The sequence below is a fragment of the Megalobrama amblycephala genome, linkage group LG22 (genome assembly GCF_018812025.1).
Source record: "Megalobrama amblycephala isolate DHTTF-2021 linkage group LG22, ASM1881202v1, whole genome shotgun sequence".
NCBI lineage: Eukaryota > Metazoa > Chordata > Actinopteri > Cypriniformes > Xenocyprididae > Megalobrama > Megalobrama amblycephala.
The window spans coordinates 21,416,438-21,488,526 of record NC_063065.1 but is presented as its reverse complement, the minus strand read 5'-3'; the positions used below and the strand labels follow the sequence as shown (position 1 = coordinate 21,488,526).

Below are 72,089 nucleotides of genomic sequence, written 5' to 3'. Positions count from 1 at the left end.
GTTGTCAGATTTCAATGGTGATTTCGAATATGAAACTTAATCGAAAGCTTGGCAAACAGCTTTGAAGAATTTGATGTTTCCCCATTCAAAGAGATAGGAGCTGCACTTGCATGCCTGAGAGGCATTTCAAAGATGGCCGCCGAGTGAAATGACTTGTCTTAAAGGGACTTTGGTACATTGGGCCCTATTTTTACTGACTTTTAAAAACCAGAGAGGTACTATAAAAAAAAAATTCACTCAAAGAAATTAAAATCAACCAAACATTCATCCACCTGGAATAGTCTGACTGAAAAAATAAGATGCATTTTGTACAAATAAAAAAAAAAAAAAATAGTTATACGAGCTACATATTTCTGCTTTGAAACCCTCCAGAATGCCTTGCCCCATAGTATTTAACTGTAAATTCACTGTAACTGTAAATGATTTTTGTTTTATTTTACATACAATCATGTCAATTCAGACCATTTCTTTAACCCTATAATCATTTCTAGGGTTTTCCATAATCCAAAATGCTGATGTTTAAAAACAGCAGAACGTTACCATGTTTACCATGCCACAAACACCTGAGTGGCTTGTTTTAACACCTGCCTGTGTTTGAGCTTGGCTGTCAGAATGCAAACACTACAGAGTCTGCTTGAATTGTACCTAGCACAGCAGCTCAACTCTTTGAGTCCCATGTGAAATGCATGTTTTCAATGCTTTGATTTACTGTGTTGTGATAGCAATGTATGCTGCCCCATCTTTTGAGGCTGGACACAAGACTATATGTTTATCTGTATATGACAATGGGGAATGTGAGAACACTACTCTGCTTTCATATTGAAAACAACCCTTGACCACCAGACATATGTACCAGGGTATATCGTATTGCTATATTATCTCATATGCAGTTCATTTGGCACATTGAGCTTTGCATAAAAAGTCGATCCTTGTGAGAAGAATGGCAAATGTATGGTTTAACGCAACTCACTGCTGTATTGCTGTAAACTGTGTGTCCGCTGGATTACCTTCACATTCAGAACCATTACATTTATGCCTGTGATGAAGAGCTTTATTAAAAAGGAATAATATTACACTCACAGACAGTATTAGCAGGTTTTCTCAGCCAGTAGGTTTCACAGTTCATAGGCTTTACCTCAAATATTTTTCCCTTTATGGATGACTTGGGTAAGAAAAAGAAAAAAATCAACACGGCTCAGGCATGAGTTAAGCTGTGTCCCAGTTCAGAGGCTGCATCCTTTGAAGGATCCAGACTTCAAAAGCCACGAAGGTCGAACCGAGCGTTGTTAAATGGGACGGTCTATACATACAGATGATTGCTCTTGTCGCCTAGCAGCGGTTGACAATTTTACTGGACTTTTTTGAAAATTATATTCAACTTTTACATTTGTATCATTAGATCTTTGAGACAGTTGAAACCCAATACTTACATTTAAAAGTGTATTAAACCGGCATTTTCTCTTAAAAAAAAAAAAAATCTGTCATCACTGGCACGCAATACATTTTTGGATAGGCTAGCCTGCAAAGGATTCACTCATTCTATAATAAATAAATAAAACATAAATATTAGATGAAAAACATAAACTTAAAAAACTTAAAAGAAATGTTGCAGTGGCAACTAACTGAAAATTCAATCCCAGAGATATGGAGATCTTAATGCAGATCCATGAGTAAATTGGTAAATTGTACACATTTTCAGTGGTCAAAAACCAAATGTGGTTTACTTTGTTTTTTCTTTTAAAGAGGTATATCTAAAGAAGAAATAATGTTGAAACTAGAAATGTATCTCATTTTTTCTATCATGAGAACATACCTGTCTAAGTGCCATAAATAATCTTTTTCTAATGTTGTCATGCCTGTAACTTTAAAAGGATTCAAGATATCTTAACATCCTTCTAGATTCTCATTCTTAATAAACTTTTCTATTGGAATCTTCATTTTTAAGGCCCCATATAGTTCAGTCCCATAGATGTGGGGATCTCAAAACAGTTCCATGTTCAAATAGTTGAATTTTACCCATTTTCAATGATCGAAAACCAACCTTTGCACACAGCTGATACTTATTGCATTTAAAGAGGAATGTCTGAAGAATAAATAATGTTTAAACTAGAAATGTATATTGTTTCCCTCTATCAGAAGAATTGCATAAAACATAACTCTCTGAGTACCAAAACTTAAATAAATATCATGTAATAAAGTTAATGATCATGTAACCTGGTGGACCTAATAATCAAACGTCCTGTCCCAAATGGTGCACATTATGTGAACTCTCTGTCTTCCAGAGTTCTGATGGCCCTTGTTTACACAAGTCCATGAGGGTCTCCCATTTGTCATTTTATGATTCTGAAAGGTGTTCATGAGCGCCCCCTTTGCACATCTGCAGTTTTACCAAGATTGCACTTAGAGATACAGAATTTTACATTACCAAAGTGTGGACTCGAAGGACAACTACAAGGGCCTAGGGTGCATTTGGGATAGGTTCAAAGGGTCATTCTGTAAGGTCGTGGCCCAGGATGTAACAGAAAATAAAGCATTTTTTATTTACAAGAACTGAGTTGGACATTATAATGCAATACTTCTCCTATCTAATATGACTGTAACTTTAAAGTCTTGTTCCCAAAAAAAAAAAAAAAAAAAAAAAAAACTGTTCCTTTAGCCTTTGCATTCATTTAGATGTTGAATTCACATTAGCATGTTTAAGTATCTACTCAGGGCCCGAGATGGCCTGAGCCGCTATAGATCAAAGCTGTTGGACACTGATGGTCTTGGCATATTTGTGCAGCAAACACATGAGTATTCACAGGCTGGTGAGAGGAGACACAGAGACCCAGCCGGAGCATGAGACCAGAAGCACTGGCTTGACTCAAATCAGCCTCACAATACAGAGATTTGAGAGCATTTGAGAAAAGAATGTCCATCATATCAGTCACATACTGGAGTCTCTCAAATAAGACAATAAATTGCAGTCAAATCCTCTAATCCAGTGGTTCTCAAACTTTTTTTTTTTATCATCAGAACCATCAGATTTTTTTTTTTTTTTTTTTTTTTTAAAGGTTATAGGACTATGATTTTATAGGACTATGCATGTTTACATGTATTAATGTTGTATTATTTTTTTTCTTATTGTAATTGAAAAAACTATACATTTTAATATATATATATTTAAAATAATTATCATTATATTATAATACAATATTATAGTATTACCTTTATACTTATTTTTACACATAATAATACAGTATTACATCATTATTTTTACACATTATTTAAAAAAAACCCAATAATACAGTATACAATAAAATAATATAAACTTCACAGATTCCTAGGGGTTATTTTCCTGCCGCTTTATGTGTTTAGTCACATGGCATTTATTGAATGAAAGAAAAAAGATTTCAACTAGGCCTATATGTGGTTATACACTCTTGTTTAAATGGGAAAAGATGTTTTATATGGTAATGGTTTCATTTTTAAAATTTCTAGACATTTAAAATATGTAGTATTTCATTGCTTGTGACAGTTTGGACCAAAGCTATCCAATTCCCAGCTCTAGTTATGTTAAGAATTTTTGCTCATGTCAACAAAAAAGGACAAAAGCCTGAATATCTACCAACAATAATGTGTGGTCCCAAATATTGGCTTTATATAACATGTAATTTCACAGTAAAAAAGAGCTAGTATTTTAAAACAATGAGGATCATACAATCCAAAATTGAAGCAGTGCCTTTTGCATTGGAGGCAACAAGTTCATTTCTGCACATTCAGAAAATTAATTAAGGTGTAAAATGAGCTGGTATGCTTAGCTTGGCTGAGATGATCTCAGTAAGTAGGCTTTTACAGTGCACAGACCCAGCAGCGATGACTTGGCTCTCCGGTGTGCTTGCATTTATGCTGTGCTTGTTTAAACATTTGAGGAGCACATGTATCCTACAGATGGATGACTGCAGCAGGTTTCATCATGAAGTTACGATGTTCAAACTTGCAGGGGGGCCATTTTAACACTCGTGTCAACAGTCCAGGAACAAAGCGGCCCAATCAGTAAATACCATAAATCAGACACTGAAAGACATTTCGGGAAGATGGGCTGTTTTCTGAGAATTGTCTTTCTTCTTGAGCCTCAGGAGAATGTGTAATGACACCAAATGTGGAATGTGGAAGATAAAAAAAAAAATCTATTTGATTATCAAAAATAATCAATTAATAAAAAATAGCAAATTTAAAATATAATGCAGTTTTTTATTATTATATGAGCAATATCACACTCAGCCGGCTGTATATCAGCACGGCTGTGATTCAGCTATAGGTAATGACAGCGTGCTGATATACAGTCATATCACATGGCTTCGAGTGTGATATTGCATTTATACAACAGTTCGACGGCACAAGTGTGTAAATAAATAAGAACAACAATGGAATGTCTTCCAAAAATCTCTTTTGTGAGGAACTACTTCCTTCCGCCACGGATTCAAATCTCAAATTCACAGTTTAACAGTTGAGCCAATCCTTTTTTGGGCAACAGCCACTAGGTGGCGCTCGGGTAGCGCGGCCATCATTATGGGGTGAAAATGCCAACTGGACCATAGAATCCTTCACATCTTACGCACCCAAAATCGGCGAATTTCACAACCAAATTAGAAGCACAATAGAACAGTTTTCAAATCAAGTCATCAGTAAATTTTATGGCACCTACAGTAAATGTTGTATTGTCTTATATATGTTTTATTTTTCCAGTTGTGGAATCCAACCATTCATCCATCAGAGGTAACGTTAGCCTACTTTATTGAGTATTTCCATTTTATGCAACTTTACACATTTATTAATAGAAAATTAATAATTAATACATTTAAGATCATCATGTTTGCAGCAAACAATATAGATCAGACCTAATGGAATAATAATAGTATTACTATCTGAATTTAAATATAGCCTATATATTGTACGTTTTAATGGATCACACTATAAACATAATGATCTTATCATACATGATGCATTGCTGTGTCCGTTATCTCAGTTTAACTGCATTAATTAAGATTAATAAATGCTGTAGAAGTATTGTTTATTGTTTATTAATAGTTCATATTAACTAAAGTAGTTAACTAACGTTACCTAATGAAATCTATTGTTGCGTTACCAAATATTTATATACAGTGGCAAGAAAAAGTATGTAAACCACTTGCAGAATCTGTGAAAATGTGAATAATTTTAATAAAATAAGAGAGATCATACAAAATGCATGTTATTTTTTATTTAGTACTGTCCTGAGTAAGATATTTTGCATAAAAGATGTTTACATTTAGTTCACAAGGCCAAAGAAATAGCTGAATTTATTAAAATAACCCCATTCAAAAGTATGTGAACCATTGATTCTTAATACTGTGTGTGATGATCTACGACAGTTTGTTTTGTGATGGTTGTTCATGAGTCTCTTGTTTGTCCTGAGCAGTTAAACTGAGCTCTGTTCTTCAGAAAAATCCTCCAGGTCTTGCAGAAATTTCAATTTTCAAGCATCTTTTGCAAATTTGAACCCTTTACAGCAGTGACTGTGTGATTTTGAGATCCGTCTTTTCGCATGGAAGACAACTGAGGGACTCAAACACAACTATTAAAAAAGGTTCAAACATTCACTGATGCTCCAGAAAAAACATGATGCATTAAGAGTTGGGGGGTGAAAACTTTTGAATTCAAATATCAAGGTAAATTGTACTTAATTTTTTTTTTTCCGGGAAACATGCAAGTATCTTCTGTTGCTTCCAAAGGGCAGTACTAAATGAAAAACAATGATACTTAAACAAAATAAGAAAAATTGTGACATCTTCATCCTGTTCAAAAGTTTTCACCCCCCAACTCTTAATGCATCATGTTTCCTTCTGGAGCATCAGTGAATGTTTGAACCTTTTTTAATAGTTGTGTTTGAGTCCCTCAGTTGTCCTCAGTATGAAAAGACGGATCTCAAAATCATTCAGTCACTGCTGGAAAGGGTTCAAATATGCAAAAGATGGTGGAAAACTGAAGAATCTGCAGGACCTGGAGATTTTTCTGAAGAACAGAGTTCAGTTTAACTGCTCAGAATAAACAAGAGACTCATGAACAACCATCACAAAACAAAAAAACAGTCGTGGATCATCAGGTAACCACACACAGTGTTAAGAATCAATGGTTCACAAACTTATGAATGGGGTTATTTTAATAAATTCAGCTATTGTTTTGTCTTGTGAACTAAATGTAAACATCTTTTATGTAAAATATCTTACTCAGGACAGTACTAAATAAAAAATAACATGCATTTTGTATGATCCCTCTTATTTTATTAAAATTATTCACATTTTCACAGATTCTGCAAGTGGTTCACATACTTTTTCTTGCCACTGTAATCATGTAACACATGTATTAAAAAAAAACTAAAAAAACAATGTAATTAAGAATATAATTAAATAATCTCACATTAAAAATGTAAAAATAATAATATAATTATTATTATTAAAATAATAATATAATTTACAATTATAAAATAATAGTTTACAATTTAAAATAATAATTTAATTGCATATGAAAAATTCTACATTTTTAATTGCTAAATTTAATATTGCATTTTTATATCCGTTTTTATTGGTTTATCATTTGCTTTTTTGATTAATTATTTTTCTCTACTTATTCACATTTATATTTGATCTCTCAAATTTATTAACTGATTTCTCAGCCGATTTACTGATTTATCAAATGATTATTGTGTGGCTCTCATGGGCCCCAACAACCCACTGCAGTATCAGAGGGGTTTACATCCCCCCCAACCCAAAACCAGTTCCTCATAAACTCCACCCTGCAGCCAATTCTAACGATTTCATTGGTCAAGTCAACCACAGTGCGGAACACCTACACAATGCTACAACAAATACTAAACCCTAACCCTATACCCCACCCTAACCTTACCCAATGGAATTGGCTGCAGGGCGGGATTTGTGCTGATTTCAGGAAAAAAAATCATGTGGTTTACTTTAATGTTTAGTGCACATTAATGACGCTGCACCCATGTCGCTGGCAGCCAAAATTATGAAAAAGGGATGTCTGTATGCAAGCCAAGTGGTGGCAAGGTCAATCAAATGACCTCAGTGTGATACTAATCACCCTTTGGTTTCGGTACATTTGCAAAACCGCTTGGGCAGAGAGTCAGTGCAGTGGTTTGGCCAAAAGACAAATTTCACAGTTTAGGTATGAAAGCTGTAACTTAAACAGCTGACATCACATTCTGAGAATAGCAGTGGAGAAGGCCGTTGAACGGTGAGTCTATGGTAAGAACATCAGGCATATATTCATTTGCCAATGACAGACAACAGACAGAGCCACATGAAGCAATATTTCTAGGGATCTTGCGAAGCATTCAGGAGTGTATATCACGCGTGTCCATGGAAACTGGATTCTCTGCCCACTCCTAGCGTCTGTCTTTCTCCTGCACGACACTCAGGCCGCAAAGATGGACTGGCGAGAAAAAGCACCTTGGAAGTTTCCATCCACCCCACCCGTTAGGAGACCGGGATCTCTGCCACTCCACATTGAGCTGTGTGGGATGATATTTACCTTATACCCAAGGCCAAAATCCTCCCTTTCTCCTCCTCTGTTCGCTTTCATTTTATTACAGTCTGTCTGATCTGAGTTTTTCTCTCTTCAAGGGCAGGGCAAGCCTTGGCTCCTCCTTAAAGATAAGCAGGATTGATGTTTCAGACATTCCCTGCCAAATTTAAGATGCTTTAATTGGTCATTGGCCATCTAAGGAAATGAGGTGGCCAAATATTAACCATATTCAGGTTTATTTATGAAGCCATTAGGCCCTTGATTACAAGTTTATCAGTCTGAAGTGAATATAAATCGCAGACATGGTCAGTTCCACGAAAGTGATCTTTGCCATTTTCAAGGGATTTAAATATAACCTGGTTTACCCCTATAAATTCAATAGTTCTTCAACATTATGGTTACTTAAAAGCAACTGTTGTGTGAGCAACACAATAGATCATACAAATTATGGACAAACAAGTCAAGTGTGTTGTGACACTAAAGAAGTGGTGTTGGATTTCAATGTTTTCTTTTTGTTGAGATGAAACTAGTCTTAGAATATACACTAAAAATGGGAAATGGTTCAAACAAGCACACAACGTCAGCAAACGGGCAAGCACAAAGCCTGGAGCTTATAAAATACTGGCTAAGACACTTTGTGTATCATAGAAGAGACTCTGCTTTTCCATATTCATTTGTTTTATGGCAGCCTAATGGGCCATATTGTAAATGTGAACTCTGTGTGAATCATCCAAATATATCTTACATTTGGCCAGAACACATTGATATGATGACATTTGCAATATTTCTAAGATGGAACCACACCCGACACCGAGCGATTTGGATACATGAAGAAACACAATGGGAAATAACGTCTTACATTTTGGAAGATGGTAAGAACTTCAACCAATTACTGAAACACAGCAACTGGCATATAAAGGGCAATATGTCAAGTCAAATCACATGAGAAATAGGAATGGGTGAGCTGCCTGATCAGTTGCTGAATGCAATATTTCTTTATCTCTCAGTCCAATCAGTGGTCGCTATAACTTCCTCTTTACATAGTCTTAATACTAAAATGGCAATACTGCCACCTCATGGTGGCTTTGGTCCTACACAACATAGATCAATGGCACCAGACACAAGATGCAAACACTGCAAGATATTTAGTAGAACCAGTGGGGGGGGAAATATTTTAACCTTTATAGGATTTAGTCAAATGTTCTGCAAATTAGGCAGTTGTGGCCTAATGGTTACAGAGTCAGACTTGTAACCCAAAGGCCATGGGTTTGAGTCTCAGTACCAGCAGGAAGTGTAAGTAGAATGACTCCCTGTGAATGAACAGTGCTCTCTTCCACTGTCATTACCTGCAACTGAGGTGTCCTTGAGCAAGGCATCTAACCCCCAATTGCTCCCTGGGCACCACATCAAAAATGGCTGCCCACTGCTCTGGGTGTGTGTTCAATACTCACTACTGTGTGTGCACTTAAATGGGTGAAATGCAGAGCACAAATTCTGAGTATTGGACACCATACTTGGCTACACATCATGTCACTTTCACTATAGAGCTGGTGTTTTCGATCTGGGATCCGAGGACCACCAGGGGGCCGCAAGGGAGTGCTAGTAGGTTTGAATGGTGTAATAGTATATAAAAAAAAATCAAAGCATGTATTTGTGTGTGTGTGTGTGTATATATATATATATATATACAGGTGCTGGTCATATAATTAGAATATCATCAAAAAGTTGATTTATTTCACTAATTCCATTCAAAAAGTGAAACTTGTATATTATATTCATTCATTACACACAGACTGATATATTTCAAATGTTTATTTCTTTTAATTTTGATGATTATAACTGACAACTAAGGAAAATCCCAAATTCAGTATCTCAGAAAATTAGAATATTATGAAAAGGTTCAATATTGAAGACACCTGGTGCCACACTCTAATCAGCTAATTAACTCAAAACACCTGCAAAGGCCTTTAAATGGTCTCTCGGTCTAGTTCTGTAGGCTACACAATCATGGGGAAGACTGCTGACTTGACAGTTGTCCAAAAGAGGACCATTGACACCTTGCACAAGGAGGGCAAGACACAAAAGGTCATTGTAAAAGAGGCTGGCTGTTCACAGAGCTCTGTGTCCAAGCATATTAATAGAGAGGCGAAGGGAAGGAAAAGATGTGGTACAAAAAGGTGTACAATCAATAGGGATAACCGCACCCTGGAGAGGATTGTGAAACAAAACCCATTCAAAAATGTGGGGGAGATTCACAAAGAGTGGACTGCAGCTGGAGTCAGTGCTTCAAGAACCACTACACACGGATGTATGCAAGACATGGGTTTCAGCTGTCGCATTCCTTGTGTCAAGCCACTCTTGAACAACAGACAGCATCAGAAGCATCTCACCTGGGCTAAAGACAAAAAGGACTGGACTGCTGCTGAGTGGTCCAAAGTTATGTTCTCTGATGAAAGTACATTTTGCAATTTCTTTGGAAATCAGGGTCCCAGAGTCTGGAGGAAGAGAGGAGAGGCACACAATCCATGTTGCTTGAGGTCCAGTGTAAAGTTTCCACAGTCAGTGATGGTTTGGGGTGCCATGTCATCTGCTGGTGTTGGTCCACTGTGTTTTCTGAGGTCCAAGGTCAACGCAGCCGTATACCAGGAAGTTTTAGAGCACTTCATGCTTCCTGCTGCTGACCAACTTTATGGAGATGCAGATTTCATTTTCCAACAGGACTTGGCATCTGCACACAGTGCCAAAGCTACCAGTACCTGGTTTAAGGATTATGGTATCCCTGTTCTTAATTGGCCAGCAAACTCGCCTGACCTTGTGAAGAGGAAGATGTGATATGCCAGACCCAACAATGCAGAAGAGCTGGAGGCCACTATCAGAGCAACCTGGGCTCTCAAAACACCTGAGCAGTGCTACAGACTGATTGACTCCATGCCACGCCGCATTGCTGCAGTAATTCAGGCAAAAGGAGCCCCAACTAAGTATTGAGTGCTGTACATGCTCATACTTTTCATGTTCATACTTTTCAGTTTCTTTGTATTGGTCTTAAGTAATATTCTAATTTTCTGAGATACTGAATTTGGGATTTTCCTTAGTTGTCAGTTATAATCATCAAAATGAATCATCAAATAAACATTTGAAATATATCAGTCTGTGTGTAATGAATGAATATAATATACAAGTTTCACTTTTTGAACAGAATTAGTGAAATAAATCAACTTTTTGATGATATTCTAATTATATGACCAGCACCTGTATATATATATATATATATATATATATATATATATATATATATATATATATATATATATATATACAACGATCATAACTGACAGGTGAAGTGAGTAACACTTATGATCTCTTCATCACGGCACCTGTTAGTGGGTGGGATATATTAGGCAGCAATTGATTTTGTCCTTAAAGATGATGTTTTAGAAGCAGGAAAAATGGGCAAGCGTAAGGATTTGAGCGAGTTTGACAAGGGTCAAATTTTGATGACTAGATGTCTGGGTCAGAGCATCTCCAAAACTGCAGCTCTTGTGGGGTGTTCCCAGTCTGCAGTGGTCAGTATCTATCAAAAGTGGTCCAAAGAAGGAACAGTGGTGAACCGGCAACAGGGTCATGGGCGGCCAAGGTTCATTGATGCACGTGGGGAGCGAAGGCTGGCCCATGTGGTCCGATCCAACAGATGAGCTACCGTAGCTCAAATTGTTTAAGAAGTTAATGGTTCTGATAGAGAGGTGTCAGAATACACAGTGTATCACTGTTTGTTGCGTATGGGGCTGCATAGCTGCAGACCAGTCAGGGTGCCCATGCTGACCCCTGTCCACCGCCGAAAGCGGCAACACTGGCCACGTGAGCATCAGAACTGGACCACGGAGCAATGGAAGAAGGTGGCCTGGTCTGATAAATCACCCTGCAATAGCTTCAACTTTCATGCAGTAGGCCTACAGATTTTTTTTTTTAAATTCTATAATTCTATAAACCAGACACTTGCAAAACTGAGAAATATGCTTTATTATATTTGTCTTTCCTGTGCAGATAAATTACTGTTGCATATAGTATCATATATCCTATGACTTATCAGGTGAAAAGCATGAATGAATGAAATGTACTAGTGCAGAACAGTCACAAACTCTCATCCTAATAATATACATGTTTTAATATAGGGATTATACAAACCTGATACTAGGAAATCAGGGATTTTTTTTCTTCTGTAATTGTGACCGAGACATTTAGACAGACATTTTAGCATAAAACACATACTGGCCATGATGGACTTGCAGCAAGAATTGAAGCTGTGTAAGTCAGTTTAATGAACATGTCACTGTTTTCCAAAATGCTTTGCTTCATATTATGGAAGAAAAGTGCTTCTTGTGCAACAATCATCAAACTGTTACAGTATACATGAGCCAAATGTGACAATAAACATACACAGGTCAAGACAGAGCAATGTTGAATGAGTCCCAATAGAAGTCTCAAGATACAAGAAGTCTCTTTTTAATATAATTGAAAGCCAGGTAAGTGGCACCCCCAATCAACCCGATCAATAAAGTGGCACCAACAAAGGCTGGAGCCTTTTTCTTTGCCACCCTGAATGCGGTGGGCAGCACAGCAGATATGAGGATGTTATTGACTTGTCCAAGCACTCTGCGGAAGGTCGGACGGTTCAGGACACGCTCATAATACGTCTCCAGGTTGACCCGGGTCCCATTTCCCCAGTACCGACGTGACAGGCCCAGGAACTTAAGCCGATGAAGGGTGACAGCGAGGGAAACGTCAGCAATGCTGAAAAACTCGCCACAGAGCCAAGTCTGCTGACTGCCCTCTTCTAGAGAGAGAGATGAGAAGTTAAAAAAGCTAAAAGAAATTAAAGTCAACATGATATCGAAATTCACTGTTAATTTTTTAATCAGCTAATGATCTTATTGTGAACAATTCATCCATGCATTTTCATTTTTTCATTTTCTAAATTTGTTTTGGACTTCTCTATGGTGACATATGCCATACTTCTCCAAAATAATAGGTAACACTTTATTTTAGTGCCGTAGTTACATGTTACTACATGTACTTACAACAGTAATAACAGTAAATTATGCATAATTACAAGTAACTAACCATAAACCAAACCCTAACCCTAACTCTATAGTAAGTACATGTAGTTAATTAAAGGTGCCCAAGAACATGTTTTCAAAAGATGTAATATAAGTCTAAGGTATCCCCTGAATGTGTCTGTGAAGTTTCAGCTCAAAATACCCCATAGTTTTTTGTTTTATTAATTTTTTAACTGCCTATTTTGGGGCATCATTATAAACGTGCCGATTTATGCAGCGCGGCCCCTTTAAATCTCATGCTCTCCGCCCACGGAGCTCGCGCTTGCCTTAAACAGCTATAAACAAAGTTCACACAGCTAATATAACCCTCAAAATGGATCTTTACAAAGTGTTCGTCATTCAACATGTCTAATCGTGTAAGTAGAGTATTTAATTGGATGTTTACATTTGGTTATGAATGAGTTTGATAGTATGCTCCGTGGCTAACGGCTAATGCTACACTGTTGGAGAGATTTATAAAGAATGAAGTTGTGTTTATGAATTATACAGACTGCAAGTGTTTAAAAAATGAAAATAGCGACGGCTCTTGTCTCCGTGAATACAGTAAGAAACGATGGTGACTTTAACCACATTTAACAGTACATTAGCAACATGCTAACAAAACATTTAGAAAGACAATTTACAAATATCACTAAAAATATCATGATATCATGGATCATGTCAGTTATTATTGCTCCATCTGCCATTTTTCGCTATTGTTCTTGCTTGCTTACCTAGTCTGATGATTCGGCTGTGCACAGATCCAGATGTTACTGGCTGCCCTTGTGTAATGCCTTTCATAATGTTGGGAACATGGGCTGGCATATGCAAATATTGGGGCGTACACCCCGACTGTTACGTAACAGTCGGTGTTATGTTGAGATTCGCCTGTTCTTCGGAGGTCTTTTAAACAAATGAGATTTATATAAGAAGGAGGAAACAATGGAGTTTGAGACTCACTGTATGTCATTTCCATGTACTGAACTCTTGTTATTCAACTATGCCAAGATAAATTCAATTTTTGAATCTAGGGCACCTTTAATAGTACTCAGTACTTATTTGAGTAATTACAATGTAACTACAGCACTGTAAAATAAAGTGTAACCAAATAATAATTTAATGAATTCAATTTTAAATAAAACCAGTTAATTTATTATGTCCCCACATCAAACACATTTTAGGTTACTTGACCAAACATTTTTCCAATGTTTTTACTGTGTTAAACAGAATATTCTCCCACCCGGTGTTTCCTCAATCCTCCTCTGCAGCTCCGTCTCCACTTGATCCAGAACATTCTCTAGTTCATCCAGGAGTTTCTTCAGGTATTTCATGTTATCATGGTCAAACAATTTACTCTAAAGAGGTTCACATAAATAGTATTTTATGACATTCAGCAATCACTTTCTTGGCATCGTAAGCAAGATTGTAATCTAAATTAGAAAGGGTAATCATATGAATAATTGAAACTGAACACTGCATGAATGTTTACTTACCTTCAGGCGTCTCTGTTTTGCAATATAAGCGTCTTTAAGATCAGGATTCTCTGCTGCTAGTTTCTTAAGCTCAGATTCTGTGTTTCCAATCTGTGCTACAAGACAGAATCGCAGTTAATTCATAGTATACCCATGTTCATATGAAGTTATTGCGACTTACTGCGAATGTGAGTGGTGGCGTAAGCTGGGATGTGGGAGTCTACGGTGATCTCTGGGTGGAGGATGCAGCCATGGGTGTACGCATCCATCTGCAGGGAGTCCAGCAGTTCTCTGTAATGCTGTACTCGATGATAATATGTGCTTCCCTCTTCTGGGATCAGCTTTGGCGTGTGCTCTGATTCGGAGAAACAAACAAAAGCAAAAATTTAGCTGCAATCTATATGAGCTGCTACCCTCCCATAGTAAATATCTTTGACTCACCCTCCAATGCCTCTCATGTTATCCAAAATTCTGCACAGGAGTGCTGAACTTAACATGGTGCATGCAAACATAAATGCAACCAACTGAAAAGAAGACAACAAATGCACTGAATACAGCAAAAACTGCTCAAACTTAAAACAAACAAACACACAGTAGCAAAAAATTGCAGCTATTAAAGGGTTAGTTCACCCAAAAATGAAAATAATGTCTCACCCTCATGTCGTTACAAACCCATAAGACCTTCGTTCATCTTTGAAACACAAATTCAGATATTTTTAAAGAAATCTGAAGGCTCAGTGAGGGCTCCATTGCCAGCAATGTCACTGAACCTCTCAAGATCCAGAAAGGTACTAAAGACATATTTAAAACTGTTCATGTGGCTGCGGTGGTTCAACCTCTGAATTCAAAACAACCAATCAGGACCAATGATTCAAAACAAAAGATTCGTAAAGCTTCATGAAGCAGTGTTTTGAAATCGCCCATCATCTACATATTATTGAAAAGTTGTTATTTATTTTTATTTTTTTGGCACACAAAAAAGTATTCTTGTCGCTTTATAATATTAAGGTTGAACCACTGTACTCACATGAACTGTTTTAAATATGTCTTTAATACCTTTCTGAATCTTGAGAGGTTCAGTGACATTGCTGTCAATAGAGCCCTCACTGAGCCATCAGATTTTATCAAAAATATCTTAATTTGTGTTCTAAAGATGATTGAAGGTCTTACAGGTATAGAATGACATGAGGGTGAGTAATTAATGACAGAATTTTCATTTTTGGTTGAACTTACCCTTTAACACATGGAAATCAGCTGTTAATTTGTTTATTCTTACATTCACTTAACCCTCTGATGCATGAATTATTAAATGACTAAGAAAAAAGCTTAATGTTTCTTTTTACTTTAAAACAATAACAGAAACATTTTCAACAATTTATTTTAATTACATAATATAATTAAATATATAAATAATTAATATATATATATATATACAGTACAGCCCAAAAGTTTGGAACCACTAAGATTTTTAATGTTTTTAAAAGAAGTTTCGTCTGCTCACCAAGGCTACATTTATTTAATTAAAAATACAGTAAAAAACAGTAATATTGTGAAATATTATTACAATTTAAAATAACTGTGTACTATTTAAATATATTTGACAAAGTAATTTATTCCTGTGATGCAAAGCTGAATTTTCAGCATCGTTACTCCAGTCTTCAGTGTCACATGATCCTTCAGAAATCATTCTAATATGCTGATTTGCTGCTCAATAAACATTTATGATTATTTTCAATGTTGAAAACAGTTGTGTACTTTTTTTTTCAGGATTCCTTGATGAATAGAAAGTTCAAAAGAACAGCATTTATCTGAAATACAAAGCTTCTGTAGCATTATACACTACCGTTCAAAAGTTTGGGGTCAGTAAGAATTTTTATTTTTATTTTTTTGAAAAGAAATTAAAGAAATGAATACTTTTATTCAGCAAGGATGCATTAAATCAATCAAAAGTGGCAGTAAAGACATTTATAATGTCACAAAAGATTAGATTTCAGATAAACACTGTTCTTTTGAACTTTCTATTCATCAAATAATCCTGAAAAAAAATATTGTACACAAATATTTTGTACAATTGTACACATTAAATGTTTCTTGAGCAGCAGATCAGCATATTAGAATTATTTCTGAAGGATCATGTGACACTGAAGACTGGAGTAATGATGCTGAAAATTCAGCTTTGCCATCACAGGAATAAATTACTTTGTGAAATATATTCAAATAGAAAACAGTTATTTTAAATTGTAATAATATTTCACAATATTCCTGTTTTTACTGTATTTTTAATTAAATAAATGTAGCCTTGGTGAGCAGACGAAACTTCTTTTAAAAACATTAAAAATCTTAGTGGTTCCAAACTTTTGGACTGTACTGTATATATATATATATATATATATATACACACACACACACACACACACACACACACACACACACACACACACACTTTAATTCATGCATTCTGGAATGTAAATACTGGTTTACACACAACATTAAGCCCTAATTCTAAGTGTTTACCATCACAGAAGTTCTGCTCCAAATAGTCCATGATTTGTGTGGGATCACAGATGACATTGTCATCATGAACCAGAACAGGAACCTCACCAGTGGGGTTCAGACGCATAAACCAGGGCTCATTGTGTTCACTCAGAGGCAGACTCACATCATACTCTTCACATTTAAGACCCTTTTCAGCTATTGCCAGTCTCACCTATGACAGAAACATAAAGTTCATTTGTTTGGCCTTTTAATTAGAATTTCATACCATACAAACACTGAAACATCAGCCTCATTGGCAGAAAACAACAGCAGCCCAGCTAACAAAAATATGCTTTGAAAACGTTATTTCTGAATGTTTTAAAGACGTTTTTTTTTTCTTGGTTATTCAAGGAAGGAAACATGCCATTTTATCATTTTGCAAACATTTAAAAATGTTGGATGAAAGTCCAAATAGTATGTTTCAGAAAATAAATTATGAATTAAATTTAAATAATGTTTTTGTCCTAACGTTTTGAGAACATTATTAAAGACCAGACAACATTGAATGAATGTTCTATAACTTTATTGGAACAATGTTTGTTTATAACTTTAGGAGAACCTTGCCAGAACGTTCACTATTAGCTGGGAGGCCATTCTCTGGTTTTTACAATTTTAAAATATAGTTGTGATTCAGGCATCTACAGTAATATTTATCTGTTCGTTATGATTCCAGTAATTCTACACAGCTTGCATCATCCTGCATCATTAATTATGTATAATTTATGAATAATTAACATGCATGCTGTCAATCAGCAATTGTATAATTGAGACAGCCATATGAATAGAGGAATAATCCAAACAATGGCAGGTGATTAAAAGTATGTGAATATCCCAATCAAAACAACAGACTGCATCCACCCTGATGCTGCCTACGCCAGTAATGGTGAATTATGGGATCGCTTACGCTTACCTTCTGAGAGCTGAATGACTGTGTCCAGTGGTACAATATCAGTTTGGACTCTTTGTTTTTTGTGCTCTCGACAACCTCACCGCTGTCATTTGTATCCTTCTTAATAAGGATTTCCTTCTCATCCTGAGATTCACCGAGGTTTTCCTCCGCCATTTTATCAGTCAATGGCTGTGTCTCAAAACCTAGTTAAATACGATAGTATGTTTATGTATCCTACGCGCGTGCAGCATTTTTGACCATAAGTACGCGCTTGCAGCGTCGATGGCCATCACAGGCGCGTACTCGCGTATTTTTCTGCGCCTGCTTGCGCGAGACTATGATGCCCACAAATGATGTCTAGGTAGGCAACTCACTAGATTTTAAGACACAGCCAGTGTTGTGAACAGCGCAGCCTCCAGTTGTGGTACCCAACTTCTTAAAGGACACTCATCCACATTCATAATAATGAAATAAATACATATTAGGCTTTTTTTCTAAATCAAATAAAACCACATTATAGCATTTATAGTGCTCTCAAAGTAGTGAACAGCTTTATTCAACAGTGAATATTTATAAATTAGGAGTTCACTTTTAAAATGAACCAGCAGATGTCTCTGTAGACTGCTCTTCTTTATCAAATTACATTAAGCCGTTGATTACAAACTGTTATAAACTATTGACATTTTTTCTGTGTATAAGATTTTTTTTATAATTTATGATTTTCAGTATAATAATAGAAATATAATCTATTATAATCTATAAAATATCTTCCTTTGTGTCCAGCAGAACAAAGAAATTTATACAGGTTTGGAACAACTTAAGGGCGAGTAAATGATTACAGAATTTAAATTTTTGGGTGAAATATTCCTTTAAGTATGTTGTGGTCTTCAAGCCCCAATGTCCATGACAATATTCAAAATCTATGAATATAATTAACCACAATTAGTTTTGACATTTCAAAAACTTTATGTTTGTAAACAACAGTAGTTATTAAAAAGAGAACAAGATAATTTAAGCAACGTAATGCTCTGTTGTGCCTCTGTTGTGGTCTTTTAATCAAGTTAGATTATTGTAATTTAATTTAAAATCATCTTAGGAGGTATGCTGAGGCCCCCTGGTGGCTCCTGTGCTCCTGGTTGTGAGCCACTGCCTAAAGGCACAATATAAAGAGAAAATTTAATTACAAAAATAAAGAACATTCTAGTAAGAATAGTTTACTTACTAATATATAGTTTGTTACTAATGAATAGTTTGTTCCAGAAGGTTTAAAGGGTTAATTCACCCAAAAATGAAAATAATGTCATTAATTACTCACCCTCATGCCGTTCCACACCCGTAAGACCTTTGTTAATCTTCACAACACAAATTAAGATATTTTTGTTGAAATCCAATGGCTCAGTAAGGCCTACATAGGGAGCAATGACATTTCCTCTCTCAAGATCCATAAAGGTACTAAAAATATATCTAAATCAGTTCATGTGAGTACAGTGGTTCAATATTAATATTATAAAGCGACGAGAATATTTTGGTGCATCAAAAAAACAAAATAACAACTTACTTAGTGATGGCTGATTTCAAAACACTGCTTCAGAAAGCTTCGGAGCATAATGAATCAGCGTATCGAATCATGATTCGGATCGCGTGTCAGACCGTCAAACTGCTGAAATCACGTGACTTTGGCGCTCCGAAACGCTGATTCGACACACTGACACTCCAAAGCTTCCTGAAGCAGCGTTTTGAAATCGGCCATCACGATATAAGTGTTGTTTTGTTTTGGGCACACCAAAAATATTTTTGTCGCTTTATAATATTAATATTGAACCACTGTAGCTACTCACATGAACTGAATTAGATATGTTTTTAATACATTAATGGATCTTGAGAGAGGAAATGTCATTGCTGGCTATGCAGGCAAAAATATCTTAACAAAAATATCTTAATTTGTGTTCCGAAGATTAATGAAGGTTATACGGTAGTTAAACGGCATGAGGGTGAGTAATTAATGACATTATTTTCATTTTTGGGTGAACTAACCCTTTAAGTATAACTGAAAGTCATTTAATTGGTAACTTCTCTGTAGTTAGATATTTCTTTAAATTAGTTATTGATACTTTTTTTTCATTTTCCATGCTTTATTTTTGCCGAATAAATACGGAAAAGAGTCAAAAAAAAATAAAGAACACTAGAACCACGCGCCCACTCAGTGAGGTGAAGTGGGCGTGGCCGCTATGATGACGCGGGAGGATTGGCAGCGTCTTTCGCTGCTGAGCCGCGGTCTAGTTGTGTCTGCTCTGCGCAGCGCCTGCGAGCGGAGGGAGTCGGTGAAACGCAGCGGCGGTTCCAGCGTGCGCGGCTTCGGTAATGATGCACTAAACCTGCCTCCTCATTCATACTCTCACAACCCAACCAACAACGTCTCCATTGTGATTAATTCTCCCAAGTTTCATCGTTGCTGCTGAACACGGCTGGGAAAAAAAAAGGTTTAATGAAAGAAAAAGACGAGCAGAAGCGCACGGCAACGTTACGACTGTTTTTATTTTCATCCCATTCTGAATGACGGGCGGACGGTTCGACTTCGACGATGGAGGCACTTTCTGTGGCGGATGGGAGGACGGGAAAGCCCACGGACACGGCATCTGCACGGGACCCAAGGGTCAAGGCGAGTACGCCGGGTCCTGGTCCCACGGTTTTGAGATAGTCGGGGTCTACACCTGGCCCAGCGGGAATACATACCAGGGCTACTGGTCGCAAGGCAAACGCCACGGGCTTGGTGTTGAGACCAAGGGGAAATGGCTTTATCGTGGGGAGTGGAGTCACGGGTTCAAGGGTCGCTATGGGGTTCGGCAGAGCACCGATACACCTGCTAGATACGATGGGACGTGGAGTAATGGACTACAGGATGGCTATGGAGTCGAAACCTATGGGGATGGTGGTGAGTGCCACTGCTGTTTACAAATGTCATCTAACGTTATATGTTTAGGGATGCGAATTGTTAGCAATTATTTAATGTCACATTAATGGTTATTTTAGTACTTTTGAGGAAGAAGAACACATTGTTCAAAAAAAGAAGACATTTTTTGATTTAGTGCTCTCAACAGCTTGTTGTCAAATGATCATTACAGATCAAACAAATCAGGGATCAATTTAATTCTGTAAAAAGAAAACACAAATGCTTGTCTTAACTGTATGTTATAATAGCAGGCCTTAACAAACCAAAAATATAACGTATTTCATTCATTCATTCATTCATTCATTCATACATACAGCAAAACTCATGTCTTTGACTACAATTTGTCATATGAACAACCAGTCAGTAACGCTGATTTAAGCCTCACGAGCCATAAGTGCAACATAACACTGTGACAGCTGTTGCTTCTTTTCGATTCGGACAAGACGAAAGTAATAACTTGCGGTTCAGTAAATGAGTCAGATTAATTCAGAAACCTCTCCGACTGATCCATAATCGTTTTTGATTCACTAAAAAGAACCGGCTCATGAGAATGATTTGTTCGGGAGTCTTGAATGTTTTTGATTCACTTAAGCGAATCGGATTATGCGAGTCATTCGTATGAAATTCGGACACACTGGTCGCACTGTATGGTTTTTTATTTTATTTATTTATGTACATTAATGGCATGATTGTGTTTACAGACAATATTGGCAAAGAATTATACACAAAACAAATAATGAAAGAAAAATGAATCTACAATATTATAACAAACTTAATAATAAAATACTATTAAAATAAGGTGCTAAGCAATTAATAAAATAAGATAAAATAATAAAATAAATGTATATAATGAAAAAATACACATTTATCAAGACACTGTAAACAAAACAAAAAAAAAAATATATATATATATTATGTACATTGATAGTCTTTGAATATATTGATTAGATATTATTATATTATCATCATCATTATATTAGGAATGGTGCACACACTGGATTAGATATATGTTTTTGCTCACTAATAAGAACCGGCTGATGAGAATAATTCGTTCAGGAATCAGACTGTATTTTTTGTGCTGTAGATTCAGTATTTCACACTAAATATTAGGATGCAATTCCATAATAATGCAATTTTAAGAAATTTAATGGAATAGCATGAAAAACCAATTCAAGATTCCTAACTCTATTTATGTTTTTGCCAACTGTCAGGTCACAGGTCATTGCCATTGGGTGTAAATAAAACACAATGCTTTCAAAGTACACTAAATAAAAAATGGTGGTGACATAAGGACGAATATACATAAATGCACAACATTGTTTATTAAAGCAAGAATTTATATTAAACTCTTTCATGGCATCGCAATGTGACATCCAACATTTACCTAATGCTTTCCATTTTTGAGCCACATTAGTTTCCAAATGTCCTTGCTGATATTGTGTGCACATTGTGTCAGTGATTTTAGATTAGGGAAGCTCTGATGAACATAAAACATAATTGTCATGCAACTAACATTAATTGATACTTGATATGCTAATGTACCTAAAATGCATGCTTTTTATCATTAAGAGACTAAAATTATGAATACGTTTCAAACCAACTTTACCATGGTATGAAACTTCTTGCACTGTTCATTTACTTGATCTACACGAGTTTAACATTCTTTTGTGTTTTTAATAAGGCACTTATCAAGGCCAGTGGATGGGGGGCATGAGGCATGGCTATGGTGTGCGACAGAGCGTGCCTTATGGAATGGCCACCATTATACGCTCTCCGCTTCGCACCTCCCTGGCCTCTCTAAGGAGTGTGCAAAGCAATGGCGCCGTTCTGCAGGATACGGTACCCGACACGCCAGTTGGAAGCCGTGGTGGGTTCGTGCTGAATTTTCACAGCGACACCGAAGTCGTCACCGGGAAGAAGAAGGGCCTGTTCCGCCGCGGGTCCCTCTTCGGCAGCCTCCGCCAGCTAAGGAAATCTGACTCCAAAACGTCCATCTCTAGCAAACGGAGCTCTGCACGTAGTGACGCCACCATGAGCCGCATCAGCTCCAGCGACGCCAACTCCACCATCAGCTATGGAGACGGAGAGGTGACCGAAGAGTACACCCCCATGGAGGACCACGTGGATGCCACCACCACCGAGTCCTACATGGGCGAGTGGAAGAATGACAAGCGCAATGGGTTTGGAGTCAGTGAGAGATCCAATGGGCTGAAGTACGAAGGGGAATGGATGAACAACAAGAGGCATGGATATGGATGCACAATATTCCCAGATGGAACCAAAGAGGAGGGGAAGTATAAAAATAACGTGTTGGTGCGTGGGATAAGGAAGCAGCTTATTCCTCTTAAAAACCATAAAACTAAAGAAAAAGTGGACAGGGCCGTGGAGGGGGCTCGAAGGGCGGCAGCCATCGCCAGGACGAAAGTGGAAATAGCAGTTTCAAGGTAAGGCACCTCCTTTGCCAAAAATCTCCTCTCTGGGTCCAAAAATGAAAATTGGCATCATTTATTAACCCTCATGTTGTTTTAAACTTGTTTGACTTTCTTTCTTCAGTGGAATGCGAAAGGAGATATGTTGAAGAATGTCCTGGCCACTTTTTTCATGTAATAAAAGTGGATGGGAATCTGGGCTGTTGAGCTCCAAAATGACAACAAAGTAACAATATTACATGTCTTCTGAAGCCATACAATAGTTTTGTGTGAAAAAAAAGACCCTAATTTAAAGGGGTCCTTGATTATGATTTCATAACTTTTTTTAACTTTAGTTAGTGTGTAATGTATGCTTTTTGAGCATAAACAACATCATCTTCTCAGGTTGGTGACATCACAAACCACAAAATTTACGTAAACCCTGCCCCACAGGAACACGCAACAAAAGTGGTGAGGCCATGTTGGGCTGCTTTAGAGAAGAGGAAGAGTTGTAGAGTGTTGTTACCATGCCGTCATTTTACGCCGGACTGCTTCACAAACGAGGGTCAATTCAATGCTGGATTTGCACAAAAGATTACCTTGACGGCACATGCTAGTCGACGAGCTGAATCAACTTCACAGAAACTACATAAATTTATTCATTAACCATTCAGAATCGTCCAGATGCATTCTAAAACTTCTTCCTGAGTCTATCCATCAGTGTCTGACTCCGGTTTGAACAATGTAAGATTGAACACCGTTACTGACAATCGTCATTTTGGCTGCGTGAGATTCTCCAGCTTTGTTGTTGTAGAGCAACTGAAGCGTGAGCTGTTAAAGCTCCACCCTCTTCTGGAAAGTAGCCGGGAGCAGCAGCTCATTTGCATTTAAAGGGACACACACAAACGGCGTGTTGTTGCTCACACCCAAATAGGGGCAAATTTGACAAGCTATATTAAATGATCTGTGGGGTATTTTGAGCTGAAACTTCACAGACACATTCTGAGGACACCAGAAAATTTATATTACATCTTGTGAAAAGGGGCATAATAGGTCCCCTTTTAATATTCTCCTCCACTGTAGTGTTACTGTTAACTAATGCTAAAACTATTAAAAATAGTTTCTGTTAATTAAAAAAAAATCTTAAATCCAAAAAAAAAAAAAAAAAAAAAAAAAAAAAAAAAATATATATATATATATATATATATATATATATATATCACATGAAAAACTAAAACTGAAATAGAAATATTTAAAAAAATTAATAAAAATGACAAAAGCAAATAAAATTAATAAAACTTAAAATAAATAAAATAAAACTAAAATGAAAACTAATATAAAAAAGCATATTCAAAATATTAATAAATACTAAAATAAAATAATTATTTTCATAAATAATATAATGAAAATAAAATGATGACATCACAAACCAAAATATTTACATAAACCTTGCCCCACGGGAACCCACAACAAAGGGGGTGAGGCCATGTTTGGCTGCTTTAGAGAAGAGGAAGAGTTGTTGTAGTAGAGTGTTGTTGCCATGCCGTTTTACGGCGGACTGCTTCAGAAACGAGGGTCAATTCAATTCTGAAGTTTTCTTCAGAACAGAAAACTATCGGCCAAATTTTGGTCTGTTAGTCACATAAAGCTAGGCTATATGGCTTTAAAAGAAATGGTATATAGCACATGAATCGTATGGACTACTTTCCTGATAGTTTAATGGTGTGTTTTTGTCATTTTGAAGCTCAACATCTCAGATCCCCGTTTACTGTCATTATATGGCCAGTACATTCTTCTCTTTTGTAAGAAAGTCAAATGTTTTTGGAATGGCACGAGGGTGAGCAAATGATGACAGACATTAAAACAAGAATACATGACTTGACTATCATAACTGTAGAGACATCAAGAATTATTAATATATCATGTTGTGCAATAATGACAGGTTGATTTAACTGTTGCGATCAAGTGCACCAGCCACGTCTAGGCTTCTGTAACATTCCCAAGATTGTTACTGCTTGTACTGTTAAGCTGTGATGTCTGCATGGTTCAGACATATGGTGTATGGGGCAACTATTTAGATGTTATTCATTAATCATATGTCATAGAGCTATTTTTAGATGTTGCTTCACAGTCACCCCAACAATGTTCAGCAAGGCTCAGGTGTTTTTAACAGATTTCTTTTGTTCGATCTTCTTTAGGGTCTGAATTTTACAAGCAACCTTTTTGAGGATTGGTGTCTATTATTTGTCCATAGCTCAAACGCACAGGGAGCAGTTATGGGGTCATGCATCTCGTGTACACCATTATGATGTCTGTTCCCTTGCCAAGAGCCATACTAGACAGACATTTTAATGGATGTGTTGTGTAAACTACTTATTCAAGGCACACAAATTCATAGCATCCCAAACAGGTCTTGGGGAAATCACATACTCATGTTACGTTCATTAACCACCCGAACAAATGCTTTGTCAAACATCTTCAATCAAACATCTTCAATGGACCAAATTCCAGTATAAGTTATGTATGAATTTATACACAGTCACACACGGTATGAGCATAACCAGTGGATTAGAGAGGTTACTTGCAGCCACGTTCCATTAGTGTGTCAATGAAGGATTATCCAAGTCGGTGATTCTTACACAAACAAACATTAGAGTATTTTAATATAGTGAAAGCTGTCCTTATGTGCTCCCACTCTAATGTTGAAGCCACTGGATGGGCAAGGGTCTTGGTTTACAAATTAGTGGGCTTGTACTACAAAAAAACATCATTTACTAACCCTCAAGTTGTTCCAAACCTGTATGAATTTCTTTCTTCTGCTAAACACAAAAGATATTTTGAAGAATATGGATAACCAAACAGTTGATGGACTCTATTGACTTGCATAGTATGGAAAAAAATCGACGCAGAGTTGACGCAGTTGGCTTGAGGGTGAGTAAATCATGGGATAATTTTCATTTTTGGGTGAACTATCCCTTTAACCCCTACCCACTAACATAGGTGTTACGAATAAAAGCACACTTTTCAGCCCAAATCTGTTTTTTTTTTTTTTTTTATGGTTTTTTTTTACCGATATTAGTAAATGATTGTTGGTATGTGCATATGAGCACGTCTGCCTCATGTATGTGCTCCGGCTGCCTCATGACTCTGATGTTCTGACCTCATGTTAGTGATCAGCCGATCAATAAATAAATAACATGATGCTGAATATAGGCAGCGCTTGTGTTGGCAGTGTTCAAAGAGGTCAGACAGGTTAACAGTTGGTTTGAGTGCCACTTTCAGGCTATTTACAGATTCTGTGTTTATTTTAACATGGAATAAGCCACATAGCACATACTGGGCACCATTAGTGGAGTAGTATCTGGCATTTGTCCCTCTCAGGAGTGGCCTGTTCTGTGGTTACCTCTCCCTCAGCGACCAGTGGGTCAGGGTTACAGGGCTTACGCTCCTGGGTCAGTATCAGTGCTATGAAATTAAAGTAAAGCCATTTTACTATGCATTACTTGCATTCAGTTACAGCTGAGCTAGAGTTTGCTTGCAGGCTAAGGGTTACGATCTTGGCTGGCTAGTAATGCTTTAAAGATTGATACAGTAATACTGCTCCGTATCTTCACTCCACACTAGAGTGTATTCTCTTCAAAGGGTCGTAAATATAATCCCCACCCCCCTTCCTTAAGGGCAGGGCTATTGCTGTGGTCAACAGAATCTGCTGTTTTAGGAGTTGGTGTGAAAGGTTAACTTGCGTACTTGGCCTCACTGTGAAAGGAAACGTGATAGATTCAGTGTCAGGGCAACTACCGAACATAACAGGTTCACTTTAGGATAAGACACAGTGTTAGTCAGGGAAATTGTTGAAGATTTGGTTGGTTGCACACTTTGGCAGGGTTATCTTTAACTTTTGTTTGGACCTACAATTAGGTTTAATCAATCTCTTTATAATGGACAAATGAATATCATTTCCTTATTATCACTCCTTAAAAAAGTGACAAAAAAAAAGAAAAAAAAAATCCACTGATACTCTGATTAATAATAACCACAGACAAATTTGAATGATTGTAATGCCATGCCCAGGTCACATTTCACCATAGAATCAAGAAAATAAAAATAATAAAAATTTACATACACATGAAGAAAATTAAGCCTGTTTTTGGGAACATAAATGTACGGTGGCTGAGAGAGCTCAACGCGCTTGCAAATGAAGAAAACACATGCAAATAGAAAAAACACCAACAAATAAAGAACACCTTCATCAGTTTGACAACACATGCGCTGCAAAAGTCCACAACACATGCAAATAGACAAACGCGCTGTAAAAGTCCACAACAAATAGACAAACGTGCTGCAAAAGTCCACAACACATACAAATAAACAAATGCGCTGCAAAAGTCCACAACACATGCAAATAGACAAACGCGCTGTAAAAGTCCACAACAAATAGACAAACGTGCTGCAAAAGTCCACAACACATACAAATAAACAAATGTGCTGCAAAAGTCCACAACACATGCAAATAAACAAATGTGCTGCAAAAGTCCACAACACATGCAAATAGACAAACGCGCTGCAAAAGTCCACAACAAATAGACAAACGTGCTGCAAAAGTCCACAACACATACAAATAAACAAATGTGCTGCAAAAGTCCACAACACATGCAAATAGACAAACGCGCTGCAAAAGTCCACAACAAATAGACAAACGTGCTGCAAAAGTCCACAACACATACAAATAAACAAATGTGCTGCAAAAGTCCACAACACATGCAAATAGACAAACGCGCTGCAAAAGTCCACAACAAATAGACAAACGTGCTGCAAAAGTCCACAACACATACAAATAGACAAACGCGCTGCAAAAGTCCACAACAAATAGACAAACGTGCTGCAAAAGTCCACAACAAATAGACAAACGTGCTGCAAAAGTCCACAACACATACAAATAAACAAATGCGCTGCAAAAGTCCACAACACATACAAATAAACAAATGCGCTTCAAAAGTCCACAACACATGCAAATAGACAAACGTGCTGCAAAAGTCCACAACACATACAAATAAACAAATGCGCTGCAAAAGTTCACAACAAATAGACAAACGTGCTGCAAAAGTCCACAACACATGCAAATAGACAAACGCGCTGCAAAAGTCCACAACAAATAGACAAACGCGCTGCAAAAGTCCACAACAAATAGACAAACGTGCTGCAAAAGTCCACAACAAATAGACAAACGTGCTGCAAAAGTCCACAACACATGCAAATAGACAAACGCGCTGCAAAAGTCCACAACAAATAGACAAACGCGCTGCAAAAGTCCACAACAAATAGACAAACGTGCTGCAAAAGTCCACAACACATACAAATAAACAAATGCGCTGCAAAAGTCCACAACACATACAAATAGACAAATGCGCTGCAAAAGTCCACAACACATACAAATAAACAAATGCGCTGCAAAAGTTCACAACAAATAGACAAACGTGCTGCAAAAGTCCACAACACATACAAATAAACAAATGCGCTGCAAAAGTCCACAACAAATAGACAAACGTGCTGCAAAAGTCCACAACACATGCAAATAGACAAACGCGCTGCAAAAGTCCACAACAAATAGACAAACGTGCTGCAAAAGTCCACAACACATGCAAATAGACAAACGCGCTGTAAAAGTCCACAACAAATAGACAAACGTGCTGCAAAAGTCCACAACACATACAAATAAACAAATGTGCTGCAAAAGTCCACAACAAATAGACAAACGTGCTGCAAAAGTCCACAACAAATAGACAAACGTGCTGCAAAAGTCCACAACAAATAGACAAACGTGCTGCAAAAGTCCACAACACATACAAATAAACAAATGTGCTGCAAAAGTCCACAACAAATAGACAAACGTGCTGCAAAAGTCCACAACAAATAGACAAACGTGCTGCAAAAGTCCACAACACATGCAAATAGACAAACGCGCTGCAAAAGTCCACAACAAATAGACAAACGCGCTGCAAAAGTCCACAACAAATAGACAAACGTGCTGCAAAAGTCCACAACACATACAAATAAACAAATGCGCTGCAAAAGACCACAACACATACAAATAGACAAACGCGCTGCAAAAGTCCACAACAAATAGACAAACGTGCTGCAAAAGTCCACAACACATGCAAATAGACAAACGTGCTGCAAAAGTCCACAACACATACAAATAAACAAATGTGCTGCAAAAGTCCACAACACATGCAAATAGACAAACGCGCTGCAAAAGTCCACAACAAATAGACAAACGTGCTGCAAAAGTCCACAACACATGCAAAAAGACAAACGCGCTGTAAAAGTCCACAACAAATAGACAAACGTGCTGCAAAAGTCCACAACACATGCAAATAGACAAACGCGCTGTAAAAGTCCACAACAAATAGACAAACGTGCTGCAAAAGTCCACAACACATGCAAATAGACAAACGCGCTGCAAAAGTCCACAACAAATAGACAAACGTGCTGCAAAAGTCCACAACACATACAAATAAACAAATGTGCTGCAAAAGTCCACAACACATACAAACGCGCTGCAAAAGTCCACAACAAATAGACAAACGCGCTGCAAAAGTCCACAACAAATAGACAAACGTGCTGCAAAAGTCCACAACACATACAAATAAACAAATGCACTGCAAAAGTCTACAACAAATAGAGAAACACGCTGCAAAAGTCCACAATACATGCAAATAAACAAATGCGCTGCAATAGTCCACAACACATGCAAATAGACAAACGCGCTGCAAAAGTCTACAACAAATAGACAAACGTGCTGCAAAAGTCCACAACACATACAAATAAACAAATGCGCTGCAAAAGTCCACAACAAATAGAGAAACACGCTGCAAAAGTCCACAACACATGCAAATAAACAAATGCGCTGCAAAAGTCCACAACAAATAGACAAACGCGCTGCAAAAGTCCACAACAAATAGACAAACGCGCTGCAAAAGTCCACAACAAATAGACAAACGCGCTGCAAAAGTCCACAACACATGCAAATAGACAAACGCGCTGCAAACGTCCACCACAAATAGACAAACGCGCTGCAAACGTCCACCACAAATAGACAAACGCGCAGCAAAAGTCCACAACAAATAGACAAACGAGCTGCAAAAGTCCACAACACATACAAATAAACAAATGCGCTGCAAAAGTCCACAACACATGCAAATAGACAAATGCGCTGCAAAAGTCCACAACAAATAGACAAACACGCTGCAAAAGTCCACAACACATACAAATAAACAAATGCGCTGCAAAAGTCCACAACAAATACAGAAACACGCTGCAAAAGTCCACAACACATGCAAATAAACAAATACGCTGCAAAAGTCCACAACAAATAGACAAAAGCGCTGCAAAAGTCCACAACAAATAGACAAACGCGCTGCAAAAGTCCACAACACATGCAAATAGACAAACGCGCTGCAAATGTCCACCACAAATAGACAAACGCGCAGCAAAAGTCCACAACAAATAGACAAACGAGCTGCAAAAGTCCACAACACATACAAATAAACAAATGCGCTGCAAAAGTCCACAACACATGCAAATAGACAAATGCGCTGCAAAAGTCCACAACACATACAAATAAACAAATGCGCTACAAAAGTCCACAACACATGCAAATAGACAAATGCGCTGCAAAAGTCCACAACACATGCAAATTGACAAATGCACTATAACCCAATGTGCTTAACCCAATGCACAGGTCAATGGTAACACCAGAATAAGAATAATCATGATTCTGAAGCTGAAAATATAGAATTATTTTAGATGAGTATGCTTGCACTCTATCATTGAAATTCAAAAATAATGTAGGCCACTTTTTACTGGTAACATAAGACATTTGGCATTATCGGGACCCACAAATATTCCCCCATTGCATTATTATACAATATATTCAACATTATATAGTAGTTTAATGTAGTAAACTCTGTAAATTTGAGTTTTTCTCACACAGTAATTTTCATTTTGGGTGAACTATACACAATACTTTTTGTCACTTAGTATCCACGATACATATTGTTGCATTTTTGTATTGCGATATATTGTGACACGATATACAGTATTGTTACACCCCTAATAAATACAAATTTATTAAATATAAATAATGTCTTTTATCACTTTATGATTATGAGAATTAGGGTTGAAATTAGGGCTGTGACGGTAGGCATGACAACCGCAACTTCACCACTGCAGTCGTGGTGAGACGTGTGTGTGTATATATATATATATATATATATATATATATATATATATATATATATATATATATATATATATATATATATATATATATATATATATATATATATATATATATATTATATCTCAAAGGTCGCGTCAACCGAAAATTTTCCATCATTGATGGATTTTTTTTTAGCAGTGACGGAAAAAATCTGCAGCCAGTTTAAGTCAATTTTATGATAATAAAGTTACTTATACTTACTTACATAATTAAGTTTTGTTATTTTTCTTGCTGACTATAAGTTTATGGTCAACGAATGGCTTTTCTGAGGAATAATGTTACGTGATATGTTTGCAACACTGATTGAACTGACGTGATACAGATTTCGGTAAGCTACTGTATCTTTCAACATATTTTTTAGATTTTCATTCATGTTTATTTCGTTCTGTAAAGTAGTAAAGAGGAAAAGATGATCACATTCACTCACGATCCGTGACAAGTGTTCAAGATGAAAACTGAAAAGTGATCAACTTTTTTTTCATAATATAAATAAACGCATAGCCTATGCGTATTTGCTTATCCTGTAAGTTCGTAATTAAAAATGAAAATGTGGATGAAATCAGAAGCTATTAAATGTCTTATCATTAAAATATAAAATATTTTTTTACGATCCTGTTCAAAATGACAGCGAAACGCATAGTCAAACGCAACCTCTGATTGATATATATATATATATATATATATATATATATATATATATATATATATATATATATATATATATATACACCCCACACACACAAATTAAGTTTTCTTATTTTTTCTTTAGGTTTTTCAGTCGAAATATGACCCTAGGAACGACTTGAAACCTGTGGGGGTCACATTAAGGCATGGATATCTATTAACTCTCAATAAGTTGAGCATGAACATATAAATTGACAGAAATTTCTAAATGTGGTATGGATATGTGCAAACCCCACCTCCCCACATTTATAATGACTGCCTTGCCCCTGGTTATGCTAGTGATTATGAATGAGAGAATGAGAGAGGTAAAAGAGCCCTTCAATTTTTCCTCCCACCTTTTCTCACCCTCTTCACGCTCAGCTCCAGTTGATATTAGTCATTCACCATAAAAAGGAGGGAGTATAGGAGCATTTAATTGTTCAGTCAACCTACAGCCCTGTGCTCTCTCTCTCTCTCTCTCTCTCTCTCTCTCTCTCATGCTCTCTGGTGTGTCAGCAGCACAGAACTCTGGCTGACTAAATAAGGCAAGGATGGAGTCAACTTATCAGCTCTGGACAGAAATACATAAGCCAGTAACAGTTGATACAGTAGCCCATCACTGCCTGGCTGTCATCTGCCCTGCATGCCAATAGAGTTCACAAATGTTTATCGTCAATCGCAACAATGACTTCATCTACATTTGTCCCTTACTCGCATGCAAGAACACAGATATAAACACTCTGACACACACACACTATGATCCAGTTAGTTAGGAAAGGAAATAGCAAAGAATAACAATAATTATGACATAAAATGCTGGATGTTGGTTATTCCAATTAAATAAGAAATAGAAAGCTACATTTACTTGATCAAAAATGCAGTACTATTGTGATAGATTATTACAATTATAAATACCTGTTTTCTGTTTGAATACATTTTAAAATGTAATTTGTAATTCAGCATTATTACTCCAGTCTTCAGTGTCACATGAACCTTCAAAAATCATTCTAATATGCTGATTTGGTGCTCAAGAAACATGTTATCAATGTTGAAAACAGTTACTGACCCCAAACTTTTGAACAGTAATGTATTTAACATAAAAATAATCTAAATGTGCATTATAAATAAATAAATAAATAAATAAATAAATATTAAAAGGCTAAGAAATTATAGTTTGCATGAGCCAATGTTCCAACAGTTGAATATAATATATAATTAGATGATTAATTTTAGAGTGCGCTTTCAGAGAAGGCACAGGCCCAACTTTAAAAAAGCACACTGTGTTTTACAGCATGTGAAAACATCCACTTACAGGAAAGAACAGACTCTGATTGGTTGAAGAAGCTGTCCGTTACCTGATTCGTCCCAATCCCTGTGATCTGTTTACTGCTGTGGCAGAACTGCAGTGAGGGATTACTTCATGCTGACAGGTTATGAGTGAGGAGCCTGTCCACATCCAGCTCAACGCAGGCCCACGTGAGAGCCACCGTACCCTCCAGCACAGCGCAACCACTAAAATTAAACGTGCTGATGCCGAACTCCCCTTATTAGAGCTTAATATGTGCAACACATAAAAAGACTGATAGACACAGCAATCGTATTTTTAATTAATGCATTCTGGAATGAGGACACATAAATTAAAGCTGTGGTGAAAATGGAACGCATGCTCAGTCACATCTCAATTTCACTCAGAATGCTGCCGTAATTACTTTGTACAGTGGCAAGTCCATTGCTGGATAAGTAGAAAGTCAGTAAAATGGAAGCGAAATGTGATTATTGAAACACTTGCATAATTTATGTTAATATCTAATAATCCACAGCTGTAGTGATTTGATATTAGCAATCGTGTTTAACGCCAAGATTAGTGTATTGCTGCCTGACAAAACATCTGCCAGCTTTATTATGCGGCCTCTTCACTCTCACCCTCCCTTTTGGAGCATCACATGGTATTAATAACAGAAAGATCTCTGTGTACAGTAAATATTAGGAACGGCATGGAATTAGCACGTAAAACTGCCCTGATCCGCACCAGGCCACCCCCGTGTCAAAGATTTTTGTTTTTGTTAGTATCCGTGAGCCTTCAAAATCTCTGCCTGTTTATTAATCCCACTGTATCTGTCTTCACGTCCAGTGCTACATCCCCTGCCTTTGTTCAATGCCACCACCTTATTCTAAGCTCATTAGATCATTCAGAAGATTTAAATCCTGTGTGCTTATCATAGAGCTTATTGAACTTTATATGACCCAATACGAATATAATAATCAGCACGGTGCCGCTGTGAAAAATCTTACTCTTTAAAAATATTTAACCACACTTTAAACGAGATATATTTATTTGAGAAGCAAATTGTGTATAATAATAGGCTGTAAAACACCATACAAATGTAATCTTAAAGACAAACTAAATGTCTAAGGGGGTAATAACATTTAAAATATATATTTATTCTGTACTGATATGATGTTATAAAGCGCACAGGCTGCATTTATTTGATCAAAAATATTGTGAAATATTAACTTTAATTTTCATATTTTATTCCTGTGGTGGCAAAGCTGAATATTCAGCATCATCCAGTCTTCTGTGTCACATGATCCTTCAGAAATCATTCTAATATGCTGAGCTGATGCGCAAGAAACATTTCTTCTTATTATTAATGTTGAAAACAGTTGTGCTGTTTAATATTTTTATGGAAAAATTGCAGAGCTTTTTAACAGCAGTGCATGTTTAGATATTTTTTAGACAAAGAATCATGATTTATCTTTCATAGTTCATATTGATTAAGAAAACTATATAATCAATATTATATATCAATATTGCACAAGTAAACAACATACTAGTATTAAGACTTAAAGGGATAGTTCACCCAAAAATGAAAATTATCCCATAATTTACTCACCCTCAAGCCATCCTAGGTGTATATATGACTTTCTTCTTTCAGCCATTCTGGCTCTTCCAAGCTTTATAATGGGAGTGAACCTAGATTTTGAAGCCCAAAAAAGTGCATCCATCCATCATAAAAGTAATCCATACAGCTCCAGGGGGTTAATAAAGGCCTTCTGAAGCGAAGCGATGAGTTTTTGTAAGAAAAATATCCATAATTATAACTTTATAGGCTATAATCACTAACTTCCGGTAACGTCCGTCTGTGCGTTCATGAGAGAGTTGAGTTCCAGCGTATGCCGCTGAATGTAGGAGTAGCTTAAGCTTAGTTGAGAATAGACGCCTCTCGCGGTTCAGACAAATAGGGCTGGGCAACAAACTCAAGCTCCTCCGATATTTCTCTTTAAAAATTCTCGTTTTAGACTTCTAACGTGACCGGTGTTTTGTTTTGCTCTATCCTCTACGCTTCTGCGCTTATCAATACGTCATACATCAGGTAAAAGTTCACTCTTCCGCTGGAACTCGACTTGCATGTGGAAGTTTATAAAGTTATAAAAAAAATTCTTACAAAAATGCATCGCTTTGCTTCAGAAGGCCTTTATTAACCCCCTGGAGCCGTATGATTACTTTTATGATGGATGGATGCACTTTTTTGGGCTTGTCGGTTACTATTCACGCCCATTATAAAGCTTGGAAGAGCCAAAATATTTTTTATTATAACTTTGATTGTGTTTGGCTGAAACTAGAAAGTCATATATACCTAGGATGGCTTGAGGGTGAGTAAATTTCTATCCCTTTAACACTAATAGTATTGGAAGTAAACTGTCCCCTTCCACTTTCACCTGTAGATTGTAATGAAAAATGTGTGCTGGAGTTGTTCGCTAATGCCATATGGATTTGTTTGCATGTGAATCAAAGCAGTGAGGTGGAAGATGTGTTCTTCACCTGCTTGTATTGACCGCACGCCTGTGAATGGAAGGCGAGAAGCACAGGGCAGGAAACTGTTTTGCCCTAATTAAAATTGCAGCTGGAGCTCGATGCATTCTGTTGCCAGGCGATGTGACCTTTCCTCTAACAGGGTGCTGTGAACGCTGTATAAGAGACGTCAAGTTTCTCAACAACGTACGTGAGTGTGTGTTTAAGCTCACAAAGCTTTCGCTTGAATACACAACGTGTAATATCCCACCCTGCTGGTAGATGTGTGTGTGTGTGTGTGTGTGTGTGTGTGCGCAAGAGTGTTAAGTGAGTATATGTGATCCTGTATGCGCGCTATAGCCGTAAAGTCTTTATTCCGCTTGGTTTGTAAAGCTCTTGCTATTTGTTAACACAGGGCCAGATGATGTGTAGAAGCACCTGCCAGAGTGCTGTAGCGTTGCCATGGCGATCGCATCCAGTCATCCTGTCAGCCATGCACTGGTTTTTCTGCAGTAGAAGTGTTACTGTGAGGGAGGCAGATGGTTCGCTCCTACTTCCTGTTTATTTAATTAATTAATTAATTAATTTAATAAAGAGCGAAAATTAGAAAGCGATGGCAACGTGACCACTGTGTGCTGATCACAAGATAAAAACAGATTGCAGTTCTCACTGAATTGATGCAAATGTTGCAAGCTTTTGTTATAAGATGGCAGATATAAATAAGGTTCGCTAAGCGATGAACATCAAAATGAACAGGTGGACATTGTAATCTTGATACATTCTCAAGCTTAAGATGCCATGGTATGAAAAAAATGACTTGATCAAAATTATTTGTGGCTTTTAGGCTATGTTCACAATGTGAGTCTTAATGCTTAATTGCGATTGATTGCTCAGATGCAATTTTTTTTGTATAGCTGTTCACATTGTTGTTTTAAATGTGGCCAATATCAGATTCCAGTGTGAACAGATCATGGTTCTGAACTGCCCCGCATGCACAAAACAATAAAAAGCAGGGCCGTAACCACCATAGACATTGAGGGGGACAAGCTCCCCCTAATAATTAGAAATTGACCCCCCAGTATTTGATATTATTGATGCTGCTCTGATGTACTCCACTATGAACTGCCCTGTTTGTTGTTAGGATGACAAAAAAGTTTTAAAAGTTACATTTTTAGGCTGTTCTGCCTCAGTGGTCTAACTATTGTCAGAATGAGTGAGCTGGCCAGTCAAATCAAAGAAGGCGGGGCTTACTGTTCACAGAAGACGAGTGCGAAATTCAATGCGACACTTTCGTTTTAGCAGTGACTGAGTACATGGCGAGTAAGTAGCTAAATATTTAATATTTGATTACTGTTTTATGATTAAAATATTGAGCTACTGTCAGTAATATCCAGTGATGCAAACTACTCAACATTTTTATGAAATTTTGCGGTTTTGAAAACATAGTAGGCCTATAGTTAACATCTGTTTTTTGAGGTCAATCTAGTGTACTCCTTAAAATGTATATAATTCACTTTTAATTCTATAATTTATGCACATTTACTGTTTTGCACTTCACAGATTTTGTCCAATCAAATGCTCTCTAGAATAAGAATCTTCCTCCCTTCCTCCGAATATGCGTACTTCCTATATAGTTATAGTAGGCAAAAAACAGTATAGCCGCTTTTCCACTGTCAGGGCAAACCGTTCTCTTTGCTCCGTGCCGATCCGGCCCAACCGGTACGGATGTGGTTTCGTTTTCCACTGTGCGGCTTGGTAACGCAAGAGTTCACAGACAATATGAGATGTAATTAGTGACTGCATTATGGAGGATGATCAGATATTTCTTTTCATTTTATTATTAATTTGTGTTTATGTTGCTCAAATAGCACGCTTAGACAGCTACAGAGAAACTGGTAGCCACAGGCAACAGACAAGTGATCAGTCCTGAGTGGCGACATCACTACACGCATTCTACCAGCACAGTTTCCAGAATTCCAGGCCGAGAATGGTCTGTAATCGTGCCGCACCTTACCAGGCTAAAGTGGAAATATAACTAGAACAATTCGACCTGATGGTGGAAAAGCAGCTTATGTGAAAAGAGAAGTATGTCTGAATTCACAGTATTCATAAAATGGTCAGCAAAACCCAGATGACATACTTCTGGCAAGATTCTGAAGTGTACATCCAATGGTGTGCTGCAGCTATTACATATTTTTGTTGGCGAACCCAGAAGTTGGCTTCACCCTGGTTCCCTTGACAAAAACTCAATATGAATTTTTATTGGCTTTTGTATTAATGCAGAAAATAAGCTGTGACCAACATATTTATGATTCATATACTTCTTGTTCATCATGATAATCTTTACAAATTAACATAACTTTCATTAACTAAGCATACATAACTTTTCATAGCTAAGTTTACCTGTTTGTTTGGTGTGATGACGTTTAATGTCCCCACCAACCTCTGAAGTTCTATTTAGCAACATGTTTGCAGCCACCTTTTTCAAGACAAATGAAAGCTTTAAAAGAATCACAAGTGGGGTATTACTGAGGTATTTTAGATTGCGGAATAAAATGTGAAACATGAAATCATGAGCTTGTGTAGACCACAGACCTTACTTTATTTCAGCCATTAAACCAAAAACCCATTCAAAAAAACAATTGTCTTGAGGATGATGGAACCTGAAGTGTTTCTAGGTTTTGGCCTACAAAAATATGCTATCCCTGCACCATCACCCTTGAGGCCATTGGAAGGGATTTGTGAATGGCAGTGAAGTGACTCAACTGACTATGTAGGTCACATAACAATGACAACATGACTAATGTACTACAACCGGATTGCATTTGTACTATATAGAATGTACATTTTAATGATCACAAAGTACTTATTCAAAAAAAAAAAGTACCTTCTCAGAGAGTATACGATTTTTTGGACTCACCAAATATTGTAGTAAATCATGTTCAGAATGGAAAACTTCTTGCACAGTGTATACTACATAGTGCCTACTAAGTGAAACGGTAGCCAATAGTCACAACAGAGTTTTCAAACAGCTGCATTAGTGTCATGCTTAACTTGGCAAGTTATTTTCTAATTATATTCACTTTTGTGTAAAAAATGTCTTATCATCTGGTAGTTCAACCAAATAATCAGTCAAGCTGAAAGAAAGATATTAATGTTGTGGCTGACATTACTTCTGATTCATCACATGGAAATGTAAAGTCAAAGCACATGGAATACAGTATTCCACTCACTCTGTTCATTTGTTTAGTAGTAGCTCATTTGGGTTATTCTGTCCTTACAGGAAATTTGCATTCTGTGCAAAGTATACATATGCTAAAGACCTTCAGCGACCTTGAGCTTGGGAAAGGTGCTTTATAAGTAAAAAGTATTATTATTATTATTATTATTATGATAATTTTCAGACATATTAAGATTAGCATGCCATTCCAATCATAGCCTATGCATTATAGATGTGTTGAAATCAAAGACTATTAACTTATCAAGCGATTTCATAGGCTTTTTAAGCAGGAGAGCAAATAATGTTCACTTTAGTGGGTGTATTTTGCGAAGCGATATGCTGAAATGGATGGATGGAATATTTTTTCAAGGCAGTATGTTCTAAAGAATCCACAGATGTCACTATAAACTGTTGAGATTAATAAAAAAAACAGGCTACTTCCACTTTCTGATGTTAATAGAACATGCAGAAAATCAGCTGAAGTTTGCTTTGAGTAAAATCTCATTAGTATTTACCTTATGTGGCTTTTTTGCATTTGATGTCACACTGAAACTCATACAAGCACAAGTGTCCAGGGTTATTGTGAGCAGGTGAGATCTGGAATACTTAAAATCGTCAATGACTGCCACTCAAAGTAAGTATGTCAAAAACAGATTAAAGAGCTAATCCAGACAGAAATGCCCATGCACTGGGTATTTTCTATTTAATCAAAGCTGATTTTGGCTATTTTCCCTGCCAAACATCTGTCTATACTTAATGGATGCTGAATAGATGTTGCCTCTTTAGACTTTATGGGATATGTACGTGCTGAACAGCTCACTAACCTGAGAATGAACTTGCCTGCAACAGAAAACCAGGTTTCATTTCTAATTTCAGCCATGTTGGAAATTCTGAAATGTGCTAATTTATTCTGCCCGGTATTTGAGTGACAAGTTGGCTGAGGTGGAATATGCGATTCTTTTGGACGAGATCACACTGTTTTGCCCACCAAAATATCATAAACCAAGAATGTCTACCAGTACCATCATAAATTATTATAGCCTCTTTTTTTGTATCACTCAATGCCAGTGCTTTTATCTCTCACTTCATACTAGATAAATATTAGGATCTGTTTTGTGCTGCTGTAGATCTTTTTCTAGATTGAATATATAAGACTGACAGAATGCCGAAGCATTAACATCTTCATGTTTACAATGGCTGACTGTATTCTTGTCATCAGTGTTTATGTAGGTTGTTCCGCGTACCATTTTGTTCAACTCATTTGTAAATCAACACAGCTTGGATAAATGATTATGTTTTGTTGTTTATTTTAGCAAGCCATTAATTATGTCAGCGTAATTCCACATTCCCACCTGCTGGGAGTCCGGCATCAGACGCTGCATGTATGTGAAAGCATTGTGCTAATTGTATACAATTTTAAGCATGCTAAACGCTACATTTCAACATCTGACTGATTATTTGAAGGGTATTCCACTCAGTCTATGTGCTTAATGTGCTTTTATACTACCTGTATCGTAATATAATTTCAAAATCATTTTTTTCTCATCATTTACTCATGCTCAGGTCATTCTGAACACTTTTATTTTATCTGATTTTTTTTTTTTTTTTGTGGAAAACAAAAAAACCCATCTCGGGTTACTGATGTAACCCTTGTTCCCTGAGTAAGGGAACGAGACGCGGCGTCATCACGTCTTTGACGTAGCGTCGATAGTTTCCACAAAAGGGAACTATCTTTTTGAAGAATCTGCATGGGTATTTATTTTCCTTGACATAGAAAAGCTTCATGTCAGGTTTCAAAAATGGCAATAAACACCAAAAAACAACATAAATTGCTCTATATCACAATTTTTTTGTGAAGAACTGACTCAGATTATTCACTGATAATCTTCCCATTCAGTGAGCTATTTTACCTGAATCATAGAATCAGTGAGTTGAACTCAAGAATTGGATTAGTCCAATTCATAAACAAACCTTTAGTCTAATATATTAACCTGATTCATGTTAAACTTAATGACTTTATGATTTGGTCGCTGTGGTTCTCAATGAATAAGAACTATATGTGTCATTAGACAAAGCTGTCATTTGACTTGAGAGGATTTGGTATGGATAAACTACTGTTCAAAAGCTTGGGGTCAGTTATTAGTCCAGTCATTAGTGTCACATGATCCTTCAGAAATCATTCTTATATGCTGATTTGCTGCTCAAGAAACTTTCATCATTATTATCAATGTTGAAAATAGTTGTGCTGCTTAATATTTTTGTGGAAACCATAGTTCTTTCAGGATTCTTTGATGAATAGAAAGTTCAAAACTGCATTTTATTTGAAATAGAAAGAATCTTTTGTAACATTTATAAGTGTCTTTAAAGGTGCAATATGTAAGAAATTTTCAGTAAAATATCCAAAAACCACTAGGCCAGTGTTATATATTTTGTTCAGCTGAGTACTTTAAAATATCCCAAATGTTTCCAACTATTTGTAAATCGTGAGAAAATGGCAATTTTAACCATGGCTCCGGGACGTGTGAGGAGTCACCTGTCAATTGCGTCACACCCGCGTTACCCTCGGTTTCCGGTTTTATTATGTAGAAACCATGGAAACACCAAAGACACTTTAATTTTTACATATTTATGAACAGAAAAGAGAAAAACACTATTTTGTTAAATAGCTAACATAGCATAATCAGATGCAGCTTTATTTTTAGTAACAGTAACATTAGTAACATTTTCTCCATCATACAATACGTTTTAAAATTAATTGCATGCCATTTATCAACACAAGCCATCCAGCATTTAATATGATATTGTAAAATCGATCTAGCTTACTGCAGTGTGTAACAAGTGTCTCACAGCAGCCGCTGAGAGAACGCACAGAGTAAAGTTATAACATCAACACACTCAAATGTATCTAATATGATAAACAGTGCTGTGTTACCTCATACTCATGACCGGAAAAGCGGAAGCGGCGCCGGCGACTGTGGCATAATAAAAGTTCTGCTGCTCGTGGTGTGTGTTGAGGAATCGCTCCAGCGGCCTCGTTCAGCTCCCACAACACTCTGTCCTGCTCTGCTTCATACTACAGTAACATTAATAATCGCATCCATGAACATGATTTCTTCCCGAGTCCTATCCCAATTATTTGTGAAGACCACATGTCCCAAGATTCTGTGCTCAAACTTGGCGTCATCAAGCTACGTCTTTGTTTTGAATAGGCCTCTAGCGACCTCTAGCGGACAGAAAATATTACATATTGCACCTTTAATGTGAATTTTGATCAATTTAATGTGCCCTTGCTGCATTTTATGTCTTTAAAAAAACATATTGACCACATACATTTAAACATGTATTTATGCTACTTGTATGGATCTTTTTTGGGGCAAATATCAGATGTGGTCAATGAACTGTATGGAAAAGACCTGTATGAAAAGATTTTGTGTTTCATGGAGGAAAGAAAGTCATAAAGGTTTGGAACAACATGATGGTGAGTAAATAATTCATTTATTTTTCTGTTTGTGTGAACTATCCCTTTACTGTTTATCCAGTGCTTCATCAGCCCTTTTCATAGCCTTAAGGGATTTGTTATTCAAAGTGATATAACCAAAACCTCCCTCTTTATTAGTTATTCAAATACATAATACTCAGGTCTTTGTTATGATTCATCACCAGAGACCCAGAGTTTGATTTATGTCTGTGTACCATGTAAACATCTTAGGGGTAGATTTTGGCTTGTTGAATAAAATGCAAATATCTTCTGTATAACTGAGGAAATGTGGGAGGGAGAAGGTCACTGAGAGAGAGAGGTGGGCACATACTGTAGCAATTGCCAGCACCGGCTCATAGCAAAACCGTGTCAGCAAATGTAGCAGAGATTCCGCAAATAGCTCCGGGTGGAAATGAACCTTTTGCTGTGATCAGGAGGCAGCCTGTGGTACCAGAATCCGTATCTTAAGCTTTGTATGAAAACTAGCAAAACTGGTTTCAGATCAGCCACGTTAGCTCATCTCAATGTGGGCCAGTGGCCTGAGGGAGGACCAGCCAATCCCGCAGGCACATAGACGCTCATTTGTCCCGGCTCTGGCCTGAAAGGAGGTCACAGAGAGGGGGTGAAATTCAAGTGCACCATTAAAATTAGAGGGGTGCAGAGATGCATTCCGAGGTTTTAAATACCCAGAGGTCTTGAAGGTACACACAGAAACTGATGCTTTTTGAATAGAGGGAGTATATGAAATAGAGAAGGATTTTTAATTGTTAGTGTCTCATTCTATAATTCTTTGCATGCTGCTGTATATGTACAGTTGAGTCTTTGAGACCACATTGAAAATCGGGAATGAAAATATACACTGCGCAATAACGGAAAAAGTACTGGCAGCTCACTACCTGGACATTATCCAGTAATTTTACGGACATTTCCGTTAACCCTAAAACACAACTCGATGAAGTGCAAAATTCTAAATACTGGTAAAACATCTGTAAAAAATAAATAAATATGCAAACATTAAAACAGTTAAATGAATACAGTACATTGTGCCCTATTTTTTGGGGATTTTTTAGAGTGTAATTAAACCTGCAAATAATATAAATATTAATTTAAATGATATTTATATATATATATATATATATATATATATATATATATATATATATATATATATATATAATAAAGTTTTAGAATTTCAATAAAATGAAAACATGAATAATATGTATATGTATGTTCTTAAATGTATACCAAATAACAAAATATTCTGAAATTCACATTAATTAATTAATTAATTAATGTTGATGGGGGAAAAATTTTAAATTCTTTAATAAATATGAAATAGTGGTGTCAGACTTTCGGACTCCACTGAACCCTGTCTCTTTTGCTCACCGATGCTGCATTTATTTGATAAAAAATATCATAAAAGCAGTAATAATGTGAAATATTATTACAATTTAAAATAACCATTTTCTATTTTAATACATTTTAAAATGCAATTTATTTCTGTGATGCAAAACTGAATTTTCAGCATCATTATTCCAGTCTTCAGTGTCACATGATCCTTCAGAAATCATTCTAATATGCTGATTTGCATCTCAAGAAACATTTCTTATTATTATCAATATTGAAAACAGTTAGAAAATTCATAAGAACAGTTTGAAATAGAATAGTCTATACTATCAATTTAATGCATCATGTGAATAAAAGTATTCATTTCTTTCAAAAAATAAATCTTGACCTCAAACTTTTGATTGGTAGTGTATACAGGTAGTTTATCTCATACTTCATTGAGGTTTTACTGTTAAGAATTTTATTTTTCTTTGCATAGTGTATTTATTATAATAATGCGTTATGGATTTGCTTACTGAGCCTTATTGAATGCCATGAGCTTCTACATTCTGTCAGTGTGGCCTCCATGACCTCACAGTCTTTCTTATACCCCAAATAGATGCATCTAGAACTCCCTCACACTTTATCACTTGCTTTGCATGCTTCACACTGTCTACATGAGGACTCTACAATGATCGTTATTATGTGACGATCGGAAATAGAGGTCGATGTGTGTCAGAATCTGAAGCTGGGCAGAAAGCACCTCTTTGTCCCCCAATGATAAGCTATTTTTGCACTGGCAGCCAGACTATCCCAAAGCATCTGGCCTCCTGCATTTGAAATATGGTTAATGATTAAAACAGACCTGCACTTTGTCTAAGAAGGGTTTAACGAAGCTGTAAACATCTCAATCCATCATAGTCACAGGAACAAACTGATTGATACTATATAGGGAACTAAAAGCTTTTGTAAAACGATTTACAATCAAACCAAAAATTATTCAGACATTTTTGATATTTTTGATATATTTTTACTAGTGGGTGAAGGACACTATAGTTCATTTATGTAAGTGAGGATAGCAAAATAAAGTAAACTGTGACATATTATACTGTATTATACCCAAAAAATCTTCATACAGTGGACTACCAGTAACATTGATAAAAAATATTTGGAACCAAAAATTATTCAGACACTTTGACCTGACCATGTTTTGCTGACATAATTAAGATTATTTTTTTCTGACACTCTGAGATCTTGTCGTATTTTATTACCATTTTTTAAACTATAGTGAATAAACTGTATGAATGAATGAAATGTTCAAGGTGTCTGAATAAATTTTGATTTGACTGTATTTCAGACATCCTATTCTGCTGGAGCATCTTGACTTGACTCATATTTGGAGATAGTTCTCACAGAAGCATCAAGTTGGACTAATCCCCTGCATTTTAGAGTTTATTTTGTGCTTTTGATGCTGGGTTGCATAATAGTTATAGTAATAGCTCTGAACCGACGGGGTAAAATCCCTGATGCCTAATGCATACGCTGTACAGACTCAATCTGGCCGTTCTGTGAGAAGATGAAAACAGTGTGTGTTGCAGCACGTTGGGGGTTTTGAAGGGATTTGAGAAGCAGGTCAACTCTTGATAACTAAGCTTGTGTTTCAGCATGATGCGTGCTTCATTAAAGCCGTCTGGAGGCCAAGCCTATCATGATCTCTTTGTGTGTGTGTGTGTGTGTGTGTGTGTGTGTGTGTGTGTGTGTGATGTTTACTTTTTATATGCTAGTTTACTTTATGATCATTTCCTATGTTCATTATTATTTCGCCTTGACACATATGGAGAAATTTGCTTTTTCTCTTGAGAAAAAGACCCTTGTAATCTTACGCGTTTCCACTAGTTTCAGATCTTCAGATCTCAACCATATATATACACACTAGAAATATATATATATATATATATATTAGGGGTCTAACGGTACATGTATTCACCACAAACCGTACAGTACGGACATCACGGTTTGGTTCATGCAGTTAGACGACGAATACAGTCAGTCACAGGCAACACTCCACACTCCAATCCAGAAGGGGGCGCACATGGTAATGCATTGTAGCATAAGCACTTTTAACAAGCATTAACCACTAATAATCACAATAAGCTCTGTCTTTTGTTACATTCGATAAGAAAGAAAGTGTCGTCTTTCATATTCTGATGATTTTATCACGAAATTCAAACAAAAAATGCAGTTTTGAACGCGATCATCTCTTCCTCTTCATTACTAGTTACAGAATGAACATTAATGAAGATCTGAAGGTATGTTGAAATATACAGTACATATTACTGAAACATATCATATCTCGTGTAATCGCTCAATTAGTGTTTCAAGAAAGATGTCAATAAAACAGCTTGTAAACAATATGTCACGTAATATTACATTTACTTCAGAAATGCCATTCATTGTCAAAAGCTTGTAAGTTTGCAAGAAAAATTAACTATTTCGCTAAATATATGCACTATATTAGCCTATATATTAATTATATTTTACTTAACCAGTTAGTGATGTCTTAATTATTTAATATATGTTCAAATAAATCCATCATGAAAACAAGTTTTGACAGCCACTGTGTAAATTATTATATTTCAACAATGATTTGGAGGAACATAAGGAGTGAATGCAATGTGCAATGTACATGTTTACATAAATTTTTTATTATTATTATTTGAGTGTTGATGATTATATCTGAAAATAAATAGCAACTGAATTTAATAGCCTTTGTTGTGACCTTTAATATTATAGTAATGTGCAAGTAAGGGCTCCCATATATAGTTTAGAGCATTAGCAGAGATTTTTTTTATCCTTAAGAAATTTTTAATTATAACTGCATTAATTTAAAGACATAGACACAGTTTGTTCAGTAAACCACTGTTTAATAAAAAAAGAAAAAAAAAAAAGTTTAGTTTTCTCACCCTGCTGTACCGAACCCATACCGAACCATAACTTCAAAACCGAAGTACGTACTGAACCGTCATTTTGTGTACTGTTACACCCCTAATATATATAATGTCAAGTAACCTTTATTTATATAGCACTTTTTACAATGCAGATTGTGTCAAAGTAGCTTTACAGTGATAACAGGTAAATAATTTTGGCTGCACAGCAGCTCTAGAAGAAAATGGTGTCATTGTCCAGCTTAAGTAAGCTCAGTATTGATTCATTCCATTGTAAAAATCAATAGTTATTAATGTAGTTTGCATACAATGGTGTCAATGCAGGCAGATCAAAAACATTGTTGAATATCAAGTGTCCCCAACTAAGCAAGCCAGAGACAACAGCGGCAAGGAACCCAACAGGTCACATCATGTGACAAACAGGTGATTAAAAATGGAGAAAAAAACCCTGGGAGAAACCAGGCTCAGTCGGGGGGCAGTTCTCCTCTGGCAAACAGCAAACAGTGAACAGTGCGTGATTATGATTCAGGCAAATATGTATATTTTTATACTATATATATATATATGTATATATATATATATGTGTGTATGTGTGTGTGTGTGTATATATATATATATATATATATATATATATATAATTTTTTGTTTTATTTAGTAAATTTGTTTGTTTATTTATTTATTTATTTATTGGAATACAGGTCTTAGTGTTCTACCCATCACTTATGTCTGCTGAGTAAGAGCGATGTGTTCCTGTGGACTGTACCCTCTGACCAGATTAAATGCTTTGTCCCCATCCATTTGTAAAAGCAGGATTTGGATTTGACAAAAACAGGGGGGTCAGCACACCCCATAGTACTATTTAGGCAGAGGAATCCTCCACCCCTCCATACACACAGATACATGTGTGCACACATGTGCACATACGCACAGCTTCCCTCTGCCTCCCTCCATCACTATACACAGCTAAAGGCAGGCCACATCAGTACAAAAGATAATGCATCCATGTTTCAACAACCCAAGCACATTCAGCAAACCACTCATTCAAAGAAATGCTCACTCACATACACTTTAAAGGGCACCTATTATGGAAAATTCACTTTTACATGGTGTTTGAACATAAATGTGTGTTGGCAGTGTGTGTACACAACCACCCTATAGTGATAAAAATCCAACCTCTCCTCTTTTTTTAATCCCCATAAATCATAAGCAGTGTCTCAGAACAAGCTGTTCACAGATTCTGGGCAAAGTGATGTCATTTTGCACAACCCCGCCCACTACTGTTGACGGACTCAACAGTATACCCCGCCCTGAGCAAGCTGTACACTGTCCGCCATTTTTTCCAGGCGGGAGCAGCTGTAGCAATGTCTCGTAAGCGATTGAGGTGTTTTGTTGTTGAATATAAAAGTGAACATAACAGTCTTCAATGTACTCCTGACATCAGAGCCGCAGTGGATTAATTTTATTTTTTGAAGGTAATGTGCCCCCATATACCTAAATTAATTTATGTCTGTGCAAATCATTTTACACCAGACTGCTTTTCGAACAAGGGTCAATACAAAGGGACAATACAAAACACCAGTTTTGCTAAAAAGTTCTTACTCAAGGATGGACCACTACCAACTCTTCGTGATCCAGATTACAGTTTCCAGAGCGTTACTGGTTACGGCAGTAATGAAAGGGAGAGCACACACTTTATTATAGTTCATCTGAGTTGTTTAATGGATAAAAAGTTTACCAGTTTATTAAGCACCCCCCAAAAGGCATAAGGTCTGTATATATTTGTTTACTGCTAGTTGTAATTAATATACACAGTAATTCGATCACTGTGTATAATAATATAAGGAAGAGAGAGAGTTTATGGATAGGACTGTAATGCGCATTTCTTATAATGTGTTTTATTCAGCTCTCACTGTGATTTTCTGGAGTGAAAATGGACGCTTCATCTTTTGTGTGATGTACAGTAAACTTCATAAAACTCATCAGTAAAATTTTGGCCATCATTCGGACGGGGTCTGCAACAACAGGCTCGTACTAATAGTGGATAACAGCAAGATCACAACATAATTTATAACTATAATTAAACTAAACTATCTCCATGCAGCATTTATTCTCTGGCTCTGTAGGCATCATTGTCTGACTCCGGTTCGATCATATAAGACTGAACACCGCTGACGACAGTTTCTGAAATTTTCAGTGCGTGAGATTGTCCTGTTTGTTTGTTGCATGAGCTCATGAAGCCCCACCCTCTTCTTGAAAGGGGGCCGGGAGCATCAGCTCATTTGCATTTAAAGGGACACACACAAAAGCAGCCTGCTTTTGCACAAAAAAGCAATTTTAACATGCTATAAAAAATAATAAGGGGGGTATTTTGAGCTAAAACTTCACATACACACTCTGGGGATATCAGAGACTTATTTTACATCTTGTAAAAAGTGGCATAATAGGTGCCCTTTAAACAGTATGTACAGTATGTGTTTAATATTTTAAATATATGTTTATGCATATTTCTGGATTTCATATATATATAGCACACGCACATTTTTTACAGCAAAACAATCAAAAAAACAATAGATATATTTATGAAAATTAAGTTTTTGTACACTTTCAAGTCAATAGAATGCATTTACAAGTAATGTGTGAACTTAAGGGGAACTGAAGTTCAGAAAGGTGAAGCATTCAGAAAAGTAAAGAATCATTTGTAAGTGTATATATATATATATTTTTTTTTTTTCACTTTCTCTCCTGTGTGTGTGCAGGACGGCCCACGCAAGGACTAAGAGTGAAGCAGCAGACCAGGCCGCACTTGCAGCATGTCAGGAATCCGACTTAGCCAGAGCTGTGGCTTATGAATTATCTCCAAGCTTCCATCAACCAGGTACAGTTATACAGAAGAAACTTTTTACTTTCCCACCCACACACACCCTGGAAACAAATCAAATACTTGTGATGAAAGTCACCAGATTATACCCACACACCTGTACTTAAAACCTCGTAATAGATACGTTCTCTCCACATAAATCTAGCTCACTGGAGCTCTGTTGAGGATAGAAACAAAAGAGTACAAGACATGAATGTTTTTTCAGTTTTTTTGACAGTGAAATTACATATTTTTCCAGGCTCACTCTGAACCCGAGAGCTTATCAGGCTGTTTTGCTACTGTACCTTTAAGATTTCTGATCTCTTTTATGATTGACATTTATCAGGGAGTTAATATGTAAATATTGGCAGTCATGTGTTAATGTGCTCAAGGCTGTGACATGACCATTTCCAAAAGGATATTATTAATTTAAGCTATTTTAATCTATTTTATACAATATGTCTTGTCTCATCTCTGCAATGGTACACAGAATGGTACACTCATTAATCAAGCTGTTTACATGTAATGTACATGTTCTTGATAAATGGGATTAAATGTTCTTTTTTAAAAATAGACTAGTTGGCTGGATCCCACTGTTAAAAAGAAGTCTGAAGGACTGATAATTAATTGTGGTAAACAAATGGGATGGGTTAAACCCTGGGAAAGAACCCAAAAACACGCTATAACAGAAAAGGTATAAGAATGAGAATTTGTAATGGGATAGTCAGATGATCAGCTGGCATCTCGGCTTTGTTGTTTTGTTCAGTAAAGTCTAATCTTTTGGCATCTGGAACTTCTTCGAGAGATTTCTTGCTAAGAATATTCCACAACATCATTAATTGTGCACAGTGAGCCTCCTACATTGGCAGTCCTAATAAAAACAAAGTTTATTACTCAGCATTACAGACCACTAATATTAGCTGACTGTTCCTCAGTGATTGTTCTAGTTCCCTTTGGAAATATTTCAGACAGCAGCCAAAGAATGTCGTCCATATCAAACCGAGAATGTTCTCTGGATGAGGAATGTAAGGCTCGTTGAGTGTGTCGTGCGTACGGCGCATTGCTATCAGTAAGCGGATTCAGATAAGAAGTGGGCATGTCAAATTACAGCTCAATTGTGCCGCTCACCTCCCATGGAAAAGGTCCCAGAAACACTTCTCAGTTTTCAGAAGCAAACCCCACCCAAACACATAAAAGCACAGGGAGGTCAAGGGAGAAAGGTCAAACTCACAAGCGGGGGTGGTACATAGCCTTCTGCAGATCTATAACTGGAAATCACCTTCAAGAGGAGACACTCATGTTGGACAGGATGTGACTGGGCAAATGAGTCATGTTTTACAGGTACATGGGAAATTTTGCGAGCGCCGTTTGGGAGATAATATCTTAATTAAACTGAGCTGTTTCGGGGGTTGCTCAGATCTGCTCAGAGCTTACTTTTTGTTCTACCAGTTATTTTTACTCTCTGAGTGAGCTTATTTACCCTCTTTCTGTCATCAAACCACAAAATCCATTATTTGTGAAATCTAATGCCAGACTGTTAGAAACACTACCTGATTCCGGCTTGTTCAGAGATTAAGGGAAACTGGTTTTGTAAGAATTTGTAACGTTAGATTGTTTCTATTGAAAATGAAGTACACTCTTTCTGTGCACAAGTCTCTTATGCTTACCGAGGCTGCTTTTATTTGAGAAAGAAAATACAGGAAAAACAGTAATATTTTGAAATATTATTACAATTTTAAACAACTGTTTTCTATTTTAAAATATTTAAAATGTGATGCAAAACTGAACATTTTTCAGTGTCACATGATCCTTCAGAAATCATTTTAATGTGCTGATCTGGTGCTCAAGAAAAAATTCTTATTATTATCAATTTTGAAAACAACTTAATAGAGATACATTTTTTTTTAAATAACAGCCTTTATTTGAAATAGAAATCTTTTGTGACATTCTTTTGATTAATTTAATGTATCCTTGCAGACCCCAAACCCTATTGACCCCAAACTTTTGAATGGTAGTTTATGTAATATATTTAAAGGTGCCCTAGAATTAAAAATTTATCTCGGCATAGTTGAATAACAAGAGTTCAGTACATGGAAATGACATACAGTGAGTCTCAAACTCCATTGTTTCCTCCTTCTTATATAAATCTCATTTGTTTTAAAGACCTCCAAAAAACAGGCGAATCTTACGTTACGTAACAGTCGGGGTGTACGCCCCCAATATTTGCATATGCCAGCCCATGATCAATGCATTAGACAAGGGCAGCTAGTATTAACGTCTGGATGTGCACAGCTGAATCATCAGACTAGGTAAGCAAGCAAGAACAATAGCGAAAAATGGCAGATGGAGAAATAATAACTGACATGATCCATGATATCATGATATTTTTAGTGATATTTGTAAACTGTCTTTCTAAATGTTTCGTTAGCATGTTGCTAATGTACTGTTAAATGTGGTTAAAGTTACCATCGTTTTTTACTGTACTCACGGAGACAAAAGCCGTCATTATTTTCATTATTAAACACTTGCAGTCTGTATGATGCATAAACACAACTTCATTCTTTATAAATCTCTCCAACAGTGTAGCATTAGCCGTTAGCCACGGAGCACAGCCTCAAACTCATTCAGAATCAAATGTAAACATCCAAATAAATACTATACTCACATAATCCGATATATGCATGCAGCATGCATGACGAACACTTTGTAAAGATCCATTTTGAGGGTTATATTAGCTGTGTGAACTTTGTTTATGCTGCTAAAGGCTAATGTTAACTAATGTTAACAAGATTTTAATAATGTATTAGTAAATGTTGAAATTAACATTAACGAAGATTAATAAATGCTTTAGAAGTGCAGTTCATTATTAGTTCACGTTAACTAATGTAGTTAACTAATGTTAACTAATGAACTTAGTGTTACCCAAAAAATAATAATACTTGTACATTTTTGTTGATAAATAGAATTCAGATCACTGTAGACATGATGTATCCAACTAGATTCATTCAAACAGACGGGTTTATTTTGATAGTAGCGCTTCAGATAGTTCAGATTAATCCAAGGGAGGATATAATTTGTTAATGAGCCTATAATAAGTGCCACTAGATTTAATGACTAACACACTTGAGGTCAGAACTGTCATGTGTTTATTTAATATGATACGTTTTCAGTGCATACCCCGCATGCTAAAACTAGCCAGACATTCACATTTCATGAGTGCAAGTGGTAGCACTCTGTGTTAGTAGCTCTGTGTGTTTATGTAGGTGTGGTTTCTTTTACAGACCTCGTATGCAATATGCTGCCCATATGTTTCTATGTTAATTAGAAATTCCTGGGCGTTTCCTGGTTCTGTTTGCTCATTCGCAATGCTGAGGCTTCACAAACATTTATTTCCCCCATATCATTCATCTTCTTTCCAAGTAAACAGCCACCGAGTCTACTTACATCCAGTTAAACAACACTTTTAGTGTAACATCAAACACTGTTATTGTCTTCAAATGTGCTAGATAATAGGGGTGTGAAGGTACAGAGAAGTCACGGTTCAGTACGAGTTCGGTAAAGCAGGAAAACGCATCAAATCTCCAATGCTAGTTTTCTATTCATTTATTTTGAACATACAGTAGTGCAAATTACAGTTTGCTCCACCTAGCGGCATTTAGTGCCCCCTAAGGTACTTGGTACAGTACAGCCTCCTTTAGTGTATTAAGAACTAAGCAATAAACAGATTGCACTCTTGCAGAGGTCATATTTTTGTAGGGCTGATAAAAAGCAAAATGTATTGAAAATGTAATGAAAAATAAAACTTGTAGAGATTAGTTTTTGCACTTGTGTAGTCTTTTTCTGCCTAGCTGCCTCATTATAACAGCAGAAACAACTTAAAATACTTTTGTAAAATAAAGAAAACAAACAGGATGCCGCTTTCTGCCGTCCCGGTTTCTTTTCTGTGAAGCTTGTGGAGCACGTCACAAAAATTAATCGAAACTCAGCGTATAGGCTACTAGCAAGCTCTCACATGCCATCCGAACACTTGTTTTGGGTTGGTGCATAGATCATCACTTCTTCTTCTGCTCTTTTTCCTGTTGTGGCGGTTAGCAAACAGCATTGCATTTCTGCATGCGCCCCTTTCTGGATTCTGGAGTGTGGATCGCCTGTGATTGACTGTATTTGTCATCTGACTGTATGCACTGAACCATGACGGTTCGAGACAAATACATGTACCGCACACCTACTTAGATAATGCCAAATAGTATATAGATTTGTTGGTTGCTGATAAGATTTTGCTTTTAGATTTATCTGTAAGACATAAATAGCTGTATATAGTGATTTTACTATGGTAGGGGTAAGAGGTGTTATTAGTGATGATATGAAATGAACACTCACTTAAACTGTTAGAATCACTGTAATGCAGAGCCTTGAGCTGCTGATTGTTTGAAATGTTGGCATCAACGATATGATGAATAAATAGTTACATACGCATCAAAAGTTTGGGGTTAGAAATTAATACTTTTATTCAGTTAGAATGCATTAAATTGATCAAAAGTGACATTTATAATTTTACAAAACATTTATATTTCAAATAATTGGATATATTTATATTTTTATGTTTTCAGCATTAATAATAAGAAATGTTTCTTGAGCTCAAAATCATCATATTAGAATTTCTGAAGACCATATGACACTGAAGACTGGAGTAATGTTGCTGAAAATTCAGCTTTGTATCACAGGAATAAATTACATTTGAAAAATTTATTAAAATAAGAAAATGGTTCTTTTAAGTTGTAATAATATTTCACAATACTGCTGTTTTTACTGTATTTATGCTAAAATAAATGTAGCCTTGGTGAGCAAAAGAGACTTTCAAAAACATTGCCAAGCAATGCAGCAACTTTGCACAATAATATCAAATTTTGCTGATGTATGGTTGTGTGTTTACGAAGCCCTGGACATGACATGCAGGAAAAAAATAGTAGGCTAAATCATGCGCACGATTTACTAATTTGTTTCCTCGATTTACTAAAACGTGTGCACGATTCAGTAAATCGAGGGAAAAGTAAATTGTGCGCACAATTTTCATGCATGTCATGTGCAGGGCTCCGTATGTGTTTGAGTGTATGTTTGGACTGTTTAACAGTGGTTTCAACTGCAGCTCATATTTGTTTTTTTATAATATGATGTTTTCATAGCAGAAACAAACCTACTTCAATTTGAAGTGTCGTATGAAAACAAAGTGGCTTTCTGATATGATCTGGCCTGATCCGCCTGATCCCCAGCGGTGCCTTGTTCTGCCACTAGCTCTCAAACATCACGCTCAGAAGAGTAAGCACTAGCACTCGTAATTGACATTTCTGGCTTATGGCAGATTAGTGCAGAGGTTAAGTATGCCTTTGTAACACATCAGGAAAAAACGCTGCACTGTCGCCATGGTTGTCTTTAGGCCCCATTTGAAATGGTCTACCCGACGAGGTTTATAGAGTGACGTTAATTGTGCTATATTTGGAGCGAGTGTGTCCTTTACGGGGAGCTAACGGAGGGATAGTTGGAATGGCAGGACAGCAAGCAGGGTTCTAACTGCAGCTGTCCATTCCTTCAGTCAGACGTTTGAACTCTGACTGCACCTCCTCTTCCCAACTCTCTTTAAATCACTCAATCATTGCCCATCTCCTCAATGCAAGGTGCACAGAGGCCAGCTGGTTCCCTGACCTCATGACCCCCAAATCTATTTCTCTCTTTATTTATGCCATTTTAGTACAACCTTGATGGCTCAGATTGTGACATATATTATTATAAATAAATAATGTACATGTGACCCTGGACCACAAAATCAGTCTTAAGTCGCACAGGTATATTTGTAGCAATAGCCAACAATACATTGTATGGGTCAAAATTATCGATTTTTTCTTTTATGCCAAAAATCATTAGGATATTAAGTAAAGATCATGTTCCATGAAGATATTTTGTAAATTTACTACTGTAAATATATCAAAATGTATTTTTGTGAGTGGATATGCATTGCTAAGGACTTCATCTGGACAACTTTAAAGGTGATTTTCTCGAGATTTTGATTTTTTTTTTTTTTTTTTTTTTTTTTTTTTTTTTGCACCCTCAGATTCAAGATTTTCAAAAGATTTTCAGTTGTATCTCAACCAAATATCATCCTATCCTAACAAACCATACATCAATGGGAAGCTTATTATATATAAGTCTCAATTTTTTTTTAAAAATCGACCCTTATGACTTGTTTTGTGGTCGGGGTCACATATGTATTTTCTTATTTATCTTACAGTTAAGACTGTTTATAAGCAAAACAAATTCATGAGTAAGTAGATACAGATATAATTTTATACAAACATAAGTATTATTATTGTAAAAGAAGGAACGTACATGTAGTAAGGAAGTAAAAAAAATATATATTTATTTATCTCGCAATTGCGATGGTTTCTTGTATAAGCAAAATAAACTATATATATATATATATATATATATATATATATATATATATATATATATATATATATATGCTAAATATAATATAGATATAGAATATATTTATTTAATAATTTATAAATAGTATAATATAATAATATATTTATTGTAATTTTTAGGCCAGGGACATGTATTAAAAAAATTATTTTTATGATGAGATATATATATATATATATATATATATATATATATATATATATATATATATATATAAGAAGAAGATATATATAAGAAGACAAGGAACGTCTATTAAGAAAATAATAGATGATTTGATTTAGTGTTGGGAGAAGGTCGTAACAGTAAAAGATAAATATACATAGATCGACTATAAATCAGTCAGGACTATTCCATCAGATGTCTGTCATTATGAAATACATTATGGCATGACTCTTAAATACACACGAGACTCCGTTGGCATGAATTTATGAAGCGCTTAATAAATTCAAAAGCCTCTGGGCCCTGTATCACATGGCCCATCAAGAGAGATAGCTCTTTTATTGGGTTATAGAGCCTATTAATATTCTTTACAATGTAGATAATAAACAAAGCTTTAAGGTTGATTGCATGGCTAGGCTTGTTTGTGCTGCATTGTAGCGTCTCTGAATTTGATATATTGCAGGCTGAAACAATGGTACCACTTTAATTGAGTATTGGGTAATTGAGTTGTGTCTCTTAGCTGTGGGTGAAAAGATTTCATAATCCTTCTCATGTCATAAGAGAGGCCTTTGGATCTTTGTCAAATGCCTTATGCTGATTTTGAGGTTCTATTGCCACCACTTATTTTTGGAGTTGAATTTCACATGGCAACATGACAGTTCTCATTATACATCTCGATGTCTCATCATGTTGTTGTAGATCTTCTTTTAAGGTAATTTCCAGTATTATTTTTATTTAATTATTAGCTGTTTTATTATTATTATTAGCTGTTTTAAAAATTGTTTTTTTGCATTGCTTTTTTTCTTTCTTAATTTCTTAAGCAGTATTTTTGTCTTGTTTAAACACATTTCTAAGCATCCTTAAAACAAGTTAAATTTACTTGAAATATTAAGCCTTGTGTTTAGAGTATATATCTTAAATTAAGTTTATATTTCTTTCCTTAAGGCCAAAATTTTGGGTGTTTAGATATTTTTTGGGGGAAAACAAGACAAAAATAATGAAATTTTATTCATAACTTCACCGCACAGGTGCCATAATCTAATCTACAAAGGCAGCGGATGTGATTGCGTAACTCCGGCACAACCTCAGAAGATGAGGTCTTTCCGTCCCGTCAACTATCAAATGAATACCTCTCGTTATTGACGCTCGGTCTAATTTAAGGTTGGCGAGGATGCAATGCTCCAGAGGATTTAAATGGAGCTAGCTTCCCCATAGGCCTGTCTAATGGGGCTGGAATATGGCCAGGATTATCCATTATAGCGGTCATCTGTGGACAACACAAAAAAACATAATAGTCTTATAAACCTATGGGATTGCTTTTATATCGCCCATTTTTCAGCCCTATATGTTTGTAATGCATTTGTAGTGAATTGGTTTATGCATTCTGATTATACTTCAAGTAACACAGTTTTTCCTACTGCAGTGTTTCCCAACTTATTTGTCTTGCGTACCTCTATAGCCCTATCAGCGACACTCAAGTACCCCAAAATGAATCAAGAAAGTTGTTCATTTTAACCAGGGTTATTATAGTTAACTAAAACTAAAACCATAAAAAACATTTTCATCACTTGAAATTAAAATAAAACATAAATATTTTTAAAAACATATTTAATTTCAGCTAGTTGTCAAGGCAACATTTTTCTTATTTTATTTAGTTTAACCTGAGGTACTGAAGTAGCTAAAATAGATTGTAATTAAAACTATTAAAAATGACAAAAACACAAAACAAAATTACTAAAACTTTAACTAAAATTAAAATGAAAACACAAGAAATGAAAATGGATTACAAATATTAATAAAAACTCTAATAGGATTGTCACAGATACGTTTACACTAGTGCATTTTCATTTTAAATGGCGTTTCAGAAATTCTCTCCATCTACACTACTTGCCTGGAAAATCCAGCCTCACCACTGTACCAGCGGATGAGTCTGGTCGGCCATTGAATCAATTCGATTTCTAGGGCGGAGCAAATCCGAGCAAACAGGAAGCGGAGTAAACAAATCAGAAAAGGGTGGATATGACGTTAGCAAAGCGACAAGAGAGTCAACAGTGAAAAGTAAATAATTAATGTGTTTTTGGTCATTTAAAATTGAATTCACGGCTGAATAGAACAAACTCTCGGGTCTCGCGTGCGCAATCTTTGTTGATATTGAAGGGACTTTCGCCGCACTAGAGTGAAGCTGTTAGCGTCATTGAAATAAATGAATCTGATTGCACGGTACGGTTTGGAGTTGACTCAAGGTGCGACGGTAGAAGATATATCATTCTGGACTTGCCAGGCAACTACAATACATGACCGAAAACGCATGTCACATGACCGTTCATGCACACTGGGCATGGGCATGAGAGTTATGACTTGTACTATGTGGCTGCTTTACCACCTGACCACTGCAGATTTAAGATGTGTTCAACTTAAAGCGACACTATGGAGACCGATCGGTGTATGACATCAAAGTACCGCGAGAGAGATTCGACCGCATACTGAGATTTATTTACGGCAATTACTATGTCGTGAACACAGCATGTGTTCCCCATCCTTGTTGTTTCCATGGTTTCTGATCATGTTATGCACCTGTCTGTAGTTCTGTTGATTAACCTCCTGATGTATTTAAAGGATTAGTCCACTTTTAAATAAAATTAATAAAAAAAGCCCTTTGAAGCTGCACTGAAACTGTAACCGTTTGGGCTCCATTGAAGTCCACTATAAGGAGAATAATCCTGGAATGTTTTCATCAAAAACCTTAATTTCTTTTCGACTGACGAAAGAAAGACATGAACATCTTGGATGACATGGGGGTGAGTAAATTATCAGGAAAATTGTATTTAAAAGTGGACTAATCCTTAAAGCCCTAAGTTCTCCTCAAAGCTTTGTCTTGTGTTAACGTTGTGTTCATGTGGAGTGTTATATGGTTGCTGTTTATTAAATGTAGGGGTGGGGGGAAAAAAAGATTCACATATAAATTGCAATTCTATCTTCCGCCGATTTAAATCATTCACAAATTTTGAAAATCGATTTTCTAAATATTTATTAATGATGTGATGTTGTCGTTGTTAAAGGAGGCGAAAGTCACCCGGGAGAGCAGTTCAGCAGCTGGACAGACAGATTTTGAATCGAATCGTGACCCCAAGAATCGATATGAATCTAGTCATGAGATTCCAAAAGATTCCCACCCCTATTAAAAAGCACTTGATCGCTGGTTTTCTCTCTCTGCTGGTTTATCTATACACACAAACTTTGCAAGTATGTCAATGATACTAAAAAAAAATAAAAAAAACACTGATTTTAACTCACTTAACACTGCATTTGATTTAGCTTGATCACTGATGTAAACAAAAGTCATTATAAAAATGCACAGTCAACTTATATTCCTCATGCACACAAATTGCAGTGACCTACACTTATGCATAATATTTTGTAATTAGGATATTTATTTGTACAAAATATTAATTTGTTATTGAAACGACAACATTTTCAGATGATACAACAACATTTGAACACTCATGTGGTTAAAGGGTTAGTTCACCCAAAAATGAAAATTCTGTAATTTATTACTCACCCTCATGCCGTTCCACACCCGTAAGACCTTCGTTAATCTTCAGAACACAAATTAAGATATTTTAGTTGAAATCCGATGGCTCCGTGAGGCCTCCATAGGGAGCAATGGAAACTTCCTCTCTCAAGATCCATAAAGGTACTAAAAACATATTTAAATCGGTTCATGTGAGTACAGTGGTTCAATATTAATATTATAAAGCGACAAGAACATTTTTGGTGCGCCAAAAAAACAAAATAACGACTTATTTAGTGATGGCCGATTTCAAATACTGCTTCATGAAGCATCGGAGCATAAATGAATCAGTGTATTGAATCATGATTCAGATCGCGTGTCAAACCGCCAATGGCTGAAATCACGTGACTTTGGCGCTCCGAACAGCAGATTCAACACTGATTCATCTGTACTCCGATCCTTCCTGAAGCAGTGTTTTGAAATCGGCTATCACTAAATAAGTCGTTATTTTGTTTTTTTGGCACACCAAAAATATTCTCGTCGCTTTATAATATTAATATTGAACCACTGTACTCACATGAACCGGAGAGGAAGTGTCCATTGCTCCCTATGGAGGCCTCACGGAGCCATCGGATTTCAACTACAATATCTTAATTTGTGTTCTGAAGATTAACGAAGGTCTTACAGGTGTGGAACGGCATGAGGGTGAGTAATAAATGACAGAATTTTCATTTTTGGGTGAACTAACCCTTTAAGCGTTAAAGGCCTCTAATATTTTTTCTTAATAAATATTTCTAATAAACTCTAATAAACGTGTTAATGTTTTAATGGTTTAACCCAATTTATTAAAAGTCTTTTATGCTTAACCATGTGAGTGCCTTAGAAAAAATCGTTGTTTCATCTAATAACAAATTAATATTTTGTATTTATTTTATATCTGATATTTACCTCTCATATATCCCTGTAGCACACCCAGTCTTGTTTTGGATTAATTTAAATTGATTAATTTTTATTCATCTGTGTAAATTATTTTAATGTTTTGACTGCTTTAATAATAATATATATATTTTTTTTAAATTGCTTTGGTGTACATGGTTGGGAATCACTGGTCTAATGCCATATTGTGTGTTTTTCAGTCTTCATTTTTCAATGTGCTATTTCCTATGTTTGTTAATTTTATAGTGACGCATGATGGTATATTATTAAGATGATTTTTATTAAAATTGCTCAAGTGCACTATATTTAATGTTTTGTTCATATAAAATACAGTATTTTACTGTATGGTGCCATCCCTGGGTAGCGGTCTTCCACTTTCAGAATCTTACTTGAGGATTAAAGAGAGATCAAAGCAATCTTAGAGCATTATGTGGACTTTATTTTTAAGTTGTTCCGCAACTACAAGATTAACAGTTCTTGGCATTGGTTAGAGAATAACACTCTACACAAAGGCTTGTAACATGAGACATCATATGACCAAATCAGTCTTAATGTTATTAGATACATATTTTCTTTCATTGGTATGTGTTATCTATAATTTTTAAGAACAGTTAACTTCTACTTATTCTACTTTATACTTTAGCTAGTTAATAGCTGGTCATATGAGTAGATAGATAAGAGCAGGCTTGTGTGTTTGGCAGTGAATTACGCTTGCAGTGCACTACCATGGTCCCTTTAGTCCAGTAAATAACACAGACAATGCCAGGAACTTGTGACAGAGGTTCTGTTCAGACAGAAAGAAACAGAATGGACCCTCCAAATCATGAGCTCTTATCAAGTTATTGTGAGAAATTATGTTCAGAAGATACTTTAAGCCTTTTAAATATTAAGAATGCCCTCTCACTCTTTGAAGCTGGACATCATGGATGCCAGAGATGTCAAGTGAATTAAACTGCAGTTAAATTGTTTGGGCTTAAGCTAGTTGGAGCCGTGTGATTTTCCCGGAAAGCTCTATTATGCAAACTCAGCATTGCGTCATTCATAGTTTTGCTTGTTATTATCTAAGCAGTTTAACAAATTAATTGATCAGATCAGTGTCTTCTGCAAATGACAGAAGAACAGGCTGGTGTGTTTGGCAGTGAATTATGCTTGCAGTGCATTAGTGTGTGCTATGCTTGCAGTGCACATGCTTGCAAGTTAATCTAGATGGACTAAGAGTTTTCATTGACAGGGTGGCAGAGTGAACTGAGGGTTTTGTTGGGAATCAGAACTATTTGCACACATTACAAAGAGTGGCTTCTATTCTACAGAATAGACTTGAGAAGGTTCCTATGGACCCTTTCGCATTTCCAGGGTTCTCAGAAGCGGAAGTCAGCATAGCTGGGTAAACTTCTATAGTGGTGAATGGGCGATGACATATATATATATATATATATATATATATATATATATATATATATATATATATATATATATATAATTTATATCAATATAATATCAATATTATAATTATATAATATAATTGATATTATAATATCAATTTAAAAGTATGGCCCCCTGATGGCCTAAGATTAGTGCTGTCAAATCAATTAATCGCATCTAACATAAAAGTTTGTGTTTACATAATACATATTATATTTATATATATTATATATATAAGTGTATACATGTATATATACACGGATCAGGCATAACATTACGACCACCTTCCTAATATTGTGTTGGTCCCCCTATTGCTGCCAAAACAGCCCTGACCCATCAAGGCATGAACTCCACTAGACCCCTGAAGGTATGCTGTGTTATCTGGCACCAAGATGTTATAAGCAGATCCTTCAAGCCCTGTAAGTTGCGAGGTGGAGCCTCCATGGATCGGACTTGTTTGTTCAGCACATCCAACAGATGCTTGATTGGATTGAGATCTGGGGAATTTGGAGGCCAAGTCAACTCCTCAAACTTCTTGTTGTGCTCCTCAAACCATTCCTGAACCATTTTTGCTTTGTGGCAGGGCGCATTATCCTGCTGAAAGAGTCGACAGCCACCAGGGAATATTGTTTCCATGAAAGGGTGTGCAACAATGCTTAGGTAGGTGGTATGTGTTCCCCAGGTAAGCGACGGAAACGCATCCGGCCATCCACATGATGTAGAAGAAAATGTGATTCATTAGACCAGCTGCCTAATATATCACACCCACTAACAGGTGCCGTGATGAAGAGATAATCTGTGTTTTTCACTTCACCTGTCAGTGGTCATAATGCTATGCCTGATCGGTGAATATATACACATACACACACATATTTTGTAAACAAACTTTTATGTTAGACGCGATTAATCGCGATTAATCAATTTGACAGCACTAATTTGTATTTGGTCTTCATTGGCTGCCCACGAACAACATCTACTTTGACCTGCCCAATCACAACAGACTGGGCCATCTGACCAATCAGAGCAGAGCAAGCTTGCGTAACGGAGTGGTTTAGAGAGACAGAATCTTCAGATTAACCATTTTCAGACTCTTTGAGAAAAGAGGTGATGTGTAATGTGAGAAAAAGTGTTTATTGACCTTAGATGCATGTAAAAATGTTGTAGGAAACCTTCAAAACAAAATGAGGAAGCTTTAAAATAGCATAATATGGGCACTTTAATCTAGGGCTCTGTTGACCTAGAACAGGGATAGGCAACGTCGGTCCTGGAGTGCTGCTGTCCAAGAGTTTACCTCCAACCCTAGTCAAACACACCTGAACAAGCTAATCAATGTCTTCAGGATCACTAAGGCTACAGGCAGGAGAGTTTTTTTTTTTTCAGGGTTGGAGCTAAACTCTGCAGGATCGTGGCACTCCATGACCAATGTAGCCTATCCCTGTTCTAGAATTTGGCTAAAATGAAGTGAAGTTTGCTGTAAAAATTCTGGTTAACTTGTATTGAATCCTTGAATCTCTTTTGGGTTGTTCTTAAATTTTGCTGATTTTCCTAACTTTCTCCAACATTTGATCTCTACAGGACTTGACTACATCAAACAAAAGTTCAGTGAACCGGTGGAGGAGATTAAGGAGGAAGCACCTAAGAAGGAGGAGGAGAAGGAGAAGTCTTCTAGCAGCCCTTTCTATCGGCGCGGCACGACTCCAAGCCATACTCCCGCCCACAGCCCAACCCCGTCACCTCCCCACTCTCCTCAGAAGAGCCAAGCACCCAACCCCAGTGCCAGCCGCAAGATAAGCAGAGACAACAGCAGCGTAGCCCGAAAGATAAGCAAGGACAGTAGTAGTGTAGCTCGCAAGATAAGCAAAGAAGAGAGAGCCTCAATTGTGGCAGAGATCACCAAAGTATCCGCCCCTCCTCCTGTACCCGCCATCAAGTTACAGGAAGTGCCCCCACCAAAGCCCCCCAAGGCCCCTGAGCCCCTGCCCAAACCTGCGAGCACAGGTAATGGGCAACTACATGCTGCTTATCACAGTTACTATGTGAAGCCAATGAAGCAGTTGCCTCCACCAGAGGAACCAGAAAATGAAGAGCCTGAGATGACACAGTCTAGCCTGGCCAGGATGCCTCCGCCACCCAAACTGGCCAGGATGCCCACTCCCAAACCAGAGCCCAAGATCAGGAAACAAGATTCCATTAAACCAAAGAGCTTAGCTGAAACCAAGAAAGCCAGCATAGATATGGCCGATGAAACAGTAGCGGAAGAATCTGTAAGTGCTTGGCTACTTTAAGTGTCTCGTTTATACTTACAGATGTCTTTTATGGATTGTGCTGTAATTGTTACATCATGTGTCTTTTTACACAGGGTCCTAACTCTATTTTGGTTGCCATGGTGATGCTTTTGAACATTGGATTGGCAATCATTTTTGTCCATTTCCTGACATGAAACTCTACCATTTCAGGTAAACTTTTTTTTTTTTTTTTTTTTTAATACACTGCAGTTCAAAAGTTTGGTGGTCAGTAAGATTTTTATTTCAACTAAATGCTGTTCTTTTGAACTTTCTATTCAACAAAGAATCCTGACAAAAAATGTATCACAGTTTGCATAAAAATATTAAGCAGCAAAACTGTTTCCCGACCACCAACTCAGCATATTATAATGATTTTTGAAGGATCGTGTGACACTGAAGACTGGAGTAATGATGCTGAAAATTCAGCTTTGCCATTGCAGGAATAAATTACATTTCAAAATATATTGAAATACTAAACAAGTATATTTTAAATTGCAATAATATTTTTCACAGTATTACTGATTTTATTGTATTTTGGATCAAATAAATGCAGCTGTGGTGAGCATAAGAAATTTATTTCAAAAACATTTTAAAAATCCCCAAACTAAAGACAACATGAATTGTCACTGGCAACATAATTGCATAATTTGAGCTATTTCTGAGTGAAACGTGATACCCACCAAGAAAAACTGAGGGCAGGACTTTTTAGGTGGAATTATTTGAATATTGATATAAATATAGTCAACCACTCCCTTAATCAACTTAGTCAACAAAGGATTTTGGATGATATTTTGGTTTCACTTTATTTTGATGGTCTCTTTAATACATTCTGTTGACTATAAGTAACGTTGAACCTACATGTCTACTAACTGTCATTAGAGTGTTAGTAGAGTATTAGTAGACTGCTAGGGTTAGGGATAAAATAAATTGACATGTACTTGCAGAGTTACTTACAGTCAGTAGAATGTCTGACATGTAGAATGGGGAGGAGCATCAAAATTAAGAGTTAGCAGATATTAAGCAGACAGTTTATTAATACTCTAATGACAGTTAGTTGATATGTAGTTGCAAAGTTAGTCAACAGAGTGTTCAAAAGGGACAATCAAAGTAAAGTGTTATCAATATTTATTTTTTTTACTAAGTTCATTGCAATGCATTCTGCCAGTGGTTTAACTTTGGAGTATACATTAAATGTTGTCTTAGATTTTAAGAAAAAAATTTGCCACATAATTTTAACACATTGATTTTTGTGTTCCACATATATGTTGTCACTGTCACAGTGTGTGGGCTAAGTTGTCATAATGGGAATCTATTGTCAAACAGCCTATTATAGACTTTATAGCAAAATTGTAACAGTAAAAATACTTATGAAGCACAAAAGAATTCACAAATCAGCAAAAGAGTGTTGATTTTGCCTACAGAAGTTAAAGGGATAGTTCACCCAAAAATGATGATTCCATGATTTACTCACCCTCAAGCTATCTTAGGTGTATATGACTATCTTCTTTCAGATGAACACAATCAGATATATTTAAAAATATCCTTGCTCCTCAAAGTTTTATAATGATTGTGAATGGGGGGGGCACATTTTGAAGCAAAAAAAAAAATTCCATCCATCCATCCATCATAAAAGTAATCCATACAACTCCAGTGGGTTAATAAAGGCCTTTTGATTTTTGTAAGACAAATATCCATATTTAAAACTTTATAAATTCAAACAACTAGCTTCCAGCAGACAACCGTACGCATACTGCGCAAGTCGACTTGCTCCACAAGAGTAACCCGTGACACAATGTATGACGCAGGATGTAGGAGTAGCCTAAGCTTAGACGCCTCTCGCAGTTCAAACAAATTGGGCTGTGCAACAAATTTAAGCTCCTCTTCTCTTATATTAAAATCCTCTGACATTTCTCTTTAAAATTTCTCATTTTAGACTTCTAATTCATGACTCGTGTTTTGTTTTGCTCTATCCTCTGCGCTTTCGCGTTCGTCATTGCGTCATGCATCAGGTCCGAGGTTACTCTTCCGCCGCAAATCAATGCGTATGGTCGTCTGTAGGAAGCCAGATATTATAGTTAATAAAGTTTTAAATATGGATATTTTTCTTACAAAAACCCATCGTTTCACTTCAGAAGGCCTTTATTAACCCCCCTGGAGCCATATGGATTACTTTTATTAAGGTTTTTTTTTTTTTTTTTTTTTTCTTTTGGGGGGGGGGGGACCTCTGTATATAGACTATATATCTATATACAGATATATAGTTATATAATTTTGTTATTGGCCAATTAAAAAGAACAAAGAAGTAATTAACAAACAATAGGACAAATATGATAGAGATACAAATTAAATAAACTACATTTTTCAGGTACAGTTGGTTACGGAAGAGGATTAGGGCCAAGCAATAATAAAAAAATAAAACCATCTCGAGATTAAAGTTTTTAAATTACGAGAAAAAACTTTAAATTTCGAGAAAAAAGTCGAGATAAAATGTTGAGAATAAACTCGTTACATTACGAGAAAAAAACTCGTTAAATTTCGAGAAAAAAGTCTAGATAAAATGTTGAGAATAAAGTCATTAATTATGAAATAAAAGTCGTTAATTTAGGAGAACAAATTCGTTAAATTATGAGAAAAATGTTTAAATTTCGAGAAAAAAGTCGAGATAAAATGTTGAGAATAAAGTCATTAAATTACGAGAAAAAAGTCGTTACATTACGAGAACAAATTCGCTAAATTATGAGAAAAATGTCGTTAAATTTCAAGAAAAAAGTCGAGATAAAATGTTGAGAATAAAGTCATTAAATTACGAGAAAAAAGTCGTTAAATTACGAGAACAAACTCATTACATTTCGAGAAAAAAGTCGATAAAATGTTGAGAATAAAGTCATTAAATTACGAGAAAAAAGTTGTTACATTACGAGAACAAATTCGTTAAATTATGAGAAAAATGTCGTTAAATTTCGAAAAAAAAGTCGAGATAAAATGTTGAGAATAAAGTCATTAAATTACAAGAAAAAAGTCGTTACATTACGAGAACAAATTCGTTAAATTATGAGAAAAATGTCGTTAAATTTCAAGAAAAAAGTCGAGATAAAATGTTGAGAATAAAGTCATTAAATTACGAGAAAAAACTTGTTAAATTTCAAGAAAAAAGTCGAGATAAAATGTTGAGAATAAAGTCATTAAATTACGAGAATAAAGTAATTAAATTACGAGAAAAAAGTTGTTAAATTACGAGAACAAATTCGTTAAATTACGAGAATAAATTCGTTAATTTAATGACTTTATTCTCAACAATTTATCTCGACTTTTTTCTTGAAATTTAACATTTTTCTCATAATTTATCGAATTTGTTCTCGTAATTTAACGACTTTTTTCTCGTAATTTAATGACTTTATTCTCAACATTTTATCTCGACTTTTTTCTTGAAATTTAACGAGTTTTTTTCTCGTAATTTAACGAGTTTATTCTCAACATTTTATCTCGACTTTTTTCTTGAAATTTAACGAGTTTTTTCTCGAAATTTAACAACTTTAATCTCGAGATGGTTTTATTTTTTTATTATTGCTTGGCCCTAATCCTCTTCCATAGTTGGTTTATTTAACATATATATTTACCATCATTTATATTTATCATCATCTTTTGTTGTTTGATTAACATTAATGACAGACAGGTATTTTCTTTTTTCACAACTTATAATGACTTGATCTTTTTTTTTTTTTGAATATCCTCGTTAAATGTACACACACTTCCTCATGTCTGATTTGCTCTCCTCCACGCTCTCTAATATCCCGCCTTCACTAACTGCAAGTTAATCGATAAGAAATTGTGATTGGATGGTAATTTTGTTCTCCACAATATAATATGACGAAATTGGCTACTTTTAGTCTTGCGTGACAGAAGACTACTACTCACTTTTATGATCACCTACCAAAGGCAATTTAGGAAAGAAGAAATACAGGACAAAACATGATTTTTCTATAACAAGTCGGAACACTAAAAATTTTCCCAGGAAAAAACGGTCACCCTACCCTGTGACAACTAGCCCCCCATTGGCATTTTAATGGATGTACTGTAACTTTTAACCCTGTATTCCATTTATTTCTTTAGTGTTGGATGGCAACCCACACAGTTGTGTCAATGACCTTTCTGAAATCCAAACGGCACCAGGCAGTCTCCAGAGGGCAGAGGGAGCTGAAGAATCGACATATGCAAGTTTGAAAGCCGGAGCATCATCCTTGAGAATGACGTGGTCTAACGTCACGCGGCTCTGGTAAACGAGATGAAAATATTTTGGGGGGAAAAAATTACCGTTAAAATGGAAAGCGAAGAAGAGAATGCAGTGTAACGTGACTCTGCTGATGGAAAGCCTTAATATCAGCCACTCCATAGGTCTCTGGCTTCTGGCAGAGACTTATCTGGAAATGTTTGATGATGCACTTTTACATGATGGGCAAGAGCAGCTGCCTTACTCATTTACCATCTGACGTGTAACTGGGAGATGTGCTCGCAGTGCCAGAGGAATGCGTTCAGGGGACTTTGCTGCAGCGGGCGTCCGTTCCAGAGAGAGGAAACCGAACGCGCACACCAGCGTCACTCGTCCGTCTTACACCCCTTACTGACCCACTGCAGTTTCTTCTAGCGTCTCCTGCGTTCTTCTCGGAAGCTCTTGAGTCGATGCTCCCTACTGTACTCATCACGTTTCAGTTTTTGTTTTCATGTACCGTTCTTTCTTTCCTTTATCTTTGTTAACCTCATTCAAAATCGTGTTTGAATTATATGAAGCAAAAACAAAATCACTAGCATTTTTTTGGGTGAGAGTATTGGTACTATTTGGAAAAAATGGGAAAATATTATATTATTTATTATTTAAAAATGTGCAATATGGTTTATTTTTACACTTACAGAGTTTAATCTTTCACCAGTGAGGGACACTGTAGTTCTGTCCTATTTATTCTAGTATTTAAGAGAACGAAAAACATGAACAGATTTGAAAAGTTACAAGAGTTACATGTACGATGCGAGATACGGGATTTCCCGCTCTTTTTTGATCACGCCCATTCTGATCATGGCAAAACCAATCAAAAAGTCTTATAAAGTGTGTTATTTATTGAATTCTGGGAATTGACTGTTTGTCATGTTATGTAAATTAAGCCTATGCCGTTGTGCATGCGATGTTGTAGAAGAGTTGTGGTGCTTCAGATGTCAGGTATGACATGTGACAGCAGGTGAGATGTTTTGGAAGGAAAATAAATGACATTGAGGGCTTGCTTGCATGCTTGTGACCGTGGATGTTTTGGATATCAAAAGTCAGGTATGGAAGTAGGACATTGCCTTTAAGAGTCTTTAACAGTACTTCAGTTTACCTCAAACGAAATAAAGGAAAAAGCCTCATACGAGATGAAGTCTTTGTCTTAAATCTGTAGTATGCAAATTTTGACTGACGCAGTCATTGGGAATTGATTTTAAATGTGCCACTATAAATGATTTTCTTTTGGTACATCTGGAAATTGAACTTTTCTTTGTTATTCTTCTTATCATATTTCTGTGCATTTTTCCTCTTCGGAAGGTTTATTAAAAATTTATTTATTATATATAGAATTCTAGATATCGTTTCTAGTGTTTGGTGAGTGTACAAGGGCTTTCTCTTCTTCAAACCCTCATTTGCTTTTAGTTTTCGTTTGCATGGAGTCTTTAAATGCACTGTATATCTGATTCAAAACAACTATTCTGAGGTAAATGTTTAAGGCATTCAAATTAACTCTTGAAGGACGTGTTTTATTTGGTTGTATTTCAATTCTGTGCAACAATGCAGTGCAATGTGTACGGGCTCTTTTTATATGTTTTCTGAAGGAGAGATTTGAGCTCTTAGGACAGGACAAGGAATTATTTTTCTAAAAACAAATGTTGCACAAACTAAAAACATTTATATACTATATAAGGTTTATTCTATTTATAAGAATTTTTACAGAGCACAGCCATTACGATATGAATTCTAAGATATTTTTCTATAGAAATGCACAACTGTATTTTGTCAGAAGCAGCTTAGCTACTTTATATCAAGCATTGTATCTCACACATCATCAGAATTAAGACTCTAAACCTATTTATGATTCGATGTGATTTGAAATGCTGAGGATGCAGGAATCCTCTTTTGAACCCTTCAATGCAAAAAACAAAACAAAAAAAACCCTCATCTCTGTTACATTTCGAGCCCATAGAGCCCCACGTATTTCTGTAATTTGAAAAGTTATGGTATTTATCTGTATAATAAAATGTTATGCCTTGTAAGTCTGCTTTCTTTATGATTTTTTTCTTCTTTCAACTATTACGCTATAATTAATAACACATACTGATTCTAGTACAATGGAAAAGCACTGGTTACTGATTCAGTGAAACAAATTGAGTCCACTCTGTTTTTGCTTTATATTGCAGGGATGCGCTGATATTTAAATTCTGGCTGAATCATTTTCACGCTATGGCCGATAACCAATAAATAAATCTTAAATATTAACATATTAATAAAATTATACGCAATATTAATTTTTTTAACACTTTACAATAAGGTTTCATTTGTTAACATTAGATAACTACAGCATTTATTAATCTTAGTTAATGGTTAACATTTACTAATGCATTTTTAAGATCAAAAGTTGTATCTGTTAACATTAGTTACTACACTATGAGCTAATGTGAGCATGAACCTTTTTATTAACATTAAAAAAGTTTAATAAATGCTGTAAGAATACAGTATATTGCTCATTGTTAGTTCATGCATTAACTGATGTAAACAAATGAGACCTTTTTGTAAAGTGTTACCAAAATTATAATATTAATATTCTAGGCAATTGTGTCAAAAATCAATCAAAACTTCAATCAATTGTTTTCTAAAAGTGAATAACGTTATAAATGAATATTCATTTTGAGATATCCTAAAGATTACATGTAATGGTGTTGAAATTATTGTGTGTTTTTTTTTTTAATATTAACATTAAATGTAAAAATAGAAGTAAATATAGCTGCATGCGGCAATTATGGGGCCAAGCACAAAAAGGCATAACAAGTTATGCCAACATGGCATCAGACCAACTGCAACAGTGAACAATTAAAGACCTATTAAGATCATGTAGATAAAAAAAAAAAAAAAAGCTGAAAAATCATAAACACAGTCAATAATAAAGATTTACTGGTTTATCACTTTTGACCAATAGGTGGCGCTGTGACCAAATTAATGCAGTATGGTCAGAGTGAGGTGACATTGACACTCGCAAAGTTTGGTGTCAATATGTCAAAGCATTGCAAAGATACAGCTTCAAGAGTCATTTTGGCATGAAGCCTCTAATTCGTTGCTGTGGTATACGAAAACGGTTTTGTCTATCAACACGAAATCCATAACTTTTTACTGGCATGGTCTGAAGATGATACAATTCAATTTTGGTCAAAATTGGACCAACGGTCTAGAAAGAGTTTGAAAAAGTATGATTGTAAAGAAAATGGCGGACAGGAAGTTTGGCTGACTATGGCAAAATTGGCATTCAATGTTCTCAGCATTACCCACAGAATCTATTAAGGCCAGTCTCATTACAATAGGCTACATTAGCATTTTAAAAAAATCATTATAACATTTGACCACAAGGAGGCGCTGTCTCAAAACCTTTTGAGTACCTTCAGAGCATGGTGCCGACGGCACATCCTGAGTTTCGTAATGGTACATCGATGCATTCATAAAATATAGCATTTTATATCATACAACTGTATTGTGGTTAATGGCAATTTCATGTTTTGTTTAATCATAGCGCCACAAAGAGGCACAATCCCACCAC

At 36.1% G+C, this 72,089-nt stretch overlaps 2 protein-coding genes across 3 annotated transcripts; one reads left to right on the top strand and one right to left on the bottom strand.

The window, feature by feature from the left end:
- Positions 1–11,566: 11,566 nt before the first annotated feature.
- Positions 11,567–17,950, bottom strand: gdap1 (ganglioside induced differentiation associated protein 1). 2 transcript variants are annotated; one of them, XM_048174056.1, is made up of 6 exons: positions 17,574–17,950; positions 16,643–16,835; positions 14,310–14,483; positions 14,150–14,244; positions 13,897–14,011; positions 11,567–12,391 (listed from the first exon to the last, which is right to left on the bottom strand). In XM_048174056.1, the coding sequence occupies exons 1-6, from the start codon at positions 17,724–17,726 to the stop codon at positions 12,042–12,044; spliced, it is 1,080 nt and encodes a 359-aa protein (XP_048030013.1). In that variant the 5' UTR covers positions 17,727–17,950; the 3' UTR covers positions 11,567–12,041. The 2 variants fall into 2 exon arrangements, with proteins under 2 accessions (XP_048030013.1, XP_048030012.1); XM_048174055.1 differs by having other exon boundaries at positions 11,567–12,394; positions 17,574–17,948.
- A 1,871-nt stretch (positions 17,951–19,821) lies between these two features.
- On the top strand, positions 19,822–70,557 carry jph1a (junctophilin 1a). The gene is made up of 6 exons (XM_048174054.1): positions 19,822–20,484; positions 22,184–22,946; positions 49,373–49,491; positions 63,557–64,245; positions 64,341–64,437; positions 68,377–70,557. Exons 1-5 carry the CDS (start codon positions 20,106–20,108, stop codon positions 64,419–64,421), a joined length of 2,031 nt encoding a protein of 676 aa, XP_048030011.1. The 5' UTR covers positions 19,822–20,105; the 3' UTR covers positions 64,422–64,437; positions 68,377–70,557.
- Positions 70,558–72,089: the final 1,532 nt, after the last annotated feature.

Bases quoted from the DNA above. Each gene is read 5' to 3' on its own strand.
- gdap1 (XM_048174055.1), bottom strand. From the start codon at position 17,726: ATGGCGGAGGAAAACCTCGGTGAATCTCAGGATGAGAAGGAAATCCTT. The intron at 14,245-14,309 runs GTAAGTCGCAAT...TCTGTCTTGTAG, and splicing joins CGCCACCACTCACATTCGCA to CACAGATTGGAAACACAGAA. The intron at 14,012-14,149 runs GTAAGTAAACAT...GAACCTCTTTAG, and splicing joins CAAAACAGAGACGCCTGAAG to AGTAAATTGTTTGACCATGA.
- jph1a (XM_048174054.1), top strand. From the start codon at position 20,106: ATGACGGGCGGACGGTTCGACTTCGACGATGGAGGCACTTTCTGTGGC. The intron at 20,485-22,183 runs GTGAGTGCCACT...GTTTTTAATAAG, and splicing joins CGAAACCTATGGGGATGGTG to GCACTTATCAAGGCCAGTGG. The intron at 49,492-63,556 runs GTACAGTTATAC...TGATCTCTACAG, and splicing joins TCCAAGCTTCCATCAACCAG to GACTTGACTACATCAAACAA.